General features: G+C 40.8%; 1 protein-coding gene and 1 long non-coding RNA gene across 6 annotated transcripts in view; both read left to right on the top strand.

The window, feature by feature from the left end:
• The first annotated feature begins 33654 nt into the window (after window positions 1-33654).
• UBXN2B (UBX domain protein 2B) lies at window positions 33655-69247 on the top strand. 5 transcript variants are annotated; one of them, XR_014291573.1, is made up of 10 exons: window positions 33658-33785; window positions 39325-39428; window positions 40850-40933; window positions 45131-45281; window positions 48794-48877; window positions 50263-50372; window positions 53787-53924; window positions 59748-59909; window positions 60890-65699; window positions 68735-69247. XR_014291573.1 is itself a non-coding variant. In XM_082601037.1 (9 exons), exons 2-9 carry the CDS (start codon window positions 39389-39391, stop codon window positions 61050-61052), a joined length of 915 nt encoding a protein of 304 aa, XP_082457163.1. In that variant the 5' UTR covers window positions 33655-33785; window positions 39325-39388; the 3' UTR covers window positions 61053-66130. The 5 variants fall into 5 exon arrangements, 4 of the variants coding, with proteins under 4 accessions (XP_082457163.1, XP_082457160.1, XP_082457161.1 ...); XM_082601037.1 differs by lacking the exon at window positions 68735-69247 and having other exon boundaries at window positions 33655-33785; window positions 40867-40933; window positions 60890-66130; XM_082601034.1 differs by lacking the exon at window positions 68735-69247 and having other exon boundaries at window positions 60890-66130.
• A 2741-nt stretch (window positions 69248-71988) lies between these two features.
• Window positions 71989-72089, top strand: part of LOC309791966 — a 5909-nt gene continuing 5808 nt past the window's right edge. Inside the window, exon 1 of the long non-coding RNA XR_014291591.1 lies at window positions 71989-72089. This exon is cut by the window's right edge and continues 369 nt beyond it. This is a non-coding gene — a long non-coding RNA (uncharacterized lncRNA).

The following is a 72089-nucleotide window of genomic DNA, read 5'->3' as shown; positions in this document are numbered from 1 at the left end:
AACTGAATCTCTGTATAGAGCTCACTGGCCAGTGAGGTGCAACTTCTGGGGATCTTGACATCTGGGGACAAATGTCCACATCGACATATGTCCTTTCGCCCTCACACCATCACGTGAGGATGAGAAGCTATTAAATGTATATTATTTATAAGCTAGCGTGATACTTTTCTTACAGAAGACCTGAACTTGTTTATTTTATTATGGACACATAATTACTGAAATTGAGAAATGAAACTTAGAGTTTATCTCTTCTAGTTTTTCAACCCTGCTTCTAAATTAAAATCAACAGAGTCTTCTTAAAAATTACACATGCCAGGGCTTCCCTGGTGGCGCAGTGGTTGAGAGTCCGCCTGCCGATGCAGGGGACACGGGTTCGTGCCCCGGTCCAGGAAGATCCCACATGCTGCGGAGCGGCTGGGCCCGTGAGCCATGGCCGCTGAGCCTGTGCGTCCAGAGCCTGTGCTCCGCAAAGGGAGAGGCCACAACAGTGAGGGGCCCGCGTACCGCAAAAAAAAAAAAAAAAGTTTGGCAACCAGAAAACTACATGATGGGCAATAGGAAAGATGTACTTCCAAATGTTTACCTGGAGCCAAAAATTTCAAGTTCATGCCAAGCTGGGATACAGAGTTCACAATCAGGTGATTTTAACCTCTTGGTACCTTCTATTTGTACAGCTGCTTTTATTCCATCATCAATCAAATAAGTTATTCAAATGTTAAATTTCTTGGGATTAGGGGTTTTATTCTTTTTCTAATAACATTTCCCCATTCCCATGAGTTAGGCAATGCACACTTCTAATGCCCAGCTTACCACGTTGCACTAAACTAAAATGATCTGATTTACAGGCAGCCCTTCAAATTACTAGTCTTTCTTACAAGCAGAATTTTTGTGATCGGACATTGTTGCGCCTAGAACACTTTTATTTTGGCACCAGTTTGGGTTTTCGTACACCAGCTCCTTAACACACAGTTCAAGCCACCGTGCAGGGCAGAATCTCTCCGAAAACATTTGCACTTTTGCAAGATTACTACCTTGATCAGTCAGCAGGCTGAGATGCAATTTCCAGAATATTGCTTTGAAGTTTGTAAGAATGGATGGAAATGAAAAAAATAAAAGTGATGAAACTAAGGAAAAGATAATTGTGACAAGCGTGAAATTACTATCATGCTGAAATTAAAATATAGAAAACCTAAATTGGATGCTCATGTGTCTTAAACTGGACATTTACGTATTCAGTTTTAAATAGAAAAATGTAAATGTGTAGAAAATGTCAGAAATATATATAGGGAATTGTGTTCCCTATACATACAAAAGGTGCTACGTAATTATGGATTTGAAGAAAGTATTATATATACATCTGGAAGATAGCATTCTGACTGCATTTGTTCCCTGCTCCTTATGAGGGGAGGTCTGCTTAATGGATCTTTATACCCCAGAGCCAAGTACAGTGCTGTCTCCAATTGACACTCAAGAGACGCGTGTTGGACCAACGCACTCACTGTGTACAATGTACTTCTATTTACTCCTAGGCCACTCTCATTATATAAAAACTCTAAGTCCTTCTTAGTGGTTAGAGTTTTCCTTTGTTTCTGTCCATCCCCAAGAACGCTTTCTCCGCTAAACTCCATGGATAATCCCCCCCCAAGATTAGCCACGTGTATGGTCCAGACAGATGCTGATTCATACGTAAGCGCCAAAGTCCAGCCTTACACTATTCCCACTTCTAGCTCAACTATGTCACTAACCAGCCATCTCAGTGACAAAATTAATGGATGCAATTCTTACATATGTACAAAGTGACTCCATTTCAATGAAGTCCAGTCCTTCTGCTTCTTTTGTGCAAGATTTTCACTGGTGCCAGTGAGAGCTTAGCAAGAGAAAGCCTGAAGGGCTTGATCCATTGTTGGGGGATGGAGAGGAAGGAGCATTTTATGAAAGTGGGATCATTATAATGCTTCCCATTTAGAACATTTTCAGTGCTCACATTTCAAGCTTTACACAGCCAACCCCCTGATTTGGCGATATCCCAGACCCGAGGCCCAATAAGGTCCTTGGTGCTTCCTGAGCCTTCTCAAGCAATGAGGCAGGCAGCGCTTTCTCTTTTTTGATCACCATCAAAAGAATAAATTATGAAACAATAGACAATCCTGCTTCATTTAAAACATATGAACCACTTCACAATAGCATTGCCATCTTTTGGGTCAAATGGAACAGCTGTTTGAAGGCATAGCATTAGACCTGAAAACGTATCAATCTAACTTTTAATGATTTAACCTAATAAAATACACACTAAGTGCAGGCTGTCGATTTCAATGAAGTTATAAAGTCGCCTTACAAATATGGTCTTAGAAGAATCTATTTCTTTCTGATATTGTGATAAGTTCTTTCCGATTGTCAAAAACCTTGCTAAATAAATATATTTTTTTAAAGCAAACAGATCTTCATCTTTAAATAACAGTGGACAGAGACTCACTATAAACATAACCCTACTCTGAATGCTTATGGGGCTGTATTCTCAACCTGTAAAGTTTTTCTCCATTGTGAAGTTACCTGTTCAATCATAACCTTGGTTTATCATCTTTACTGTGTATTTTTGCCGTTATCGCTGGGCTGAGCAATTTACGTCAGTCAGTGCAACAAAGGCCAAATTTACCTTTTGTTCCTGAAGTTTCATTTATTCTGCAACCTCAAAAAACAAATGACAAATTTCGCTTTACCCTTGTTGTAAAGCTAGTGGTTAGCAATTTCTAACAACTTAAAAAGAGGTTGAAACCCATGGTTTCACATTCAGATTAATAGACGGTTATTTAAGCCACAAAGGAAATAATGCCATCAGGATATTCTTGCAGTTAGGAGAGAGCCTGCTTCTAATCAGTAATCCTGCACACCTGAACATTTTCTGAGAAGTACATTTATAGATGTATTTTTGAACTTCCTGTGTGTCTTGCTATGAGAAGAAAAACATCCTTAAAAGTACAATTCTGCAAAAAAGAAAAGGACAAGAGAGCTGGTGATACATATGGTGTACAGGACCCTCCAAGACTCTCTTTTAGGTAGAAGTTAGCAATATTGTGTCACACTTGATCTGGCAAAATTGGAAGTCACAAAATCTAATGTGTCAGCAAAGATACCTGACAAGAACACAAAAAAGATGTGTGCCTATTGGTAAAATTTTACACTAGGGGATTTGATGACCAAAAGTTACTAAGTTTCAATCAGTTAATATTTTTGAGCACCTACTTTACATGAAAAATTGATCTAGACACCATAAGACATACAAGAGAAGGAATTCACTGAGACCCACCTTCAAGGAGCTTATCACTCAGTTGGGCCAAAAAGACCAACACATAGGAAGATGACAGCTCTAAGAGGCAGAATATAAATGACCAAGCAGTGGCAGAGGCAATAAATGCTGTGCATCAGAGGATCACTTTGGGCCAAGGAGGTCAGTAAATATTCCAAGAAGAGGAGGTGACAAGTGACCCTGGGCCTTGCCCGTCAGAAGCTAATCCTTTGCATTCTAGTATGTACCCTTGGGTAAAGTCCTTGCTCATGAATATGATTTTTTTAATCAATTAATAGGCTACTCATTTCACATGTCTTCAATGTCTCCCTCTTCCTTTTGCAGGGGCCAAGTGAAAATCTCATTCAATAAATCACAGTATTGATACTTCTGAACAGATGTTGAAATAATAATCATAGTGCCTATTCTGAGCTAATCCAACAACAAATATGAGAAAAGCAACAAAGTTTGACTGTTTTAACAACCATGACTATTTTTGCAAAAAAATAAACCAACGAAGATGCCATTCAAATTTTTTCCTTCTGAGGTAAAGAGCAAAAGATCAGGAAATAAGTGAAGATACTCTCATTAACAGAATACAGTTGTCACCACTCATCCGCGAGGGATACGTTCCGAGACCCCCAGTGGATCCCTGAAACCACAGATAGTATCAAAGTGTATATATACTATGTTTTTTCCTATACAAACATAACTAGGATAAAGTTTCATTTATAATTAGGCACGGTAAGAAATTAATAATAGTACCTAATAATGAAATAGAACAACTATAACAATATACTATTAAAAAGTTATGTGAATGTGATCACTCTCCCTCTGTCTCTCTCTTTCTCTCAATAATATCTTATCATACTAATTTAATTCTTTTTCCATCTTAACTAAGCACTTATCCCACATTGTGGTCATACCTTTTGCAGTTTGAGGCATAACAGAAGTAGCACAAATTTCTTTTTCCTTCTTCACAATTTCATGGATAGAAGATTCATTCTTATTATGGATCTTAACCACCTCAGCACACAATTTTTTTCCTCTTGCTATTAATTCAAGAGCTTTCACCTTTTCACTTAAAGGAAGCCCTTTACGGCTTCTCTTTGCCATATTTGAATTGCCAGCATCGCTGCTCTTGCACTTTGGGGCCATTATTAAGTAAAATCAGGGTCACTTGAACACAAGCACTGAGATACCACGACTGCTGATCTGATAACCCAGACAGCCTCTAAGTGACTTGCAGGTGGGATACACCCGACAAAGGGATGACACACATCTCCAGCAGCACGAAATTTCATCTGGCTACTCAGAATGGCATGTAATTTCAAACTTATGAATTGTCTATATCTGGAGTTTTCCATTTAATATTTTTGGATCATGGTTGATCATGTGCAACTGAAACTACAGGAAACGAAACTGCAGATAAGGGGGGACAACTGTAGTGCTTAAAATACACCTGAGCAGGACTTCCCTGGTGGCCTAATGGTTAAGAATCTACCTTCCAATGCAGGGGACTCTGGTTTGATCGCTGATTGGGGAAGTAAGATCCCACATGCTGTGGAGCAACTAAGTCCGTGCGCCACAACTACTGAGCCCAAGCGCTCTAGAGCCCGCAAGCCACAGCTAGAGAGAAGCCCACGTGCCACAACAAAGAGCCCGTGCACCACAACGAAGGATCCCACATGCCACTATGAGGATCCCCCATGCTGCAACTAAGACCTGATACAGCCAAATAAATAAATAAATATTAAAAAAAAAAGATGACACCCAAGCACAACCAAGTCAACTGCCAGCTGAGGACAGAAACAGATGATGGGGGAGGGGAATGGGGTAATCTAACCACCAAGTAATAGAGATGCTAGAGGAAACAGAGTCAGCAGCACTAAAACCATACTCAAGGAAATAAAGTTCAACTGCGTAGAAAGAAAATCCCAGTATAGACATTATTAACAAACCATCAATTCTATGAGAATAGTGCAGGTTTTGAGAGAACAAATGCCATGAACAATTAGCTAGACATAATTCTAAAAACAAACAAATAAAGCAAGGCCAACGAGGGAAAAATCACTGGCAATGAAATGTCTGGAGTACTGGATGTCGGTACAAAGAAGGAATAAATTAGATCGAAATGTCACATCATACACCATAATACATTCTAAATGAGTTAAAGTGTAAAACACACACTAAAACTATATATGTCAGAAAAAGATAGAAAGATGTGTAAAATGACACGGATAAATGTTTTAAAAAGAAAGCAACGAAATTCCCAAACTGACAACATAACTAATAAAAGTTTCATGTTCTGAATATATACAGAACTGATACAAATAATGCCAGTGCTCACATTTCACTGGAGGCAGGAAAGAAATATAAATCAAATAAATTTCAGTTACCACAACATGGCTGTGAGACCAACCATAATAAATACAAATAATAAGACTCAATGTTAAAGACAAAAACTCTGCAGGAAAGGAAAGATGTTCACAGTAAACCACTTGACTTACTGTCAAGCAATATTTACAAAGTCATGATAACACACAGCGTCTACTGACACGAGCATGGGAGAACATGGGGGTGAGGGGTGTACAAAACCTAAGTCTGTGCAGTAGTTAATTTTTTAAATTACTACTAAAGAAATAGCAATTTAAGCATTTTTTTAAAAAATAAAATGGACCTGATTACCTGAAGAAACAGACAGTGTGGAAAGTCACAGCTCTGTTGGCCGAACTTCTGGAGTAGAAATAGTAGAACAGAAGACTGCTGTTTTCTATAAGCCTTCCTTTTTTTTTTTAAATAAATTTATTCATTTATTTATTTATTTTTGGCTGCATTGGGTCTTCGTTGCTGCACATGGGCTTTCTCTAGTTGCAGCGAGCGGGGGCTACTCTTCGTTGCGGTGTGTGGGCTTCTCATTGTGGTGGCTTCGCTTGCTGAGGAGCATGGGTTCTAGGCGTGTGGGCTTCAGAAGTTGTGGCACGTGGGCTCAGTAGTTGTGGCACGTGGGCTCAGTAGTTGTGGCCCACGGGCTTAGTTGCTATAATACGGGCTTAGTTGTATAAAATTTTCCATACAGGCTCTTAACAAATATTTATATTTAATCTATGTTTAACTTAGAATAGTATTTTCATGTTCACTATATTTAATCTCTGTAATTATGTGTCTTCCTTTATTTTTCCCAATAATGTTTTATTGTATTTCTTTAATATATATTTTATGTTAAAAGATAAATCACTATCCATTTATGCAAAGCTTTTGTTGCTGTTATTACATAACATATTGACATTTTATTTTCTGTCTAACTCTATGTCATTAACGTATGTATGAAATTGATATTTTTTAATTATGCTAAAATCTTGCAACTCTGGTGAAATTTCAGTTTTTGGTTTGATGTCCTTGATTTTCTGTATAATTATACAATTAATAAATGTTGACTTTCTAAAAAGATATCCAGAGACCTTATTTGAGGCTTTCCTTCAAATAACTTCTCATACAGTATTTTTACAGTTTCAGTAAAATAAACAAAGTTCAATCTATATCCACTCTTAGTCTTCTAATTAAATGGATTAATTAAAACTGAAACTATTTATAAAATTAACTGAATTAAAGAAACTGTAACAGATTGGAAGTCATGTCTGAGGTAATTAGATTTGGAGTCTGATTTTATAGACATTAAAGGAACAAATTAACAATTGATTGATACCCTAAGTAAATATATTAAATGTAACATAATAAATTTTATAAATGTACTCTTTGTATATAACCTTAAAATTTTACTACAATGGCAAAGAATATTTCTAAAATGAATCCTAAGGGGAGAATTGCAGTTAGTTACTAGATCAGTAACTATTTTGAATGTTATAATATCACCACCTACTGGAGAAATAGGATAGGAAAATTTCTCATTTTGGAAATCCTCATCAATAGCCGCATTTATTCAATTTAGACATTCCTAAATTCACATTTTTTAAGGTCTCAAGATCCTAACCTTATTCCTTACACACACGAGGAAACAGACACAGAAGGGCTAAATGGTTCAATGATTTGCCCAATCACACTACTAATTATACAAAAGATGATGATATGAGACCAATTACATATATATAACTATTCTCCAGGTCTCCTAGTTCTCAGTCCCGTGATCTGAGTTCTATAACTTGGTCTTCCAGCATGACAGGCACCACGTTCATTGTCAGTGTCCATTACAATAATGGCTAAAACACTCTTGAAGTGAAAGCAAAGTTGGTTTTCCTATCAAACGTATTTATCATAATTTCCTTTTTTTTTAACTGACTCATAGAACAATTAAGAGCTAAATCTCTCTGAAGTTCTTATGTTATCTCCTACAGGTGACTGTTGACTGAATTATTTAGTATGAGCAATCTAATTTCTCATTTCTCCCTTTTATTTTCTCACCTATAATTAAAGAAAGAAAGGAAACAGCACTTTCCATCTCTCAGATCACCAATTTAAAAACCGTGAGAGTGTAAATTGGTGCCAAAGTTTGCTGGTAATTTCAAAGCTCACCCATCCCCCCTCATGTGTGCCATCACTTTCCAGGTCAACTGCAGTCCAAAAGTACTAAATAAACTATTCATCAGTTTTAAATTGAATGCCGTTTTGATGAACATTATGAAATCTCACGCTGCTCCGTCTTATGCAGGAGCCCCAACAATCAACATCGTCTACACCTGACATCCAACCACCAACAGCATGACAGCTCAATGACTCTCCTGATGTCCTGGCAGGAGGTTGGGAGTAGCCCAACGTTACGTCCCTATGCCTATGGTCACTCACTTCACTTCATCTCACCATGTGAGCATTTTATCACCTCACGTCATCACAAGAAGAAGGGTGGATACAGTACGATAAGACATGTTGAGAGAGAAAGACCACATTCACATCAATTGTATTACATACAGTGCATTGTTATAATTGTTCTATTTTATTATTAGTTATAAAATAATTTTATATTGTTATTGTTAATTCTTTACTCTGCCTAATTTATAAACTAAACTTTATCATCAATATGTATGTATAAGATAAAGCACAGTGTATACGGGGTTTGGTACGATCCGTGGTTTCAGACATCCTCTGAGGGTCTCGGAATGTATCCCCTGTGGGTAAGGGGGGACTATTGCATCCATCAGAAATTTAAATCACATAGCTTTTGATGCCATAATCCCACTCCTAGGGATTTATAATGATATTTCTACACAAATAATCATTGCAGTATTATTGGTAATAGCAAAAATGAAATAAATTTGGAAACAATCTAAATGTTATTAATAGGAGACTGACAAAATAAATTATAGGGCATTGATACAGCTATACCATATGGAACATTGTGCAGCCATTTTTTAAAATAACAGAGTTCTATGCATACTTATAAGAAAAGATAACTAGAGATTGGTTCAAGATGGCAGAGTAGAAGGACGTGCACTCACTCCCTCTTTCGAGAACACCAGAATCACAACTAACTGCTGAACGATCATCAACTGGAAGACACAGGAACTCAACAAGAAAGATACCCCACATGCAAAGACAAAGGAGAAGCCACAATGAGATGGTAGGAGGGGCACAATCACAATACAATCAAATACCATAACTGCTGGGTGGATGACTCACAAACTGGAGGACACTTATACCACAGAAGTCCACCCACTGGAGTGAAGGTTCTGAGCCCCACGTCAGGCTTCCGAACCTGGAGGTCTGGCAACGGCAGGAGGAATTCCTACATAATCAGACTTTGAAGGTTAGCAGGATTTGATTGTAAGCCTTCAACAGGACCGGGGGAAACAGAGACTCCACTCTTGGAGGGCACACACAAAGTAGTGTGCGCACTGGAATCCAGGAAAAGGAGCAGTGACCCCATAGGGAGACTGAACCAGACCTACCTGCTAGTGTTGGAGGGTCTCCTACAGAGGCAGGAAGTGGCTGTGCCTCACCATGAGGACAAGGACACTGGCAGCAGAAGTTCTGGCAAGTACTCCTTGGCGTGAGCCCTCCCACAGTCTGCCATTAGCCCCACCAAAGAGCCCGGGTAGGCTCCAGTGTTGGGTCACCTCAGGCCAAACAACCAACAGGGAGGGAACCCAGCCCCACCCAACAGCGGACAAGCGGACTAAAGTTTTACTGAGCTCTGCCAGTAACAACCAGAGCAACACCCAGCTCTACCCACCACCAGTCCCTCCCGTCAGGAAGCTTCCACAAGCCTCTTAGATAGCCTCATCCACCAGAGGGCAGACAGGAGAAGTAAGAAGAACTACAGTCCTGCAGGCTGTGGAACAAAAACCACATTCACAGAAAGATAGACAAGATGAAAAGGGAGAGGGCTATGTACCAGATGAAGGAACAAGATAAAATCCCAGAAAAACAACTAAATGAAGTGGAGATAGGCAACCTTCCAGAAAAAGAATTCAGAATAATGATAGTGAAGATGATCCAGGACCTCTGAAAAATAATGGAGGCAAAGATCAAGAAGATGTAAGAAATGTTTAACAAAGACCTAGAAGAATTAAAGAACAAACAAACAGAGATGAACAATACAATAACTGAAATGAAAAATACACTAGAAGGAATCAATAGCAGAATAACTCAGGCAGAAGAATGAATAAGTGACCTGGAAGACAGAATGATGGAATTCACTGCTGCGGAACAGAATAAAGAAAAAAGAATGAAAAGAAATGAAGACAGCCTAAGAGACCTCTGGGACAACATTAAATGCAACAACATTCACATTATAGGGGTACCAGAAGGAGAAGAGAGAGAGAAAGGACCTGAGAAAATATTTGAAGAGATTATAGTTGAAAACTTCCCTAACATGGGAAAGGAAATAGCCACCCAAGTCCAGGAAGCACAGAGAATCCCATACAGGATAAAGCCAAGGAGAAACATGCCGAGACACATAGCAATCAAACTGGCAAAAATTAAAGACAAAGAAAAATTATTGAAAGCAGCAAGGGAAAAATGACAAATAACATACAAGGGAACTCCCATAAGGTTAACAGCTGATTTCTCAGCAGAAACTCTACAAGTCAGAAGGGAGTGGCATGATATACTTAAAGTGATGAAAGGGATGAACCTACAACCAAGATTACTCTACCTGGCAAGGACCTCATTCAGATTCGATGGAGAAATCAAAAGCTTTACAGACAAGCAAAAGCTAAGAGAATTCAGCACCACCAAACCAGCTCTACAACAAATGCTAAAGGAACTTCTCTAAGTGGGAAACACAAGAGAAGAACAGGACCTACAAAAGCAAACCCAAAACAATTAGGAAAATGGTCATAGGAACATACATATCGAAAATTACCATAAACATGAATGGATTAAATGCTCCAACCAAAAGACACAGGCTTGCTGAATGGATACAGAAACAACACCCATGTATATGCTGTCTACAAGAGACTCACTTCAGACCTAGGGACACATACAGACTGAAAGTGAGGGGGTGGAAAAAGATATTCCATGCAAATGGAAAACAAAAGAAAGCTGGAGTAGCAATACTCATCTCAGATAAAATAGACTTTAAAATAAAGAATGTTACAAGTGACAAGGAAGGACACTACATAATGATCAAGGGATCAATCCAAGAAGAAGATATAACAATTATAAATACATATGCATCCAACATAGGAGCACCTCAATACATAAGGCAACTGCTAACAGCTCTAAAAGAGGAAATCGACAGTAACACAATAATAGTGGGGGACTTTAACACCTCACTTACACCAATGGACAGATCATCTAAACAGAATTAATCAGGAAACACAAGCTTTAAATGACACAATAGACCAGATAAATTTAATTGATATTTATAGGACATTCCATCCAAAAACCGCAGATTACACTTTCTTCTCAAGTGTGCATGGAACATTCGCCAGGATAGATCACATCTTGAGTCACAAATCAAGGCTCAGTAAATTTAAGAAAACTGAAATCAAACCAAGCATCATTTCTGACCACAACGCTATGAGATTAGAAATCAATTACAGGGAAAAAAAAGTAAAAAGCACAAACACATGGAGGCTAAACAATACATTACTAAATAACCAAGAGATCACTGAAGAAATCAAAGAGGAAATATAAAATATCTAGAGACAAATGACAATGAAAACACAACAATCCAAAACCTATGGGATGCAGCAAAAGCAGTTCTAAGAGGGAAGTTTATAGCTATACAAACCTACCTCAAGAAACAAAAAAAAAAATCAAATAAACAATCTAACGTTACACCTAAAGGAACTAGAGAAAGAAGAACAAACAAAACCCAAAGTTAGCAGAAGGAAAGAAATCATAAAGATCAGATCAGAAAAAAATGAAAAAGAAATGAAGGAAATGATAGCAAAGATCAATAAAACTAAAAGCTGGTTCTTTGAGAAGATAAAGAAAATTGATAAACCATTAGCCAGACTCATCAAGAAAAAAATGGAAGAAACTCAAATCAACAGAATCAGAAACGAAAAAGGAGAAGTAGCAACTGACACTGCAGAAATACAAAAGATCATGAGAGATTACCACAAGCAACTATATGCCAATAAAATGGTCAACCTGGAAGAAATGGACAAATTCTTAGAAAGGTATAACCTTCCAAGACTGAACCAGGAAGAAATAGAAAATATGAACAGACCAATCACAAGCACTGAAATTGAAACTGTGATTAAAAATCTTCCAACAACAAAAGTCCAGGACCAGATTGCCTCACAGGTGAATTCTATCAAACACTTAGAGAAGAGCTAACACCCATCCTTCTCAAACAGTGAGAGGCCCGCATACCACCCCCCAAAAAAAAGATGTGGTACATATACACAATGGAATATTACTCAGCCATAAAAAGGAACGCAATTGGGTCATTTGTAGAGATGTGGATGCATCTAGAGACTGTCATACAGAGTGAAATAAGTCAGAAAGAGAAAAACAAATATCGTATATTAACACATATATGTGGAACATAGAAAATGGTACAGATGAACTGGTTTGCAGGGCAGAAATTGAGACACAGACATAGAGAACAAACGTATGGACACCAAGGGGCGAAGTGGCGGAGGTGGTGGTGGGATAAATTGGGAGATTGGGATTGACATGTATACACTGACGTTTATAAAATGGATGACTAATAAGAACTTGCTGTATAAAAACTAAATTTAAAAAAAAGAAAAGATAACTAAATTTTCTGTTTAAAGAAAAAGGGCCAGTTTTTGCATTATATGTGTACTATCATTCCACTTGTGTAAACATGTAGACTTTTATAAATGTTTATAATACAAAATATATTAATGTATGGTTTTACATAAATATAATTTTATAAATATATATGCCAGAACACCTACTGAACGCTGGCAGAAGACCCCAGACATCCCAAAAGGCAAGAAACTCCCCACATACCTGGGTAGGGCAAAGCGGAGAGATTCCCGCACAGAGGATCGGTGCCGAGCGTCACTCACCAGCCCGAGAGGCTTGTCTGCTCGCCCGCCGGGGCGCGCAGCGCTAGAAGCTGAGGCTCGGGCTTCGGTCAGAGCGCAGGGAGAGGACAGGGGCTGGCGGCAAGAACTCAGCCTGAAGGGGACTAATGTGCCACAGCTAGCCGGGAGGGAGCCCGGGAAAACTCTAGAGCTGCCGAAGAGGCAAGAGACTTTTTCTTCCCTCTTGGTTTCCTGGTGCGCGAGGAGAGGGGATTCAGAGCGCTGCTTAAAGGGGCTCCATAGACGGGCGCGAGTCACGACTGAAAGTGCGGAGCCCAGTGACGGGCGTGGGACGCTGGGGCTGCTGCTGCTGCCGCCAAGAAGCCTGTGTGCGAGCGCAGGTCACTGCCCACACCGCCCTTCCGGGAGCCTGTGCAGCCCGCCACTGCCGGAGTCCCGGGATCCAGGGGCGGCTTCCCTGGGAGAACGCACGGCGCGCCTCGGGCTGGTGCAACGTCACGCCGACCTCTGCCGCTGCAGGCTCGCCCCGCACTCCGTGCCCCTCCCTCCCGCCCGGCCTGAGTGAGCCAGAGTCCCCGAAGAGGCTGCTCCTTTAACCCTGTCCTGTCTGAGCGAAGAACAGACGCCCTCCAGCGACCTACACGCAGAGGCGGGGCCAAATCCAAAGCTGAGACCCAGGAGCTGTGAGAACAAAGAAGAGAAAGGGAAACCTCTCCCAGCAGCCTCAGAAGCAGCGGATTAAAGCTCCACAATCAACTTGATGTACCCTGCATCTGTGGAATACATGAATAGACAACACATCATCCCAAATTGAGGAGCCCGGAGTCAGTGCTGTGCCTCTGAGGTGGGAGAGCCAACTTCAGGACACTGGTCCACAAGAGAACTCCCAGCTCCACATAATATCAAACGGCGAAAATCTTCCAGAGATCTCCATCTCAACACCAGCACCCAGCTTCACTCAACGACCAGCAAGCTACAGTGCTGGACACCCTATGCCAAACAACTAGCAAGACAGGAACACAATGCCACCCATAAGCAGAGAGGTGGCCTAAAATCATAAAAAGTCTGCAGACACCCCAAAACACACCACCAGACGTGGACCTGCCCACCAGAAAGACAAGATCCAGCCTCATCCACCAGAACACAGGCACTAGTCCCCTCCACCAGGAAGCCTACACAACCCACTAAACCAACCTTAGCCACTGGGGACAGACACCAAAAACAACGGGAACTACGAACCTGCAGCCTGCAAAAAGGAGACCCCAAACACAGTAACATAAGCAAAATGAGAAGGCAGAAAAACACACAGCAGGAGAAGGAGCAAGATAAAAACCCACCCGACCTAACAAATGAAGAGGTAATAGGCAGTCTACCTGAAAAAGAATTCAGAATAATGATGGTAAAGATGATCCAAGATTCTATTTCCCAGATACAAAATCTTGGAAATAGAATAGACAAAATGCAAGAAACAGTTAACAAGGACCTAGAAGAACTAAAGATGAATCAAGCATCGATTAAAAACACAATACATGAAATAAAAAATACTCTAGATGGGATCAATAGCAGAATAACTGAGGCAGAAGAACGGATAAGTGAGGTGGAAGATAAAATAGTGGAAATAACTGCTGCAGAGCAAAATAAAGAAAAAAGAATGAAAAGAACAGAGGACAGTCTCAGAGACCTCTGGGACAACATTAAACGCACCAACATTCGAATTATAGGGGTTCCAGAAGAAGAAGAGAAAAAGAAAGGGACTGAGAAAATATTTGAAGAGATTATAGTTGAAAACTTCCCTAATATGGGAAAGGAAATAGTTAATCAAGTCCAGGAGGCACAGAGAGTCCCATACAGAATAAATCCAAGGAGAAATACGCCAAGACACATATTAATCAAACTGTCAAAAATTAAACACAAAGAAATCATATTAAAAGCAGCAAGGCAAAAACAACAAATAACACACAAGGGAATCCCCATCAGGATAACGGCTGATCTCTCAGCAGAAACTCTACAAGCCAGAAGGGAGTGGCAGGACATAATTAAAGTGATGAAGGAGAAAAACCTGCAACCAAGATTACTCTACCCAGCAAGGATCTCATTCAGATTTGATGGAGAAATTAAAACGTTTACAGACAAGCAAAAGCTGAGAGAGTTCAGCACCACCAAACCAGCTTTACAACAAATGCTAAAGGAACTTCTCTAGGCAAGAAACACAACAGAAGTAAAAGACCTACAATAACGAACCCAAAACAATTAAGAAAATGGGAATAGGAACATACATATCGATAATTACCTTAAATGTAAATGGACTAAATGCTCCCACCAAAAGATACAGATTGGCTGAATGGATACAAAAACAAGACCCATATATATGCTGTCTACAAGAGACCCACTTCAGACCTAGAGACACATACAGACTGAAAGTAAGGGGATGGAAAAAGATATTCCATGCAAATGGAAACCAAAAGAAAGCTGGAGTAGCAATTCTCATATCAGACAAAATAGACTTTAAAATAAAGACTATTACAAGAGACAAAGAAGGACACTACATAATGATCAAGGGATCGATCCAAGAAGAAGATATAACAATTGTAAATATTTATGCACCTAACATAGGAGCACCTCAATACATAAGGCAAATACTAACAGCCATAAAAGGAGAAATCGACAGTAACACAATCATAGTAGGGGACTTTAACACCCCACTTTCACCAATGGACAGATCATCCAAAATGAAAATAAATAAGGAAACACAAGCTTTAAATGATACATTAAACAAGATGGACTTAATTGATATTTATAGGACATTCCATCCAAAAACAACAGAATACACATTTTTCTCAAGTGCTCATGGAACATTCTCCAGGATAGATCATATCTTGGGTCACAAATCAAGCCTTGGTAAATTTAAGAAAATTGAAATTGTATCAAGTATCTTTTCCGACCACAATGCTATGAGACTAGATATCAATTACAGGAAAAGAGCTGTAAAAAATACAAACACATGGAGGCTAAACAATACACTACTTAATAACGAAGTGATCACTGAAGAAATCAAAGAGGAAATTTAAAAATACCTAGAAACAAATGACAATGGAGACACGACGACCCAAAACCTATGGGATGCAGCAAAAGCAGTTCTAAGAGGGAAGTTTATAGCAATACAATCCCACCTTAAGAAACAGGAAACATCTCGAATAAACAACCTAACCTTGCACCTAAAGCAATTAGAGAAAGAAGAACAAAAACATCCCAAAGTTAGCAGAAGGAAAGAAATCATAAAAATCAGATCAGAAATAAATGAAAAAGAAATGAAGGAAACAATAGCAAAGATCAATAAAACTAAAAGCTGGTTCTTTGAGAAGATAAACAAAATTGATAAACCATTAGCCAGACTCATCAAGAAAAAAAGGGAGAAGACTCAAATCAATAGAATTAGAAATGAAAAAGGAGAAGTAACAACTGACACTGCAGAAATACAAAAGATCATGAGAGATTACTATAAGCAACTCTATGCCAATAAAATGGACAACCTGGAAGAAATGGACAAATTCTTAGAAATGCACAACCTGCCGAGACTGAACCAGGAAGAAATAGAAAATATGAACAGACCAATCACAAGCACTGAAATTGAAACTGTGATAAAAAATCTTCCAACAAACAAAAGCCCAGGACCAGATGGCTTCACAGGCGAATTCTATCAAGCATTTAGAGAAGAGCTAACACCTATCCTTCTCAAACTCTTCCAAAATATAGCAGAGGGAGGAACACTCCCAAACTCATTCTACGAGGCCACCATCACCTTGATACCAAAACCAGACAAGGATGTCACAAAGAAAGAAAACTACAGGCCAATATCACTGATGAACATAGATGCAAAAATCCTCAACAAAATACTAGCAAACAGAATCCAACAGCACATTAAAAGGATCATACACCATGATCAAGTGGGGTTTATTCCAGGAATGCAAGGATTCTTCAATATACGGAAATCAATCAACGTGATACACCATATTAACAAATTGAAGGAGAAAAACCATATGATCATCTCAATAGATGCAGAGAAAGCTTTCGACAAAATTCAACACCCATTTATGATAAAAACCCTGCAGAAAGTAGGCATAGAGGGAACTTTCCTCAACATAATAAAGGCCATATATGACAAACCCACAGCCAGCATCGTCCTCAATGGTGAAAAACTGAAACCATTTCCACTAAGATCAGGAACAAGACAAGGTTGCCCACTCTCACCACTCTTATTCAACCTAGTTTTGGAAGTTTTAGCCACAGCAATCAGAGAAGAAAAGGAAATAAAAGGAATCCAAATTGGGAAAGAAGAAGTAAAGCTGTCACTGTTTGCAGATGACATGATACTATACATAGAGAATCCTAAAGATGCTACCAGAAAACTACTAGAGCTAATCAATGAATTTGGTAAAGTTGCAGGATACAAAATTAATGCACAGAAATCTCTTGCATTCCTATATACTAATGATGAAAAATCTGAAAGTGAAATCAAGGAAACACTCCCATTTACCATTGCAACAAAAAGAATAAAATATCTAGGAATAAACCTACCTAAGGAGACAAAAGACCTGTATGCAGAAAATTATAAGACACTGATGAAAGAAATTAAAGATGATACAAATAGATGGAGAGATGTACCATGTTCTTGGATTGGAAGAATCAACATTGTGAAAATGACTCTACTACCCAAAGCAATCTACAGATTCAATGCAATCCCTATCAAACTACCACTGGCATTTTTCACAGAACTAGAACAAAAAATTTCACAGTTTGTATGGAAACACAAAAGACCCCGAATAGCCAAAGCAACCTTGAGAACGAAAAATGGAGCTGGAGGAATCAGGCTCCCTGACTTCAGACTATACTACAAAACTACAGTAATCAAGACAGTATGGTACTGGCACAAAAACAGAAAGATAGATCAATGGAACAGGATAGAAAGCCCAGAGTTAAACGCACGGACATATGGTCACCTTATCTTTGATAAAGGAGGCAGGAATGTACAGTGGAGAAAGGACAGTCTCTTCAATAAGTGGTGCTGGGAAAACTGGATAGGGACATGTAAAAGTATGAGATTAGATCACTCCCTAACACCATACACAAAAATAAGCTCAAAATGGATTAAAGACCTAAACGTAAGGCCAGACACTATCAAACTCTTAGAGGAAAACATAGGCAGAACACTCTATGACATAAATCACAGCAAGATCCTTTTTGACCCACCTCCTAGAGAAATGGAAATAAAGACAAAAATAAACACATGGGACCTAATGAAACTTAAAAGCTTTTGCACAGCAAAGGAAACCATAAACAAGACCAAAAGACAACCCTCAGAATGGGAGAAAATATTTGCAAATGAAGCAACTGACAAAGGATTAATCTCCAAAATTTATAAGCAGCTCATGCAGCTCAATAACAAAAAAACAAACAACCCAATCCAAAAATGGGCAGAAGACCTAAATAGACATTTCTCCACAGAAGATATACAGACTGCCAACAAACACATGAAAGGATGCTCAACATCTTTACTCATTAGAGAAATGCAAATCAAAACTACAATGAGATATCATCTCACACCAGTCAGAATGGCCATCATCAAGAAATCTAGAAACAATAAATGCTGGAGAGGGTGTGAAAAAAAGGGAACACTCTTGCACTGCTGGTGGGAATGTGAATTGGTACAGCCGCTATGGAGAACGGTATGGAGGTTCCTTAAAAAACTACAAATAGAACTACCATATGACCCAGCAATCCCACTACTGGGCATATACCCTGAGAAGACCATAATTCAAAAAGAGTCATGTACCAAAATGTTCATAGCAGCCCTATTTACAATAGCCCGGAGATGGAAACAACCTAAGTGTCCATCATCGGATGAATGGATAAAGAAGATATGGCACATATATACAATGGAATATTACTCAGCCATAAAAAGAAATGAAATTGAGCTATTTGTAATGAGGTGGATAGATCTAGAGTCTGTCATACAGAGTGAAGTAAGTCAGAAAGAGAAAGACAAATACTGTATGCTAACACATATATATGGAATTTAAGAAAAAAAAATGTCATGAAGAACATAGGGGTAAGACAGGAATAAAGACACAGACCTACTAGAGAATGGACTTGAGGATATGGGGAGGGGGAAGGGTAAGCTGTGACAAAGTGAAAGAGCGGCATGGACATATATACACTACCAAACGTAAGGTAGATAGCTAGTGGGAAGCAGCCGCATAGCACAGGGAGATCAGTTCGGTGCTTTGTGACCGCCTGGAGGGGTGGGATAGGGAGGGTGGGAGGGAGACGCAAAAGGGAGGGGATATGGAAACATATGTATATGTATAACTGATTAAATTTGTTACAAAGCAAAAATAAAAAAAAATAAAAAAAAAAATTAAAAAAAAAAATAAATATATATGCTAAATGTATGTTATATATGTATACACATGAACAAGTACATGTATTTGCTTATGCATAGAAAGTTCTCAAGGCGATGTGTTACATCTTTTTTAAGTTATGACTCACATAGCAAAAAAACTGTCCTATACTCTGAGACAAACTAGAGAGGATTTAGAAGCATCTACGTGGAAGTTGGTAAAAAAAAATCATGATGTCTTCTTTATAGTACAAAATTATTATAAAATCTATACAGTATTTGGAATGACATTAAATACTAAATTTAAGCTTCCAAAAGTATTTTCAAAAATTTAATGTACTTCTAAGTTTTTTCCTGCTAATACAATTTTTTAATACATGACTTCATACTTGAAATGTCTACATGCAATCTCTGATCAAGACCTTTAAAAATGATTGAAGCTAATTCTTGATGACCACCATTGATAAAAAACCTATTTGCACTAATATACAATAAAATTTTTATTGCTTTACAACCATGCACAAATTTTCACATAAATGAAAGTCTGTTTTCAATGTTAATGTCTTTTTCTTTTCTTTCACTGATAAGTGTAATGATAAAATTTCTTTGGTGACATGAATGGATTTCCAACTTAAACATTTCCATAACAAGTATTTCACAATCTAAATAATCTCAAATTTGCAAAGGAGTGTGGGCCTGTTAGAGCAATCATCCTCAAAGTGGTTTGGATGCCTCTAAGAGGGCATGTCAGCCCCAGGTAGGCAGAATGATATATGTGGTGTACTGGGTTGAATAATGTCCCCCCTGAATTCATGTCCACCCTGAACCTCAGAATGTGACTTTATTTGTAATAAGGGTGTAATTACAGATGTAATTAATGTGAGCTTCAAGATAAGATCGTCCTGGATGAGGTGGTCCCACAATCCAGTGAGAGAATCCTTAGAAGAGACAGAAAAGGAGAGGACACAGCGACACCGAGAGGAAGGTGATGTGAGTACAAAGGCAGGGACTGGAGTGATGCATCTACAAGGCAAGGGACAGAGAGGACGGAGGGCCACTGCCGGAAGCTGGGAGAGAGGCGGGGAGTGGATTCTCCCTCAGGGCCGCCGGAAGGAACAACCCTGGGGACACCTTGATTTCCGGGCTCCAGAACCATGAGAATACACTTCTGTGATCGTAAGCCACTCAATTTGTAGTAATTTGTCATGGCAGCCCTGCGACACTGATGTACACGAGTGCCCACCAAGTGCCCCCCACTGGGATGGGATGGCGCCTGGCCAGGCTGCTCCCCAGCTCTCTGTGCTCCAGGGAGGATGGGATGCTGAGAAAAGCAGCCTGGATGACTGAGAGCTGGACTCCCCCACCCCGGGAGCTGGGGCTGTGGAGGAGGAAGCTCCCTTCCCTCGAGGTGAGCCAAGATTGCAGTTTCAAGATGGAAAGTCCATGGGACTCAGCTATGACTCAGCACCGCCCAGGCCTGAGCCGATTGATCTACACCCCCAGCAGCAGTTCAGAAAGCGCCCTGTCACGGCACTGTAAACCAGCTGTACTCCAATTTTACAAGTAAATAAATACGAAAAAAAGGGGAAAAAAAGAAAGAAAGAAAACACCCTGCGAGTGAACACTTGGAGGACCACCGAGGAAAACAAGGCCCTGCCTTCACACTCCTGTGACAGTGCAGTAAAACATCTTACACTCAAGAATGAGGAAAGCCATCAGACCTGTTCGGAGACAGCAGCATCTTCAACAGAGAAAAGTGTGTGAATTTCAAGAAAATGTTAAACACACAGTGAACGTGAAGAAAGGATATATTTGAAAAATACCTTCGAGAGAATCAGCGCATGACAATCCCAGTCACTTGAAACTGGTCAGACGGTGGGCTCCAAAATGATTGTGTGAGAATCTTCCCAAACAAGGAGTAATGAATGAAGAAGAACAGCAGCTGGTACCTCAGGCGTTGCAGTCAGGTACTCGGAGGAAACAAGGGACTCAGCCTTACTCACGTGATAGACCCCTGTGGGTTAGATGATAAGCGCTACATTATAGCAGAAAGGAAGATGAAGTTATAGGTGTTTAATTCATAATTGTTTCTCTGGAAGTTCTTTGAGAATGACAGTTTAATTAAAAGATACTTACACATTTTAAAGGGAAGATATAAACCTGGGGCTTAGAGAAGGGTATCAATTTAGGGCACTCTGTAATATAAGTATAAACTAAGTTCTAACATGAAATTTTGGTATCTGGGGTAAATTTGCCCTCTCCCCAAATGGACAGTTAAAGAAATGTAGGGGAAATTCTGTGTTTAAAAAATAATTTGGACAATTCCGAAAGTCAGTTTTAATACACTGCTTTGTTCTTGTGGTAAAAAGTTTTATGTTAAATGATCAAAAAAATAGTCCAATCTGGTGAATGTCTAAACCTAAACTGGTCCACAAGTGTCTGCCTTGCTTCTAAGTTTACGACCCTTTTTTCCATTCCTTCACCGTGTTTTCCCATCTCGATGGTCTAGCAGGTAATTAAACTCCTCTGCCCAAAACTGTAGTGGTAGTAGTATCAGTAATAATAATAATACACATGGAGACAAAATTGGGGGCCACAGCGTGAGCCAAAAGCCTTCGCCTGCCCATGCACCCCTGCTCTGCATATCCTGCATCAGGCCCTTTGGAAACAACTGCAGCAAATTTCACATCAGCAATTCTCTTTCTTTTCCTAAACTCAGCTTTATATTCTACATAAAAAATAACCACAATAATGTATTTAACCTTCTCTTAATGTATATCTTATGTAACACTTGTATCCCTCAGAATTCCACCTTCTTTTGTTCAACAAAGATTGAGAGGAAGCTGGAGCCGGAATCTCAGGTTACAGCTCAAATCTGTGGGCTGGTGCGCCCTCTGATGGACATTTTTCACAGTACACGTGCTTTTTTGTTTTGCTGTGTTTTTTGGGCTGTTGTGTTTTATTTATTTTTTTTTTAAGTTTTTTATTAATTAATTAATTTATTTATTTTTGGCTGTGTTGGGTCTTCGTTTCTGTGCGAGGGCTTTCTCCAGTTGTGGCAAGCGGGGGCCACTCTTCATCGCCGTGCGCGGGCCTCTCACTGTCGCGGCCTCTCTTGTTGCGGAGCACAGGCTCCAGACGTGCAGGCTCAGTAGTTGTGGCTCACGGGCCCAGTCGCTCTGCGGCATGTGGGATCCTCCCAGTCCAGGGCTCGAACCCGTGTTCCCTGCACTGGCAGGCAGACTCTCAACCACTGCGCCACCAGGGAAGCCCCTGTTGTGTTTTTTTAAGGCAGGAGCATTTCATTTGCAGGCCAAGAAACATCTCGTAAAGCCAAGAACAATCAGGAAGTCATCTCAAATGATCCCTGAATGATCCAAAACACACGAATCTTGTTTAGCTGACTGTGTTCACCAGAGTTCTTGTCAGAGAACTTGTTTAACAGAGGTGGCTTGATATTAACTTGGAGTGGCAGATAAACTGCAAGGGACTGATCAGCAATAATTGTTTTTTAAAATGTTTGTTCTGATTGATAAAGGATGGGGATAAAGTTTGCATTTGGGAACTGGAGAGGGAGAAGTTGCCCCCTCACCCTGGGGACAGGGCAACACGGTAGAACAGAGGCCACAGAAAATACATGTGAAATAAGGAGAGTTCGGGACTTCCCTGGCAGCCCAGTGGTTAAGACTGCGTGCTCTCAATGCAGGGGGCACGGGTTCAAACCCTAGTTGGGGAACTAAGATCCCGCATGCCACACAGTGTGGCCAAAAATAAAATAAAATAATAGGGAGAAAAAAAAAAAGAAATAAGGAGAGTTCGCTTTGAGCAATCAAAGATGCTGAGCCCCGACCCGGACCCTCCAAGTCTTCAGCAAAGAAGATTGGTCGACCTCTTGAGGAAAACAGTAAAGAAACTGAATTCTGTGTCCTGGGTGATTTGGGGGGCTGAGGGGGGCAGGAGCCTGCGAGACACAGACCCAGAGTCTGAAGGCACAGCTGAATGTAGAAACCCAGTGTTTCAGGAGTAGCACCGCGGTCCTTCACTGGAGGCCTGCGTAAATTCATAAAGCTCACACACCTCTGAGTCAGCACTACAGAAGTGGTTGAAAAGAGACAAAAGCAGAGCTGTAGGTCGGTGTTTCCCAGCAAGGTAAGCACAGGAAGCAGTGACGTGTGTAGCTGGCTGACAGAGGTGCAGGGCCTCTGGCCACCCCAGAGCTGGTGTTGTTTCCCAAGAGTTCAGGGGTGTCAGTCTCTCAACACCTGTGTGGCCTCCCGAGGGCCCACGGAGGAGGTTCTGCGGTAGGTAGGCTGCCTATGGGCTGCCGAAGTGCCCAAGACTGGTCAACAGGAGTGAGGACCACCCCTGGAGAAGGCCAAGGTCTCAGACCTGCACCCCGTCCTCCTGGATGTGTCATCAGGTCATACTGGAATCTAGTCCTTTACTGAACGCTCCCTGGCTAGCCTCCGCGGAGCTGCTAAATTCTGTGCATTTACTCAACGGCTCTATTTTTAGGCGCAGGTGAACAGAACTTCACTGCTGCAATTTTGGTGGCTGTTACTCTTTATTTTTGTCCTTGCTCTACCGGGTGATGTTTCCCTGTCTAAATACTTCATTAACAAACAAAGACAGTAACATATGACAGAGCTGAGAACCAGGAAGGAAGCATGAAGAGGGAAATGCCTGTGAAGAGCAGAGCCCGTGTTGAGAGGGACGCTCTGTTCACATAATTCTGAAGACACTATCTGAGAACAGGTCTAACTTCTCTTACTGCGACGACAGAGGGAAGACCTCGGTGGCTTTACACATAAAAAGAACAGCTTTTGGGGAATCGTGTAGTGATTGTTACACTATTGCATTTTCTTAGTTACACTTACTAGGCCACTGTACTGTATCTCTGTTACAATTTCAGAATGAGATGAAACTGGTCCTGTTTACTCCCAGGACCAGTGCTTTAGAACCAGTGCAGGAAAGCCTTGGATGCTCCCCTGCTCTTAACTTGTGAATCACACTGAAATAGTCATTCGTGTGATCACATCTCCAGCTCTCCTGCATCCCCCAAGTCCTGGACAGTCAGGCAGGGCCTCCGGATTCACTTTGGCCAAGGACACACGAATGGGAGCATCACGTGCCAGGTCCAGTCAAAAGCTTTAAGACCTGAGCATGATTTTCCAAATGTCCTTCCCCCTGTGTGACAGCAGAGATTGTCCCAGAGGGTGGAGGTGGCATCAGTCTGGGTCTCTGAGTGAAGCTAACATGAGACAGAGACCGTCCCCATTGACTCATTGTCACCCCGTGGTCTGTAAGCATCACTGAGACGTGTGGACACTTTGTCACCAGAGCAGTGCCTTTCCTGACTGATGCATACACATATGCTAATTGCACATATAGAAGAACCACCATATCAATGGGTATTTTATCTCACACATAGTCATAAGAACTTAGATTATCTAATACTCAAGATTATAATAAAATAAAAGGTTGTTACTTCTATAGGTAGATCTAATATTTGTCTTTAAAAGGAACAGCTGGGGGAAAAAAAGAAACAGCTGGTAGATAAAGAGAATACAGTTGACCCTTGAACAACACAGCTTGAACTGCCCAGGACTGAACTTGGATGTGCATTTTTTTCAGTAAATATGTACTACAGTACTACACAGTCTACGGTTGGTGCTCAGATTCAGAACCACAGATACAGAGAGCTGACTGTAAGCTTCTGGCAGGTTTTCCACTATGCGGAGGGTCGGCATCCCTAGCCCCCATGTTGTTCAAGCATCAGTTATACATATAAACATAAAAAGCAAAGGAGAAGCAATCATATGATCAGGAGTTACTATGAGAGGGTCACCAGCCCCATCTACCACAGTCGTCTCCAGGGTGATCAGTGATGTCATCATGCTGTTCCGGGACCATCTAAGCCCAAAATTTCCCATCGGCAAAATCCGTAGAGGTGACTTTACTTCTGTATTCTTTTTTTTTTTTTTTTTTTTTTTTTTTCGGTACGCGGGCCTCTCACTGTCGTGGCCTCTCCCGTAGCGGAGCACAGGCTCCGGACGCGCAGGCTCAGCGGCCATGGCTCACGGGCCCAGCCGCTCCGCGGGATGTGGGATCTTCCCGGACCGGGGCACGAGCCCACGTCCCCTGCATCGGTAGGCGGACTCTCAACCACTGCGCCACCAGGGAAGCCCCCTTCTGTATTCTTTTATGTCAATCACAAACATTTAGATTTCAGAATATCTAAATGTCCAGTCATGCTTTTTGGAGATAATTTTTAGAAGATGCTCAGCTTTGGGAACAGAAAAGAGAAGCAAATCGAACGACAGAAAAATAGAGGCCTTTACAATAAACCGAAGGAAACATAACAGACATACACTTAGAGCTTCGATGTGCACCTTCCTGACATTCTTGAGGAGAGGGGAGGGTGAGGTTAAGTCGAAGAGGCTGGCAGCATCTGCTTTGCATAAAGTCATTGTGGCGTTTAGAAAAAATCTTTTTATGTTTCTACAGAGTTGAAGGCCTCCTGAATACATTTAGTTGTAAAGATTGGATCCTGGGCTAAGAGTAAGTCTGGGAAGTGAATTTACAACTCTATAGATGGTGAGAGATCCAGAGAGACAAGTCCGGAGGATCTCATGGTACCTGTCTACACAGGAAGGGAAACTGAGGCCCAGGACTGGGGAGACAGCTCTGTGATCTGTAATTTGACAACTTTCCATAAAGAAAACTCTAACCCCAAATGCCTTAACTAATAAGTTCTACTCAAATTTAAAGAAGAAAAAACCACCAACGTAGGAGAAACTCCTCCATGGAATTTAAAAAAGTGGGAATGCTTCTCCATACGCTCAGTGAGGTCAGAATAAATTTGCTCCCCAAACTTAACAAGGACATTACAAGAAAGAAAAATTATAGGCTAATATCATTCATGAACGTAAATGCAAACTTCCAAACAACATTAGCAAACTGAGGTTCCATTTCCAGCAGTGACAGAATAGGTTGTATCAGACTGATCTCCTCCTAACAATACTCAGAATTTCTGGACACAAGCATGACCCAACACAGGCAGATGTCACAGGCGATCTCAGCCTTAAAAGAGGGGAAGCTGGCTGCGTTGATCTAAAGTTACTGACCACTCATCTAACGGCTGCACCAACTGAGTTGCACACAGAAAATGGAGCCCAAGTAGAAAGGGACAGGTTCATCGGGCCGAGGACTCAGAGGTCAGAGTTCGGGGCTGGGAATTAAGAGGAGGAATCCTAGCAAAGAGGTAGCCAAAGGAAGCGGTCCCCAGATCTGTGCAAAACTCCTCTCAAATCCTTGACTAGCTCCCTAACCGTGCAGACCTAAGATGAGAGTCCAAGACACAGAGCAGAAAACAGCAGAAGGTAGAGCCTAATCGAGCTGGGCAAAGATTTCAGCATCTTTCCCTTCTTGAGAGGCAGCGTCTGGAGTTCGAGTCATGCCAAATGAGAGGGAATTGGTGAATACTTTGGGTTTTCCACTGAGTACCAGAAGAGTCACCATACCATAAAGGGCCACATTTAAAACTAATGGCTGTCTTAGGACTTACTGCCTACAACAAAAAAGCAACACTTTTCAGAGAAAGATGAAAGAATTCAGAGCTCCTATAATGTATCCTTTACAATATTCAATATACAAATTAAAAATATTAGCTATGCAAAGAAGCAAGAAAATGTGACCCGAAATTTCTAAAAAGTTAAAAAGCAGTTATTATAAACAGGCCCTGCAATGACCAGATGTTAGAATCAGCAGTCAGGGATTCTTAAATAAATAAAAGAAATATGCTAAAGAATCTATAGGAAAAGAGAGATCTAATGGGTGAAGAGGTGAGGAATTTCAGAGAGAAAGGGAAATTCTACAAATAAACCGATGAAGAGTTCCAGTCCAAGACGGCAACATAGGAGGTTCCTGAATTCACCTCCTCCTATGGACACCTCAAATCTGCAGCTCCACACAGAACAATTCCCTCTGAAAGAAATGCAAAAACTAGCTGGACAACTCCTCCACATCAGGCAAATGAGAAAAAAATCCACATCAAAACGGGTAGGAAAAGTTGAAACTTTCATCATAAACCCCACCTCCGGTGCAGTGACATATAGTCAGGAGGGAACTCACAACTCCCAGCTTCTCCCTGGGGAGCAAGGGGTTTCAACCCAATATCTAGTGCCCTAGCTTTTAAAACGTCCACCTAAGGGATAGGCCCCCAAAACACCTAGCTCTAAAAGCCAACAGGGCTTAGGTTTGTAGATTTCCGTGAAACCTACAAAGCTAAAGCAAATAAAGAAAGAGTTGTTAATGGGCTTGTGAGGACACCTCACGGCTGCCCCCCAGTGCTAAGCGCGGAAGCAGCAGACAGAAATGCGCCCCTCCTAGTTTTTACCTAAAAGAGGTCTCTTTGCATTCCTTAAAATCTGCAGCCTGAGGGTCAGGCCCCTAATTTAGCACATGCCTAGGGGCCACCTGCTGCCCCCCATGGAGACTGGGGAGTCTGGTAGGGGCATCTCCACCCACTCCCTAGGTCTGCCTCCAAGTCACAGTGTTCTCCCTGGAAGGAGCCTGTACGCACATCTGATGCCTGGCTTTTGCAGATGCAACCCAGGAGATGCACCCCTTGATTGCCTGGCTCTGGTGGCCAGTGGGGCTTGCATTAGTAGGACCTATCAGACGGTAGCAAACAAAGAAACAGCTCCTAACTGGCTGTCACCCCAGGGCTCAGTGCAGAGGGAGCAGACAGAAATGCCCATCTCCCGGTCTTTTCCCGTAAAGAGGTCTACTTGCAGACTTTCAATTATAAGATAAGGTCTGAGGATCTAATGTAAAATATGATGACTGTAGTTGACTGTGTTGCATAATTGAAATTTGAGACTTGAAGTTCTACTCTAAGAGAGTAGAAGTTAACTGTTCTCACCAGCAAAAAAAGAAATATGTGAGGTGATGGGTATGTTAAGGAACCAGACGGGGCGAATCCTTTCACAAGGTTTACATATATCAAATCATCACACTGTACACTTTAAATCTATTGCAATTTTATTTCAATTAAAAGAAAAAGAATTTGTACCATGTCAGTGCAATGAGGGTGAAGAAGAGATTTTTTGGAGGAGAAATCAAAAGATTTGGTAAACAATAAACTGTGAGGTTAAAGGAAAAAGAGGAATTAAAAATGACTCTGGGGACTTCCCTGGTGGCACAGCTGTTAAGAATCCACCTGCCAATGCAGGGGACACGGGTTCGAGCCCTGGTCCGGGAAGATCCCACAAGCCATGGAGCAACTAAGCCCGTGCGCCACAACTACTGAGCCTGCGCTCTAGAGCCCGTGAGTCACAACTACTGAGCCCGCGTGCCGCAACTACTGAAGCCCGTGCTCCACAGCAAGAGAAGCCACTGCAGTGAGAAGCCGGCGCACCACAACAAAGAGTAGCCCCCGCTCGCTGCAACTAGAGAAAGCCCACGCGCAGCAACAAAGACCCAACGCAGCCAAAAATAAATAACTCAATAAATAAAAAAGACTGATTTGTAGCTTATGGTAAATGGTAAGAAACTTTAGAATGAATTAAGTTCCATGATTCTCGAACCCCCTCAATCACTTTGAGAATATAAAATAGTAAGAAATGGAGGGGAAGTGAGGTACTTGGGATCATTTCTTTGGAGAAGAATGGGAAGAGGTCCTACAGCTTCCATCACAAGCTAAAAAGAGAGGGACTGCCTGTCATGAACGTCACCAATGTCGGTTGATACTTTGATTCAAGTTGCGAGTGAAACAACACAATATACATAGTAACTCAATGACATGACACGAGCAGCTACTTCCTTCCTTCCTGTATCAGTCAGTCATTTTCAAATACTGAAAGAATGCCCCCTTTTTTTTCCCTTTTGCTATTCCCAGTATAGCAGCTACAGACACAGTACACTTTTAAGTCTTAACTGCCTTGTAAACATTTTCTCCACCACATTCTTCAATTCAGAGTAGACAATGAACAAAATAATAAATCAAGGTCTTAAGTGTGGCATTTGCCAATTTCTGAGTTGTGAATACTCCCACCATGGTGAATTTCAAGCTACCAACATGGTGTCACTGAATGCGGAGCTGGGAAGAGGTGTACCATAGCGTGCCATTACATGGTATTTCCACCATGTAGATACAACAGCTGTATAGATGATAATAAAATATATTTAGAATAGGTAATAGATAATAAAATGTATGGCATAGATAATTATAAAATGTATTTAAATAATTTGGAAATGATTTTTAGTATTTATTACATTGGTTTTTAATATGATTTCATTGCAAGTTTATGTAACTTAATTTTTTTTTACTTTTTTATTGAAGTGTAGTTGATTTACAATATTGTGTTAGTTTCAGGTGTACAGCAAAGTGATTCGGTCATACATATATATATGTATATAGCTATATCCTTTTTTTAAAAATTCTTTTCCATTGTAGGTAATTACAAGATAGTGAATACAGTTCCCTATGCTCTACAGTAAATTCCTGTTGCTGATCTATGTATATGATAGTGTGTATCTGTTAATCCTGTACTCCGAATTTATCCTTCCCCCTTCCCCTCCATTTTTAATAATGGCTGTGTTTCACATCTACCTGTAAAATTCCTGAAAATTTAACCACAGGCCCTCCCGAGCCAGGATAAGCCATGTCCTGCACACCTCTGACTTTAAGTACATTGAAAACACAGCTTTACTGTCCTGTCATTCTCAAACTGCTAAAATGTGGATTTTCCTCTCTATGAAATTCATAGCAAACTTGGTACAGCAATCTCTTCTCTTAATCCAGTGGACACATTCCAGTCCTAATTTTTTTTTTTTTTTTTTTTTGCCATACGCGAGGCTTGTGGGATCTTAGTTCCCCGACCAGGGATTGAACCCAGGCCCACGGCAGTGAAAACGCTGAGTCCTAACCACTAGCCCACCAGGGAATCCTAATCTTGATTATCCATAGGAAACGACACCGTTGGTCTCCTGCTTGAAACCGCCGTGTCGCTGGCTTGTCCAGTCTCTCGCCTTCACCCTCCCTCTCTGACTGTTCCCTAGGTCCAGTCTGAATGTTATCCTTTCCCCACTGAGCCCTTCAGTGCTGGTTTTTCTGAGTATTCTCAGTGCTCACATCTTATCGCATGTCACACGGCCCCAGGAGGCCTCATCTACCCTGCTATCGCTCGTGGCCAGTCGTCACCACACCTGTATCTCCAAACCAAGATTCTCTTCCTTCCTAACATCTAGACCCATATTTGCAATTGCTCTGTGATGTATGTTCCCTCTAGTGTCCCACATAAATTTTGAATTCAAAATGTCATAACCCTCTCTTCCCTTGTGATTTGATGACTATGCTTAGTGTTATGTTTGGAGTCCTTTCTCTTTGTGTGTGTGTGTGTGTGTGTATCTATTGCAGAGTGTTGGTTCCCATGAGGTTTATATAAAGCAACCTATAAATATACAGGATTATTTTAAGTTGATGATCTCCTAAATGATCTCTTTTATTATATTTTGTATCTCTACCATTTGATGGATGTTCACTCAACCTACTGGGGTAAACATTTCATGATGTACGTAAGTCAAATCATTATGCTGTACCCCTTAAACTTATATAGTGCTGTATGTCAGTTATAGCTCAATAAAACTGGAAGGAAATAAAGCAAAACGAAACCACAAAATGTCCACAACAAACTTGTTTCTGTCTTTTCAAGTCTGCTTCTCCCTTTCAACTCAATAATTTATAGGAGGCACGATTTGCCAAATCACCTAACCAAAACCCTGAATGTCATTCTGTATTCCTCCTTCTTTCATATATTCCCCATGTAAGACTTCAGCACCCATTGGCTCTGGTCCTAATATCTCTACCAATTATTGCTTCTCTCTTTACCCACTGTCACTGATAAAACTTTATTCCTGGGAATTCCCTGGCAGTCCACTGGTTAGGACCTGGTGCTTTCACTGCCATGGGCCTAGGTTCAGTCCCTGGCTGGGGAACTAAGATTCTGCAAGCTGCACAATGAAGGCGAAAAAAAAAAAAAAACACTTTAATCCTAATCACCCCACATTGTTGTAATAATCTTCTAATTTTGTAACTCTGATTCATCTTACACACTGATGCCTCTGTTATCTTTCTAAATCACAAATCACTGAATGGCTCCCAATTGCCTTAGACCAGTGGTTCTCAACCTTGGCTGCACAACAGAATTAACTGGGGAGGTCTTTTTCAACTAATTTTATAAATGTATGATTTACATATAATAAAGTACACCCATTTTAAGTATATAGCTCAATGTGTTTTTAACCCATACATACACACACACACGTGTGTAATTATCACCATCAGTAATGATATAAAACATTTTCATCACTTCAAAAAGTTCCCACATATCCTTCTTCAAATTTCCCAAGCTTATCCTTCCCCCAAAGAGTTGACCCTAAGCAACCGCTGTCAGTAAAGATAAGTTTTACCTGCTCTAGAGTCTCATATAAATTGAATCAGACAATATTTACTCTTTGACATCTGGTTTCTTTTACCCAAGATAATGTCTTTGAGATTCAGCCATGGTGTGTGAATCAGTAATTTCTTCCTTTTTACTGTTGAGTAGTATTCTGTGGTATGAATTTCTCGAAATGTTATCCATTCATTTGTTGATGGACATCTGGATTGTTTCCAGTTTGGGGCTATTATGAATAAAGCTTCTATGAATATTTGGGTACAAATATTTTGTAAACATATGTTTTCATTCCCCTTGGGTCAGTATTTAGGAGTGTTATTGCTGGATCTTATGATAACTGAATATTTAACTTTAGAAGAAACGGTCTATTTTCCAAAGTAGCTGTACCATTCTCCATTCCCACCAGCATTTTAGGAGAGTTCCACACAGAAAGCCAGGACAAACATAGCTCATTTTGCTTGTTTCCCTTCTCTGGCATAACACAGTTCTGTACTGCCTGTAGTTCAATGTCTGAAAATAATCGTTTCATATATTTTGTCTAGTTTTTTCATTGTTGGGAGTGGAAGGGCAAATCCAGTACCAGGTACACTGTCATGGCCAGAAGCAAAGTCCACTTGGGGAGCGGCTTATAAAAACATGATGCTTGAGTGCAACCCCATACTAATTAAATCTCAGTTCCTGCAGTGAGAGGATGGCAGGGGAGTTCTAATGTGCATCAGCCTTGAGAATCACTGGCCCAGAGCGTAATATTCTATCGCTTCACTAAGGCAAGACCGTTCAGCATCTATCCTAAGCCTACATCTCCAGTCTAGATCCGCACCCACACTCTCCAACCCCCAACCATCTTTTGTCATTTCTCCTAAGGTTCAGCCATGCAGTACTTTATCAGGATAAACATGGTATTTCAAACCCATGCCTTTCCCGGTGGTCCCTTTTGGTCCAAAGTTTACCAGGGGTACTTATCCTTCAAGATTCAGCCAAAATGCCTTTGGCTTTATGGGTTATAAAGAAAAGCCCGGGATTTCTAGGGCAGAATGTTGTACTCAAAAGAATATCTGGGGGCTTCCCTGGTGGCGCAGTGGTTGAGAGTCCGCCTGACGAGGCAGGGGACGCGGGTTCGTGCCCCGGTCAGGGAAGATCCCACATGCCGCGGAGCGGCTGGGCCCCTGAGCCATGGCCGCTGAGCCTGCGCGTCCGGAGCCTGTGCTCCGCAACGGGAGAGGCCACAACAGTGAGAGGCCCGCGTACAGCAACAAAAAAAAAAAAAAAAAAAAGAATTTCTGGACAACCAACAGATGCGAGGCTTAGGATCTGGTACCGTCATTTACAACAGGGTGAGTTTAGTCATCTGCTTTCCTCAGGTATAACACGGTAATAACAACACTTACCTGGCAGAGGAACAGACGAGATTACACATACAGTCGAACGCACCTAGCATGGTGCACATAGCAGGTGCCAGCAGAATACTCCCCTTCACACCCCACATTCCACTCATAACGTTTCCTGCAAAGCTCTACTGCAGATGGCACTTTATTATCTGTTTATACATCTCCCTCTCCGAATAGATTGTGAGTTTTATAATGACCAGGACTACTTCTTTTTACCTTTGCATCTGGGGGCATAAAGGTGCTTGGGATAAGACAGGAGTTTGAATAAATCTCAGATGAATTTAGAAGTCTCTAGTTCTGATCGCAAAGAAAGTTTACAGGGTTCTTCCTCCTCAACATCAGTTCACGCTTTGGGGGCGACATACCACCCAGTCCTTGGCAGGAAAATGAGAGAATGTGACCGAGACTGGAAAAGGACCGTGGCACTTTTCATCAGATGAAACATCCAGAGGACGTTTTCACTGTGGGGTTAAAAGAACACGCAAGTCCGTGCTGCCCTCCAGGGCGGCACCCAGCAGCCTCCGGGTTTACGCAGATGCTTCTTGGCGGGGAAATTCTGAGCCAACTTCCTTTAAGGAAAGAAGCGGGACCGCACAGGTGGGCGGGCACCGGAAGAAGCGCGCACGGGAGCCGGGGAGGCGGGAGCGCGCAGGGACCGCCCCGCCCCGCGGTTGCCAGGCAACCGGCCCCGGAAGTCGCGGGAGACGCTTCGGCAGCTGCGGTGCCGGGAGCGGGTGAAAGATGGCGGAGGGTGGCGGCGGCAGCCAGGCCGGCGAGGAGGGGCCGAGGGCGGTGAGGCCGCGGGCCCCGAGCGCGCGGGACTTGCAGGTGCGGCGAGCGGCGGGGCGGGGGTGCGGCGTCGGGGACGGCGCCACCGGAGGCGTGTGGAACCGCCCTGGCCGCGGCCGAGCTTCCCCAGACCGGCCCGGGGACCGAACTGTGATTCCGGCGCCGCGGGTCCGCCCCAGGCGGCGCGCCGGGCAGCGGCGTCGGTAGAAACAAGTGTCCGAGCCCGGCTGTCAGTGGTGCCCCTGCCTCGTTTCCCGTCCGCCCCACTTGCAGTTTAAGAAGCAGCTGCTGATGTCGAATGGCGTTTGGGGGGTTAGGGGTCAGTTGAGTGCTTCACAGGTTGATGCTCCGGTCAGACTCACTGCAGAAGAAAGCTCTGCGGTGGCCGTGGGGAAATCGAGTCACAGCGTGGGCTGGTTTGATCTTGTCTTGCATGCTGTTTGTGGCTCGATTACTTAACGTGTAAAAAGGGTTCCTTTTTATCAGATAGCTTTTCCCTTTTAAAGGGGTGAAGTAAAAAGTATTTCGTCCTACGGCTGCGCAGCCTAGTTGTAACAGCTTACAGTCTAGAAAACATTGCACATAAGAAACAGAGAAATAAAACTTTGTAATGTTACAGGAGATTGACATTAGTTAGCTAAATACCAGCGCACCAAATCCTGCTCCGCCAACTGCATCACACTACTCATTTTAGAGGTTGTTTTTTTTTAACTGTCTCTTTGTAAGATCATTGATAAAATTCAAAAAGTAAACATCTGTAGGGAGCTATAATTAAAAATAAATGACATTCAATCCACAAGACTTGGTAGAAAAGTTCTATTACTTCATTGTTACACCTTCATTCTATTTCTCTGAACAAACATATATTGACCACCTGCCATGTAACATACTGCTAAGCTCGGGAATGCAGAGATAAATAGGATCTCAAATCCACAGTTGGTGCTGGGACACTGTTGAAGGGCATAGAAGTATAAAAGACATTTCTACCTATTTTTTGCAGAAATAAGATATGCATATATTTAACAACATTTTGAGATGGAGTATGAATTAGTGCCAAAATAAGCAGTGCATAAAATGACAAATTTGGAGAATGGAGAGATTGGTGTCAGGTTAGGAGATGAACTCAATGTAGAATAGTTCCAGTGTTCATAAGTCAGTTCAGTAGCAGTAAACAGAATCAAGGGGCAGGAAGGTCTCATCCACCTCGTATTTTCTGTTGAAGACCGGTATCCCTAAGAGGCAGAATGGACTGTCAGGGAAAAAATGGAGCTTCTGGTCAGAACAAATTCGGTTTGCATCTTGACCCTGACACTTAGTAGTTATGTGAATATCGGAAAAATGTCTTAACCTCTCTGATCCTCGGTGTCTTTATCTGTAAACTAGAGGTGATGGTGGTGTCAAGGATGAATTAAAAAAATGTCTATAAAGTGTCTGTTCAATCCCATATTATCCTGGATCAGACTTGCTTAGTAAATATTTGGTTCTTTTTCCCTTAAAGGAGAAAAATACTATAACTTTCACTGGTTAGTCCATGCTAATGCTATTAAACGTAAAACTATGTGACTTAATATCCTTTCTCTAATTTAAATCTATTTTTTCTTTTTATGTGAAAAATGAGAACAGCTTGGTTAATGATCACCTGATACTTGACAAATTTGTACTTCATCCACTGGATTAAGATATGATAAATTGTTGGAGATATTGTGGTAGATGTCACCAATTGTGAGAATTCCTTCCTTTCCACCATCAATTAGAAAACAGGGGTTTTGGGGTTTTTTTTTTTCCATCCCCTGTCTACTTCCTGGTAGGTAGGCTCAAGTAGATAACTGATTTTTTATGAATGTGATTTGGAATATCAAATACACTAAGTATTCATAGTGTTTCCCTTAGAATTTAATAAGAATGTGAAGACTTTGCAAAGAAACCTGAAAACAACCAAGTGATGGCATATGAAGAAATAGAGTATGTATCAAAGATTTAAAACAATTGGATAATGTTGTCTCCCCAGCTGGTTTCTTGGATATTGATTATTTTGGGATTATTTTATTGTTTAATCTAGCCATGCTTATTTCAAGAGTTACCCATTTGGTTCAATTTTCAGTAGATACTCCTTAACTTTCCTGACAACTCGCTCTAAGAGTCTTTCACAGTATAATTGGAAATAGCAAAAGTACCACTAAGTACCTACTTCTTAGCTGCCATGCGGTGTAGGGTTTGTCGGCATCTACATTAGGAGAGATTTCCTCATTCACCACGAGAGGAAAGATGGATCGTCGTCTCCCAAAAAGCCTCCCAGCACCGTGAGCCTCTGACTCACAAATTCAGAAATCTCCCATGGATCTCAAACTGAGAGTAGATCTTAGGTCCTTTCCTCCTCCAAAATTGGGAACATTCAGTGGGAAAGTTTGGGATAGGATTGTTAGTGACAGTACTCACCCCCAAAACCTCAGTGTTCGTTAGTGTTTGTGAACATTTTCAGAGCCCTTTGTCTCTTCTCGTGCCCCTCAGTCTATCCACACAACGGGATTAACAGTTAAGGTATTTGATCATATGCTTCTGTCCCAGGTTTCCTCCAGAATGATATCAAAAGAAAAAGAGTTCTGTTTTTATTTCTTTGTTTCCATATAGGTTGGAGTTGAGGAGAACTGGAGCTAATAACTTCAGTACTTCCTAGGGTTCAGAGTGGGCTTTGGATGGGGCAAAGAGGGGAGTTCTATCAGTAAGAAAAGTGTACAGATGTCTGGCACTGTGTTGCACTTGTCACAAGTACCCTCGTCCTGTTGATGTCAGTGCCCCGTATCGTTGGTTCTCAATTTTAACATATATCAGAGTCACCTGGAAGGCTTGTTTAAGCACGGACACCGGACCCCACCCCTGATTTTCCAAATCACTTGGTCTAGGTTGGGGTTTGAGCATCTGCAGTTTTCAAGGGTCCCCAGGTGATGCTGATGTTGCTCTTCTAGATTGAAACATCTGTGTTATACCTTCTGGCAGTTGTCCCTCTAAGACTGGGAATTCCAGTACTTTTAATCTTTTGCTATATATTTGATGTTCTCACCCACAATTTCAGGTTCTTTTCTCACATTCTTCACATTTCAAATTCTAGAGAAAAGATTATGAGGGCTTACACACTTTATTCTCTCTGTGTAATTGAATTATCTTCATAATCTAGTTGTTTAGCTCATGGAAGTCTGTCCTGATAATTCACAGTGCATCTTTACTTCACAATGCACACATTTTTATCTCTTTATTTGACTGAGATTTTGTTGTTGTTTTCTACTGGTTTTAACCAGTGCATCAGTTAATTTCCTCTTCTGATGTGGTGTCATTTGCTATATCAAATAATATAGATTAACTTTGTTTAAAATATTTTCTTATGAACTTATGCCATATGATGCTTCAGGTACATCATGGATCCTGGCATTAATTCCCTCTGAATATCATTCATTTTCCTCTAAGTTAATGATGTACTGGTGATAACTTGGCCCTTTCAGCTAGGTGGACTCCCTGCTGTAATGTAATTTTCTCCATATTCCTATTTTGTTAATATATATTCCACATTCCATGGAGTCAAGAGGCATTGTTTGCATTATTCATTTATTTTATAGAAGAAGATTATTTGATTTACAGGGTTTATTCAAATCTTCTTAGAGCAAGAAGCAAGGTACAAAACTATAGCAAATATAATCTCAGTTTCTAAATCTATAACATTATCTGTGTCTCTTTATGATTCACGTTGAGTTGTAGGCTACATAATTCAACAAGAATTTGTTGGGTGCCTGTCATGTGCTATGTTAGAAACAATTTGGGAAACCTAAATTATAGTAGGGGGGATGAAATAGTGAGACAAGTACACAAGTGATGACAATGCAATGTTTAATATAAATGTGCTGCGAGGATTTGGAAAAGAAATACCACTTTAGTTAAGAAAATTAGAAAAGCCTTCTTGAAGGATGGCTGAAATGGCCCTTTGACATACAGATAACAATTTCATTGATGGGAATAGGAATAGCATAAAAGTAATTCATAGAGCAATATTATCAGCTCATGAGGAAATCCATAAAGGAATACGGTTTTGAAGAAATTTCAGGGAGGTAAAAATTTCTGAAAACTTTGGGCCCAAGTAGTCAGAGTGTCTGTCTGTCTCTGTCTCTCTCGTTTGTTTTGTGGTGGGTTTTTTGTTTTGTTTTGTTTTCTCCTTTTGGAGAGGATAATTAGGAAAAGACCATAGGAGATATATAGATAACACTGCAGGAAGCAAAGAAACCTTGGGGAAAATGAAACACTGACACAATCATTGCTGAGCATTTTTTAATAATCTCTTCTCGTAATGGAGCACTTGTCTTGTGCTTCACATACATTATGTAATACCTCTAAGGTATTTTTTTAATAGGCATTAGAAGATGAGGGAACTAAGGCTCAGAGAAGTTAAATAATTTGCCCAAGCTCACACAGTAAGAGCCTAAGTTAGGATTTTAATAAGTTCTTTTAGGCTACATAGCACTTTTATAATTAGGATTTCCTGCAAAATTGCCATGTTAGAAATATGAAAGTTGACATATGTGTATGGGGTGGAGGTAAAAAATTAGGTGGCAAAAATAAAGACTCATTTTTGTTTTCTTGTGTGCATATTTTAAGGGTTGATTAATGGAATCTTCAGAGAATTAACTTTGCCCCAGTTCCCTATTTTTCTTTTCCTACTGAGGAAAGAATCCCTGGAGATAGTTTTCATATTTCTCATGTTTCTAGAAGGAGCACTCCATCTGTGTTTTGGGGGGATTTGGGGATTTTTTTGTCTTTTTTTTTTTAATTTTCCAAAGATTATGGTCATGCCAATTATAATTAAATAGCCATAAGGGGCATAAAGGAAAGTTTTTGAGTTGTCCACGGAAGTCAGAAGTGGGAACAAAATAACTTATATGATAATGAAATATTTTGATAATTTCTTAAAATTCCAGTTTCAAAAACCATGCTTTGTTTATTTCATTTTGAAGATATCCAGCCATATATCTATAAAGCATAATTTGGTAATATTGCTTTCTAAAAGTTACATAAACTATATATGTCATTCATTGAAAAGAAGCTCATTTTCCTAAACTTGATGAAATTTATATGTCTGGTAAACTTTTAAGTAAAATAATTTTGGAATTGTTTTATGTACTCAGGTTTTGAAAACTTGAACAGCTAAGTGAAATATTTTTATGGGATCTGATGAGAGCAAACTGACATTAGTGTGAAACATCTTCAAGTATTTTTCAAAGAATTGTAGGTCCAACTTTGAAAATGATCTGTTACCAAATAGTTTTTGAAACTGTTGAATAGTTCATTGAAAGTAATTAAACAATTATTGTAACTTTAATTTATTCTACTATATGTGGCATTTTGGTTCGTTTTATAAATGAGAGATGCAGTGGTTTTATTTTGGAAGGGAGTCATCTTCTGAAACGGCAGCCTTCATTTTTCATTAGACATCTTTACTACTCAATTATAAGTTAATTTTCTACTCATAACTTGTCATTGTATAGAAGGGTTTATTTCTAGTGTCTTTATACTTTATAACAAATCTGTTATTCTATAGTTGGCCTTGGCAGAATTATATGAAGATGAAATGAAATGCAAAGCTTCCAAATCTGATAGACCTCATGCTACAGCCTTTAAAAGCCCACGAACACCACCTCAAAGGTAAGTTTTGTTTTGGTTTTTAAACTTGTATCCCTTTTTAGTTTACTATCCCACATTATTTTAAATGGCCCTGGGAATTTATTTTTAGCTATAACTTCTTAAAATAAATGTTTTTTAGATACTATTTCTGAAACTTTAATAGTCAGAAAGCCAGAAGAAACTTACGGGAAAATTATCTTAAATACTTAATATTTTGATAGACATCACATAGCATAATATACTGAATAGTATTTTTCTTGGGCACCGTGGTTCTTTTTTGAGTCATTAGACTCATTGAGGATCTGATGAAAGTTATACCCCCTCTCTCCAGAGCAAGACTTATGTACAATTTTGTCAGTCGTTTTTAAGGGTTTGTGTGTTTCTTAAAGCCCATCCATGGAGCCCTTCTGTGTCTTCTGTCCTTCATTTAAGAATCTATAACTTTAGGAATCTGTCTTTCCTTCTGTTGGGTGATGACCCATCTAATAGTGATCTTCTAGATAGTATTTGCTATTGTTAAAATCCCTGAACTATAAAAACAACCAACAGTGAAGTTTTAAGAGGTGAGAACCAGGTATATTTTATTGTCATGAGTTTTCTTGTTTCCAGGAATGTTTTCCTCAATGTCCTTTTAGTACTGCAAATCTCATTACTGGGGAGAAACTTGAATTTTCCCATTATATCGCATTTTCAGAAAGTCTGTTCATTTATCAAAAGTTGAAAAATTCACTGGAAGTTATTCTTTCTTTTTTGTTTGTCACTAGTCTACCTTCTTTCTTTCTATAGAGGAGGTAAAATGACATCCCTTTCTGGACCTGAATGGAAAGAAAGAGCAATATTTATAATCTTCACCCCACCTTTTTATTTTACAAATTTTAAAATCCATAGATAATCAAAGATAAGGACAATGAATATATGTCTGCTCCGATATTCACCAGTCGTTAACGTGTTATACACAGCAGTACATTGGTGCGCACGCTTTTACTCAACCATCTGGAAGTAAAGTACAGCCATCATCGCACCTCAGCTCTAGAGGCTTCAGCCTGCACCGCCTAGGAAGCAGCCCGCACTCCTTTATACCCTTGATAACGTATCACCCCTTAGAAGATGAGCACTAGTTGCATAAGTCGTTGAATCCGTAGTCTACAGTCAGATACTCTAAGAGCCTTTCGGGTTTAGGATCCGGCCAAGGGCCGTGCATTCCACTCATGATGCCTGTTTGGTATCTGAATCCAGAGCATTGTTCCCAGCCTTTCTGTTGTCTGCTTTTAGCTCATCTATATAATCTAACGCTTATCACATTGACTTTGAAGAGCCGGGGCCAGGTGTCTTTTAAAACGTCCTACATTCAAGGTCATTGTTTCCTCACGATTAGATTCTTGTTCAACGTATGTGTTAAGAACGCTAGTTAGTGACGTCTGCTGTGTATCGTATCACATCAGGAGCCGTGTGGCTTCAGGTTTTCCCACTATTGGCGCTATGTTCACTTGGTCAAGGTGCTGGCCACCACCCCACTCCATCAGAAGGTACAGTTTTTCCTTTATAATCTGCAGGTTGGTATCTTGGCACTGTTTGAATATCCTTCCCTTTCATTTAATTCTTATTTAATGTGTATGTTTGTGTATGTGTATATGCCTATACACACAGACATAGACATATATATATAATATGTATATAAAATATTTTATATTTAACTGCTTCCTTAATCTATACAGTCTCTGAAATTTTGAAAGCGCCGAAAATATTAATGTACCAAAGTTTTACTCATTAACTATTTGGCCACGGCTCCCCAGTTTGAGCAGATTTTGAATGACTTAATTTGTTGGTATAACAAATCAAGGGCCTCCCTGGTGGCGCAGTGGTTGAGAGTCCGCCTGCCGATGCAGGGGATACGGGTTCGTGCCCCGGTCTGGGAGGATCCCATATGCCGCGGAGCGGCTGGGCCCGTGAGCCATGGCCGCTGGGCCTGTGCGTCCGGAGCCTGTGCTCCACAACGGGAGAGGCCACAACGGTGAGAGGCCCGCGTACAGCAAAAAAAAAAAAAAAAAAAAAAAAAAACAAATCAAAATATTTGACTTCTTAAAATAAGATGAGTGTATTAATATTTTCCTTGCTATTCGAATATAATCCTTAAGATATTTCAATGAGTGGTTTTTTCTCTTTTATTTTATGCTATCTGAAACAGTGTTGCCGTTAACAGTTATAATTTGATAATGCAATTTTTAAGGACTTTGTGCCTCAGATTTGATTTCTAGAATTATTTACGTATCCAAAAAGAGGAGCTGCCTTAAATATATTGGTTGATGCTCATACTATGTTTACTCTGCTTAAAATACAATGTGAAGCAAATTATTGGCAATGTTTTCTTCTTGCGAAGTGTGATATTTTCGAATACTGAGTATGCAGTTCTCCTGACTTCATATTCAGCATTGACATCTGCCGGGTTTCATTGCATGTCTACCGCTTTGTCTGCTACAGAAAACAGTCTTAATTAATGGTCCACCTTCTTGGACAACATTAGATATCAAAACATTCATCTGTTCATTGTCATTTTAAGCCAGTATATTTTCACTGTGTACATAATGTGACACTTCAGTACTCTAGACGTAGGTGATCTATTTTTATTTTACAAGAGGACGGGCAGGATCTACAGAAAAACTCACAGAAGTTAGCCTGACACCTGCTTTTACATATTCATCCACAAAAGCTTCTCTGTCACAAATAGAACTTTAAACATGTGAGTCTTCTTGTCCAACAATGTAAGAACTTAAAACAAACGTCCCCTACAAGTCATGGCACACTAGTGCGGTTGTGAGGATTCAGTAAGTCTCTAAGATGTCCGGCACAGTGTCGGTACCTAGCCGGGCCTGAAAAGATGATCAGGATGTGGATAAGCACAGAAGACAAGGAACAAAATAGGCCCAGAAGAAAAAATAGTAAAAATGCCAAGAGCGAGCCAGAAAGGAGCAGCAGAACTTGAGGAGCCTCTCGGCAGGTGAGGCTGGGTGGGCGGCGTGCTGCCCTGTGTGCTTCGTGCACGTGGAGCCTCAGCCTTCACCCAGAGCCCCTCTCCGGGAAGGGCCGCGAGCTTGGTTTAATGCTTTGTATTACTGTCTTGAAATTCTCAATACATTGTGAGCAAGGAGACTCCTACTTTATTTTATTTTATTTTAATTTATTTATTTTTTTTGCGGTACGCGGGCCTCTCACTGCTGTGGCCTCTCCCGTTGCGGAGCACAGGCTCCGGACGCGCAGGCTCAGCGGCCATGGCTCACGGGCCCAGCCGCTCTGCGGCACGTGGGATCTTCCTGGACTGGGGCACGAACCTGTTTCCCCTGCATCGGCCGGCAGACTCTCAACCACTGTGCCACCAGGGAAGCCCTCCTACTTTCATTTTGCCGCCGGCCCACACATTAGGCATCCAGTCCTGGATGCAGCCACATCATGGCCAGCCCTGACAGCCAAGGAGAGCTGCTCTTGTGCGCAAGGCAGGGGAAAGCCAGTATATGTTTTTCACTGTAGCTTTTACCATAAAAACTATAGTAGAGCGGTAAAGCTTTGATTCTAGACATAGACACACCTCAGTTTTCTATCCTTTTTTCTCTGTTCTGATAAGGTTTTGCCCGTGGACCAGTTTTTTTAATTCCCTAAGCTTCAGTTTTCTTATTTGGAAAGTGGGGATAATGCCATTGTTACGAGGATTAAATGAGCAGTTGATAAATATTAGTTATTCTTATTATACTTCTGGTAACGTAGGTCTGGCAGTGCCGTATAAGATGAATAGTAATGGGAAGAACAGGATAAGGAGACAAGTCAAGAAGAAGCCCACTGCAGTAATCCAGAGAATGGGGTCATAAAGTTTGAGGTTAGGATGGTGTCAGTGGAATAGAGCAGAAAGGGGTGGAATTGGTGTGGGATACTTTCAAAGAATTTATTGTAGAAACGTGATGACGTGGAATAGAGAGAGTAAGTGAGCAGGAAAGAGGGAAGACTGAAAGCTTCTTAATCTGGTGTCCAGGGAAAATGTGATCATTAGTGGGAAGAGATGAACTGGATTCAAGTAGGTGCTTTTCAGTTCAGCACCGGGCCGTAAGTAAGAGGGTCTAAAGACATACATTTGAGAGTCCTCTGTATAGAGGAGGTTGCTATCTATGGGAGTGGCAAACGTTGATGATCAGATGAACTTAAATAGAGAAGGAGAGTCAAGTATATAGGCATACTTATGAAAGAGGAGAAGGATGGACTGTGGAAAACAATAAAACTTCTAGAAGAAAATAGACCCTGAGGTAGGCAAAGATTTCTTATACCAGTAATAAAAAATCAGTGACCATAAAGAAGTTAGTAAATCTTTTCCTACGTCAGGTTTTTCCTGTAAGGTCTTTCTCACCAAGGCTGAGAAAAAGGGACTCTATCGTTGTACTTTGCCAGATTAGGGACAGGAGACAGGAGGGGAGGGGCTCCAACAGGAGTAGCTGCAGCAGGAAGCTTTGCTTCCCCTTCCCCGTCCCTTCCCTTCCCTTCCCTTCCCTTCCCTTCCCTTCCCTTCTCAGTGCCGCCATTTAAGGCATCTGCTGTCAAGCGCCTTCTGACGCTGATCCCCGTCGTAAGAGCCAGCCATGGCAGTGTCCGGCCTTGCTTGTCTGCATTGGGCCCTCTTGAGTATCCGCTGGGCAGGAAGCCTTCCGTAGGCTCCTGCCCTGGGTGAGCTTAGTCCTCGGTGGACTTGACCAGAGCGCTGGCAGCTTGGATCCCTCCCACCCGACCCCACCCTCAGTAGTGGTGAGCTGGCCTTGTTAGTGGGGTTCTGCTGGTGTCCGTTGTTCTCCGTGTAGACCTTTCTTCCACTCACAGTGAATTGAGAGCTGAGCTGACCTTCCCCTTCCTGTTTAGTTTTGCATATACTAATTTTGGGAAAGTCTTGCAGGTGACTTCTGTTCCTGTTCTCCAGTGCTGATATAATTTTCCCCCTTTGTTTTGTGAGTCAGTTCAGTGCAAATTAGGAACTGAATTGGAGGGTATCGGTAGTCAAGGATATGAGCTTTGATTGTCACCTTATTCTGGAAGTCTCCATGTTGATATTTCATTGGTTATATTTTCTGATATTCTTGATTGTAAAAAATCCTGAAAGATAAAATAGGGTACTAATTTATGTGAAGGAAATGTTTATATTCCCTAGGACCATTATGAAATAGAAAAGAAAGGAGAAATTATTCACTACATAGTTAACACTGAGAAAATTGTTTGTGGTCTAAGTTATTTACCTTTAACACAGGAAGGTTATAATTTTTCAATCAGAACTCTCTGAGGAGTAAACTCTATGTGTAGCCCTGTGGTCTAGATTTACATATTTACAGCATCTAAATATAGAAGTCTCTTCACTGACCAGGTCCTACTGAATGTGGATTCCTTGGGGGAAGAGGCTTAGCTTCTGGTTGTCAGCTGTCAAAGAGATTCGTGTGATAGATAAGCAGTTACAGAGGGTAAGTGAGGAAGAAACAAACTAGTTAGTTCTCAGGCCGGATGCTGAACTTGCTACCAGAATCTCTGCAAACTATTGATACTACTTAATTCCTTAATCCCGTTTTTAAAATTAAATATTTCCACAAAGGCCTTAGAAATGGCTCTCTTTAAATAAAAGTCATTTCCTAAGACTGTGCAGCTTTTTGCCTTAAAGTAGTTTATGTTTGTATTCTGTCTTTATTCATGAACTGTGATGTTTAAAGGTTCTATTCAAGTGAACATGAATGCAGTGGATTACATATAGTTCGACCTTCAACTGGGAAAATTGTGAATGAACTCTTCAAAGAGGCAAGGGAACATGGGGCTGTCCCTCTGAATGAAGCCACAAGAGCTTCAAGTGATGACAAATCTAAGGTAAGGGCTGAATTTTTAAAACTAAATATGCTATTGGGACTTCCCTGGTGGTCCAGTGGTTGACTCCAAGCTTCCACTGCAGGGGGCATGGTCAGGGAACTGAGTTCCCACATGCCGCCCAGCGTGGCCAAGGAATAAAATAAGTAAATAAAAAATAAAATATAAAAGCAATGTAACATTAAAGTTTAAAAAAAAACTAAATTTGCTGTTTATATATTTGATCTCCTAAAGATTTTTCTGTTAGTTGCAAACATTGTTTTTCTAACTGTATATTTGTTTCAAATATTTGCTTTATAAGTCTATATAGTCTTTCTACTAATGGTCAAAAGTTGAGGCAGTTTCTTAATATTTCTATGAAACTTCTCTGTTTACCTTTTTTTTTTTTTTTTTTTTTTTTCAGTACGCGGGCCTCTCACTGTTGTGGCCTCCCCCGTTGCGGAGCACAGGCTCCGGACGCACAGGCTTAGCGGCCATGGCTCACGGGCCCAGCCGCTCCGCGGCATATGGGATCCTCCCAGACCGGGGCATGAACCCGTATCCCCTGCATCGGCAGGCGGACTCTCAACCACTGCGCCACCAGGGAGGCCCTCTGTTTACCTTTTTATCTTGAAATAATTACAGAGTCACAGTAATTTGCCAAAGAATGCAGAGAGGTCTTATGCACCTTTCACCCAGTTTCCCCCAGCGGTTGTTACATAATTATAGTTCAGTGGCAAAGGCAGGAATTTAACCTTGGTGCAGGGTTTGTGTGTAGGTCTGTGTCATTTTACCACAGGTGTAGATTGGTGACCGCCTCGATCTGGATGCTGTCCATCATCACGACAGTCTCCTCTTGGTGGCCCCCTTTAGAGTCACTGCCACCGCCCCGCCCTCAATAGACCTCCGGCCACCACTAATCTGTTCTCCATCTCTGTAATTTTGTAATATCAAGAATGTTATACAAATGGAATCGTACAGTGTGTGACCTTTTAGGAGTAGCTCTTTTTCCACTCTGCTTAAGCCCTTGAGATCCATCGGTTATTGAGTGTATCAGTAGATCCTTCTTTTTTATTCCTGAGTAGCGCTCATGGTGTGGATGTACCACCACCGTTTGTTAACTCTTCATTTATTGAGGGAAATTTTAGGTGTTTCTAGTTTTGGGCCATTAGAAGTATAGCTACTGGGACTTCCCTGGTGGCGCAGTGGTTAGGACTCCGTGCTCCCTATGCAGGGGGCCCGGGTTCAGTCCCTGGCTAGGAACTAGATCCCACACGCATGCCACAACTAAGAGATCGTATGCCTCAACTAAGGAGCTGGCAAGCCACAACTAAGGAGCCCACCTGCCACAACTAAGACTCGGCACAACTAACTAACGAAATGGATAGAAAGAAAGAGGAGAGAGAGAGAGAGAGAAAAGGAAGGAAGGAAGGAAGGAAGACATATAGCTGCTGTGAGCAGTTGTGTTTTGTATGTAAATTAGTTTTTATTTCTTTGGGATAAATGCCCAGGAGTGCAGCTGCCTGGTCGAAGGGTATGTATATGTTTAGGTTTTTAAGAAACTGCCAAACCGTTTTCCACCGTGTATGAGGGATCTGGTTTCTCCACATCCTTGCCAGCATTTGGTAATATCACTGTTTATAATTTTAGCCATTTTGATAGGTGTGTAGTGATAACTCACTGTGGGTTTGATTTGCATTTTCTTAATGGCTAATCATGTTCATTTGCATTTTCCTAATGGCTAGTGATATTGAACATCTTTTCATGTGTTTATTTGCCATTATCTTTATTATCCTCTTCAGTAAACGGACTTATGCCCATTTTCTAATTGGATTGTCTGTTTTGTTACTGTTGACTTTTGAGAGTTCTGTGTATATTTTAATAGGTAGGAGTCCTTGGTCAGATGTATGGTCTGCAGATAGTTTCTCCTGGACTGTAGCTTGTCTTTTCATCCTCTTACCAGGATTTGTCACGGAGCAAAAGTTTTCAATTTGATAAAGTCCAGTTTTTCCTTTTTTTTTTCTTTTATGTATTTGGTATCTTGTCCAAGAGCTCTTCATCTAACTAACTATAGGTCCGGAAGATTTTCTTTCATGTTATCTAGAACATTTTTTATCGTTTTTCTTTTTACATTTAAACTTATGATTCATTTTGAGTTAATTTTCTATAAGGTTTACATCGAGGTTCATTATTCTCCTTATGGAGGTCCAATTGCTTCACCATTGTGTGTTGAAAGGCTCTCCTTTCTCCACTGAGTTGTTTTTGTGCCTTAAATTCCTATAAAGCTTTTATACAGCTTTTATAACTATGTCAGCTGGCAGAGTACTGGTCTATCAAAGAAGACTTCAAGTATCTTTTTGTGTGTAATTGTCATATATTCTTATAATTACCATTTCCCAACCTGAGTTCCCTCATCAAAATCATTTGGGAGGTTTTCTAAACCACCATGTGGCCTCAGGGATTATGGCTCAGTAGGTGTCCAGTGTGCCTAGGGGGCCTGTCTGGTAATTGTGAGAGTCATCCACTGCTCAGAACCGCTTTTGTTAAATGAAACTTAAATTTTAGTTATCATTTCGTTCTTTACACACAGTTTGAAATTCTCTTTCAGTTAAGTCTCGGGTAATTTTGGTTCTTGCAAGTTCTCCAATTCTGTAAGAAAAATATAGCATTGATATAATTTAGTCTATAGAAAGGAAAGCAATGTGATGATTAATAGCTCATTTATGATATGAATGGTGATTAAAAGAAACAGCAGTTTTACCTCATAAGCTATCTTACCTGAAAAATAGAAGAGCTTGTAATTAGTATAACAAAACAAAAAGTACAGTCTAGTTGATTTGTTACAGTTGAATCAAAGCAGCTTATAAGTATGGAGCTTTTCTTCAGGGTAATTTATACTCATTTATAAAATTCTTCCTTTCTCTATGAAACTCTTATTTACTTTGTGAAATATGATTCAAGAATTATAATTATTAGGGCTTCCCTGGTGGCGCAGTGGTTGAGAGTCTGCCTGCCGATGCAGGGGACACGGGTTCATGCCCCAGTCCGGGAAGATCCCACATGCCGCGGAGCGGCTAGGCCCCTGAGCCATGGCTGCTGAGCCTGCGTGTCTGGAGCCTGTGCTCCGCAACGGGAGAGGCCGCAACAATGAGAGGCCCGCGTACCGCACAAAAAAAAAAAAAAATTATAATTATTATAAGACTTGTCATAAAATATTAAAGGTGGGTTTTTAAAGTCTGTTTCTACTTGAAAATATTATTTCAGTGTATAAATGCATTTCTTAGTTTAAGATTGGCCTAAGTTATTTCATCTTCTGAGTCACTAATGTTTTTGTGGGAAGAAACATAATTTCTTACTAGAGTATACCTCTCTGTAATATAAGACCTTTATTTTAATATAAAAATTTCCTGGAAAGTATAAACCAGTTTGGCTAATTATAATTGATATAGTTTTAAAATATATTATCATACATTATCATACCATTTTGCTTGATAAGCCTCTGAATTTTTAGCTCATTTGCTATGTGTGTGTTTTAGTCTTTTACAGGTGGAGGATACAGATTGGGTAATTCCTTTTGTAAGCGGTCTGAATACATCTATGGAGAAAATCAGTTGCAAGATGTACGTACAGAAAGAAAATGAAAAATTGTAGATTTTTGCCTCTGGTTACTACCGTTTGTTATAAAATTAAAAATTGATAATATAATCTCTTTTTGTTCTGTTATTTTTTGAAGCATGGATTAAAAGGACTTACAATTATGTGTAAGTTTTCATACTTAAATTTTGTATTTTATATCTCAGTTTTGCCTTGCACTTAGAGATACGTAACTATTTGTTGAAAGAATGTATGACTCACTGCCAAAATGAGCTTACGTATATGTTATAATAATTATTATATATGACATAACATCATGATATAGAATTAGCTGAGTTATAAACATAGAAATGCCTAAAGTCATTCTTTGTTTTTGCCTTTTGAAATTTTGGAGTTATGTTTCATTTTAAACATGTATAGTTTAGCCTTGGAGGGTCTCTGGAGGCTCTTTCTAGCCCCCTGGCATAAATAGTTAAGCTCTGCAGCAGAGAAGAAGACGGGTAGACCAGCAATCCCACTACTGGGCATATACCCTGAGAAAACCATAATTCAAAAAGAGTCGTGTACCACAATGTTCATTGCAGCTCTATTTACAATCACCAGGACATGGAAGCAACCTAAGTGTCCATTGACAGATGAATGGATAAAGATGTGGCACATATATACAATGGAATATTATTCAGCCATAAAAAGGAACAAAATTGAGTTATCTGTAGTGAGGTGGATGGACCTAGAGTCTGTCATACAGAGTGAAGTAAGTCAGAAAGAGAAAAACATATACCGTATGCTAACACATATATATGGAATCTAAAACAAAACAAAATAAAGGTTCTGAAGAACCTAGGGTCAGGACAGGAATGAAGACGCAGATGTAGAGAATGGACTTGAGGACACGGGGAGGGGAAAGGGTAAGCTGGGACGAAGTGAGAGAGTGGCATGGACATATATACACTACCAAATGTAAAATAGATAGCTAGTGGGAAGCAGCCACATGCCTATATGTATAGCTGATTCACTTTGTTACAAAGCAGAAACTAATACACCATTGTAAAGCAATTATACTCCAATAAAGATGTTAAAAAGAAAAGACAGGTAGAGATGATGGAGAAGGGTGGGTGTGGAGTGGCAGCTAGATGCTCTCAGGACTTTGGTCTTCTCAGTGAACCGGAAATAATTGTACTTCAAGGCCAGGGTCCAGCGATGGGACCTTTGCTCTTTCAGCCATTGTCAGTTCATTAAGCTAAGTATAGATCTCACACGTGGCTTCGTCTATTTCTTTATTTCAGCTGAATAAAGAATAGCACAAATAACTCTATATTTTAAATAAAGTAAATCATAAATATCACACTTGAAAATTAAAATTGTTTAATGCAGACACGTTCTTGTATTTCTTTTTTCCTACGCCCAAAAGGTTCAGATTTTGCTTAAACTGTGGAGCAATGGTTTCAGCTTAGACGATGGAGAATTGAGACCTTACAGTGACCCAACAAATGCTCAGTTTCTGGAGTCCGTTAAGAGAGGGTAAGATGTGTTACCTGGGTTCTATTTGTACCTGAGGGTGGAGCTTCTTTTTCTCGTAAACAGAGCGCTGTTCAGTAGTTCTCTACTGGTTTTTAAGAGTGAGATACTGGAATATATTCTGTAAGTGGCTGCTGGGGGTAAGGGTATTTTTAAGTATATAAAGGACATGTTGCTATCTGTAAGTCACTGGTTCTTAACTTGGTGGGGGGAGCAGTGGTCATTGGTCCCTTTTAATATCCAGTGAAGCTATGGTCCCAATTCTGAGCAGAGGTATTGTAATGTAATGAATTAGTGAATTGATTAGCAAGTAGCTGCTCATCCACAAAGCCACTGTCCTGTTTACTACTGACAGGGTGACTCATTGCATGTATGCCTGAATTTCAGCAACTTATATTAGAAAGCTTTTAAAATGGCATTACTGCTGACAGAAGATTTCAAAAGGTTAGTTTGAAGTTATACTTTGTGAAAGGAAACCAGATTTACAGTGTTCCCACCCATCTAAAGAACATCATAACTCACCAGGCCTTCTGGCTAAAGGATGAGGAATCAAGTGATTTCGCTACAGTTATAAAAGCTTTTCTGCATTGTGCTTTCACTAGCTGACAGTGTGATCATCCCTAAGTGGAAATACAACTGAAGAAAGGTGTCAGGCTGGTCATGAACTGGGAGATGTAAGTAGCAGTGAAGGGGCTGGAGCAGGAGGTTACACTCCATCCAGGAATTGAAGGTGGGGCTTTTCCAAGTGATGAAATCTGTCTAAGGAGAGTGGCTGAAGTGGAGTGGAGATGGGAACTCATGGGAGTTGAGGTGGGCAAGGAACTCTAAAGGAAGGGCATTTTAGAACTAATTAGCATGGATTTTGTATTTGAATTCTACAAAGGTAATGTCAGAATACCAAAGAAAAGCAAGAAATGCTGTAAGCAGGAGGGAGGTCATTGAGAAAGGTGGGAAGCTGACCCGGGAAGCAGTGTATGCTGGTGGTAAATAGAAGGGTAAGAGTTGAAGTCAGTGCTGTGGACTTGGAAACCTGCAGAGTCACTAGGCAGAGCTTGGGAGCCACTGGGTGGGGGCAGTGCTCATCTGCTGAGTAAAGGTCAACATGACTGCTGAAATGATGCTTACTTCCAGATGGAAGAAGAAAAGAACATGATGATGAATGTGCTATAATATAGATCAAAACTAATTTATTATCAAATGAAAATACTCGACGGACGTTGTAGGCTAGTAGGCAGTCATGGTATACTAAGAGAATTTTTTCATTTGAGCTACACCATATCCTCAAGTACAAATTATGATCAAGAACAATTTTAGAAAAGACTCCTTGAAAAAAATGATTGTCAGATAGTGGTTGTCAGCTGTATAATCATTGTCCCTTTTTTATAACAAATATTTTTAACACCATCTTCACTGTCCTCAAAGAAGAATTTATAGATAACGTAATCTATGCATATTATTTCTAAAAACATTCATATAAAATTTATCTTAAATATGGTGAAGAAGTAAAGGAAGGTAATTTATCATAAAACTAAACATGTTTCAACATCTTATGCCTAAGGATGATTACACCGCAAGACATAACAAGGTTGACAGGTAGACTGACCTAGACTGCACCCGTGTGCAGTCTAGCACTTTTCATGTAGATGCGACACACAAAAAACAGAATAATGAGGTGTGTGGCTTTGGCAACTTAATTACTATAAGTGGCATTGCAGTCAGGCACTTGCAACAGTTCCAAACAAAACAAAGTGCAATGTTCCTTCTGTTTATATGGCAGATGAGTTCCTGAAACGTTCAAAGCATATTTATACAATACCAAAAAAAATAAAATTTTTTTTGCTTATATGTAAGATAGAGCCTAAGCCTTAGGTTTTAGGCTCAGGCGTTATAAACAGCCTTGTCATCCATGTGACCCCCTGGTGGGACCCTCAGTGGTTCTGTGGAACCCCCGCCCGACAAGTCTTCACTGTGTAAGTTGAGACCCCGAGACACAGCATCTCCTGCCCTGATCCTGACCCTGAAGGAGGGCAGCATGCATGAATCCCATGGCAATCAAAGTCACCCCTGTCAAGTTTCCAAACTTCCTCCAGGGTGTTTAGAAATAAATACTCACATTAACTCTTAGGTCCTCGTCGGGATTTTCTAATGCCGACTTAGGTGTAAAGTGCTTCCCTACAATTTGGCCTTCTGTCAGAAGCACTCCAGCCTCCCCATGACAACAATCCCTATGTTGAGAATCACTAAGTAATAATATGATGCACCTTTAAGAAAGAAAGATCTACGAGAACTAGTCAATCATCACGGAAATTTTTAAATTATAAATTAAGCAAAAATTGCTGTTTTCAAGTTCACAACTTAACTATCACAATCTCAACAGTGTAGACTCATTTTTCAAAAAGTTTACTAAGACCTGTTTCCTTTTTTTAAATTTTTATTTTGTCTTTATACAATTTTTAGAGGTTACCTTCCATTCACAGTTACTCCAAAATATTGGCTATATTCCCTGTGTTGTACTATACATCCCTGTAGCCTGTCTTACATCTAATAGTTTGTACCTCCCACTCCCCTAGCTCAATATTCCCTCCCAACCCCACTGGTAACTACTAGTTTGTTCTCTATATCTGTGAGTCTGCTTCTTTTTTTGTTGTTACATTCACTAGATTGTTGTATTTTTTTAGATTACACATGTAGGTGATATCATACAGTATTTTTCTTTCTCTGACTTACTTCATTTAGCATAATGCCCTCTAAGTCCATGCATATTGCTGCAAATGGCAAAATTTTATTCTTTTTTATGGCTGAGTAGTATTCCATTGTATATATATATCACATCTTCTTTATCCATGCCTCTGTTGATGGACACTTAGTTTGCTTCCATATCTTGGCAATTGTAAATAATGCTGCTATGAACCTTGGGGTGGTTGCATCTTTTGGAATTAGTGCTTTTGTGTTTTTTTAGATATATACTCGAGTGGAATTGCTGGGTCATTTGGTAGTTCTATATCACTTTTTTTTTTTTTTTTTTTTGGTGGTACTTGGGCCTCTCACTGTTGTGGCCTCTCCCGTTGCAGGGCACAAGCTCCGGACGCACAGGCTCAGTGGCCATGGCTCACGGGCCTAGCCGCTCTGCGGCATGTGGGATCTTCCCAGACCGGGGCGCGAACCCGTGCCCCCTGCATTGGCAGGCGGACTCTCAATCACTGCGCCACCAGGGAAGCCCTGGTAGTTCTATTTTTAGTTTTTTGAGAAACCTCCATACAGTTTTCCACAGTGGCGGCACCAATTTACATTCCCACCAACAGTGCACAAGGGTTCTCTTCACATCCTCGCCAACATTTGTTAATTTGTGTTCTTTTTGATTAATGCCATTCTGACAGGTGTGAGGTGGTATCTCACTGTGTTTTTTCTTTTTTTAAGAGAGATTCCCCTGGAGCTTCAGCGACTGGTTCACAGAGGCCACGTGAATCTGGATATGGAGGATCATCAGGATGAAGAATACAGAAAACCTAGATTGAGGTTCAAGGCTTTTAGTGGAGAAGGACAAAAACTTGGAAGGTAAAACCCTAAAATGAGAAAAATACTTGTCTTTGTTCAACATGAACTTTCTTTGAGAATAAGAAAAGCAAAATAACCTGGAAAGTAAAAACTAAAATATAAACTGTGAAGACCTTGCTGATGGAATTAGATGTGCCAATCTGGTGATAATATTAATAGGTGATACTTAGATAGCAGTTACCACATTCCTGGCCCTCAGAGCACTTTTACAGTCATTACCTCATTTCATCTTTACAACAGCTCCTTGACGTAGATCCTGTTATATCACTCCATTTGCAGATGCAGCAGTTTGCCCAGGGTGACTGAGCGAGGAAGTGGTTAGTGTGTGAGCTTCAAACTGGGCACTCTGGCCCACGAGTCTGTGCTTTTTACCACTGTGCCATCCTGCCTCTTTCTGATTACAATTACGTGGGTTCACAGGGGGAATTGTTGATTAGATAAAACAGTAGGTATCTTAGATCACAGCTGTAAGCATCCCTGTCTGCCGTAGGTAATTGTTAAGCTCTTGAAACCAAAGCAGTGGGCTTAAGTTGGTTATTTTCAATATATCTTAAGCAGCCAAACTCTTTCTTCAAGTTATGGGAACACAGAGAACTCCTCTTATTGCAGGAAGAGGGAATTGTCTCAGACATTTCCAAAGAACCCTAGGACTTTGCCGAGCACAATTTAGAAACCAGTGTGCGTGGTATAATGTACGAGTGGACACCTTTATAATAGCCACGGCTTGCCTCTTCATAAAGCTTGTTACGTGTGCTGGTAACTATGACCCTCCATTTGTCCACACGTTACTGCAGGTGGCATGCTGAATTGCGGCCTTGGCCATGTTTCCAACATACCCTTTTGTGCACCCTTTGTTCCCTTTCATGTGATTCCTTCCCTTCCGAGTTCTTTTCAGTTGCCATGTGCACACCGGTTCTCTCTTCCCCTCTCATTTCTCAGCATAGGAAAGAATTCATTATCAGCTCTCTGCACCTGTCTTTCATTTCTCAAGTCTCCCTTTCTGCATCCTTTTCTCCGATTAGAGGCTGATTTCTGAGACATGCAGAGAATACAGGAACATGTGCTGACCTGGCTTTTCTAAGGACAGGTCTACTTGGAAATTTTCTCCCTCATCTCTCTTTACTTCAGCACAGTCAGGCTTCTGCTGAATTGTCCTGTTTCTTCCCTCCTTTTTTTTTTTTTTTTTATAACTGCGACCCCCAGATAGTTTTTTAATATTTTCTAGCACTTCTCATTTTTTACTTAATATTTATTGAGATTATGATTTTTAATTAAAACACAGGTTAAATGCCCAGTCATCTCTTTGTTTCATGTGCTTTCTTTTTCTATTATTTAAGTGTATGACCAAGAATCAAAGTTAGACTGCATATCTTTGTTAGTAGAAGTACAGTTGACCCTTGAACAACACGGGGGTTTGGGGCGCCGACCCTCCAAGCGGTCAAAACTCCTCTTATAATTGGCTCTCTGTATCTACGATTCCCCATCCTTGGATCATGTAGTACTCTATATTATAGATCATGTAATAGTGTTTGCTGTTGAAAATCCATGCGTAAGTGGACCTTCCCAGTTCAAACCCGTGTTTTTCAAGGGTCAGTTGTATAGTAAACCTAGAACTGAAATTGAAGAAGGTTGCCTAAAGGGAAGATAGCTAAGAAGACCCAGTGATTATAATTGGCAGTTTGAACTCATGAAAATAATGATTTATTATCTGATTGATTATAGTATCTTACAAAGGCCAGCCTTTTTACTTATAAGGGAAATAACTAGAGAAAATGACAAAAAGAAGAGGAGAAAATGATGAAGGAAGAATGGCAAAGATAAGTGGTGATAATGCTGTGTTAATCATTAGCCATATTGGTCAGGGATTTTGATTATAGAAAACAGAATCCATTTGCTAGATTAAATAGTAAGGGTTTTCTTACAGAGCCTTGAATAATTTATAGAGTTTCTGGAAGAGATAGCAAACCAAGCTTTCCTTAGACAGGAGAAGCAAACAGAACTTTCTAGAGAAAACACCTCCTGTGCCCCATCAGTTGCTCAGAGCCTGTGGAGCTGGGGCCCAGAGCTAGAACACCCCATCATGACTGCAGTGGGAGAGTCAGATGCCTCCAGGACCTTGGGGACCAGAAGAGCTGCATCATCTCCATGCCACGGTCTTAACTTTCACCGTACAAGTATGTATTTATTTGCTTGATGGAAGGGTGAAATCCTACAAAATCCTAGCTGCAAGGGAGTCTGAGAAATGTAGTCTTTAGAATTTCCAGCTTCTGATGCATGGGAAATTTACACAGGAGATTAGCGTGGTGGTGTGAGCCTGTGTGATGTACATGGATCCAGATGCGGAATATTTGGCTATGTATATTCTAAGAAGGTGAAGGATTGCATAGAGCATTTTAGAGGGCTTCATGTTAAGAAATATATTAAAACATAAAAGTTCTAACAGTCAGCCTTTTTCTATTTAGAAAGTAACTTTCTAAAATGGCTTATTTCCCAAGAGTTCCAGACAACTATTTACTGAACAGAGAAGTAATTAAAAAGAAGCAAACAAAACAGAATGAGAAATGATTCCATTGCCTTCCATAGTTGGCAGTCTAATTGCAAACAGAACTTTACATAGATGGAAATTGACTTAATTATTTGTAGACCACAATAAAATGGGGTAAACCTAAATGCGATAGAAATATTACCCAGTATTACCCAGTACTTTCACATAATATTATAGGAACAAGCAAACTGTAGATGTAAAACTACAAATTTTTGATAGTAGAACAATACAATTATTTAATAAAAATGAGCTTGGTGAGCCAGGTAGAGCTAGAAAACTTCAGAATCTTTTTTTTTTTTTTTTTTTTTTTTTTGCGGTCCGCGGGCCTCTCACTGTTGTGGCCTCTCCCGTTGCGGAGCACAGGCTTCGGACGCGCAGGCTCAGCGGCCATGGCTCATGGGCCCAGCCACTCCACGGCATGTGGGATCTTCCCGGACCGGGCCACGAACCCATGTCCCCTGCATCAGCAGGTGGACTCTCAACCACTGCGCCACCAGGGAAGCCCCAGAATCATTTTTGACGGGCAGGGCTAGCATTTCTGATAGACGTTCACGGTAGGCTTTTGAGCTGGCGTGTATGATGATACAGATCATGATTTGAAGTAAATCTCTCTCTGCTTCAGGACAGTCACTGCCTGTCTGGCACACTGTGCATCCAAAAGCTTCCGTTTGCTGTTTGCCCCGAGTCCGGCCACTACACCTCAGGTGTGCCTTCGCCTTGGTCCCTGGACCCTGGAGGGCCCTGTTCTCTAACGTCTCACAGCCCCTTCCTTCCTGCCTCGGCTTCACTCTCTGACCAGTGGTTCTGCAGCCCCTTGCCTGACTGCACAGCCACTGGATCCGTCTGCCCTGTGCAGTCAGTGCTTCTGGGGATGCCCGCGCACCCGTGCCGGGCAGGCGGGCCGCCCCTCTCCCGCCCCCGGACGGCAGAGCCCGGACGTTCCCTGCTTTCCCACAGCACCCGTTCTACCCCGCCCCTCACTCACAGCAGCTCTGCTGGCCGAACACAGCCTGACAAGCAGTAGCTTTCTTAATACATTCCTCTTAGCCTCTGAGTTCATTACATCCATCCCCAACGCCCTCTTTTCAGTCTGAAGAGGGAATCACTCCCCTTACAAGCTACATCCTTTCCTCCAGTTCGCCTGGAAAGCTTGTTTTATCAATTAACTTTCTTCTTTTCCTTTTAAAATTTTTTTTCTTTTTCATGTTAATTCTTGAAACATAAATACAATATATTAAAAATGTCACTATGGCTTGATAAATTGAATGATGAGGAGAAAGTTTGAAATAACACGCAGCCGTGACTTTGAGAGCTAAATGTTAAAGTTAATATGACTTTTTTTCATTATTTAAAATTTTTTTAATTTCAAATTCATTGAAAGAAATAAAATTATATTTTAAAAAATGGAATGATCTCACAAACTGAGGAAAGCCAGGGACAAAAAGAACAGGTTGAGTACTTTTTCCTGAGAGGCAGACCTAACAGCTGTAGAATGGTCTTTCTTCCTTCCTAGCTTTTGTCAACACACTAATCAGCTTGTTCACTGCCTGTCCCTGTGACTCTGAGGGTATCTTTCAATCTCTGTGATTCAGTTTTCCTTTCCTATAAAATGATGTGGTTGGCCTTAATTATCTCAAAAGGCCACTCCAGCCCCTGGGCACAAAGAGGTTAAATGACTTGTCCAGAGTCACACGTCTAATAAGCGGCAGAGTCAATCCCGGAGTCGGGCCCCTGCATCCATGCTGTTGCCCACTAAGCAGCAGTGCCTCCCTCACTCCAGGATCTAAATGAAATAGCAAATGCTGCAGAGGCTGTGCTGGGTGGTGATGACCGTGGGTAGACCTGGTTATAAGGATGCAAAAAGAGAGGGAAGAGGCCCTTTGTGCTCACTGACTCCTGTCCCCTCTTTGGGTTTCGTCCCCCTCCCTGTGTAAGGGACACAGGACTGTTGCAGAGTAACCCACCTTGGCGGGGCAGCTGTTTCAGTCCTCAATTCCGAACTTGACAGGAAATTCCTTAATACTACCTGAACAGTGACTGCAGATCATCATTTTCTCCTCTTCCATTTCTTTATCATATACATTCTGAAATTAGTTCTAAAATATGTGTCAGGAAGTAGCTAAGGAAAGGCGAAGTGTTAGCAGTTAAGTACCAGTTAATTTTCCCACTTTGCCAGATATGCTGAGAAGGTTTTTGGGTGGGAGTTGGAGTCATGATGAGCTAGGTTTACACTAGACTACAGCACAAATGCTCATAGGACTTTTATACTGATAAATATATATTTTATTTTTTTCAAAAGACAGTCATTTTAAGGGAGCCATCAGAGTCCCAGTATTTGAGAGAATCAACATCAAGACTATCAAAGAATCCCGCAGGATGACTGAAAGAGGATTAAGATTTGATGTCTATGAAGAATTTCTCAATTTCTTTTCATTTGTTTTAATTGCTTAATCAAAAGAGCATTCTATTTTTGAGATTTGCTTTCGGCTTACAATGATGGGTCATCCTGCTGGCGTCAGAAGGCACTGTGGTCACTAGTAACCAAGGTCCAGTGCTAAGAGATTGTATCACACGAGGTTCGTTATAAATTCATCACCATATATTAAATTTCATTTCTCACTCACACTTAGGAACTACTCTGTCATAAAGCAGTAACTACTTAAAGCAGATTTTTAAAGTAATATCAACTAAGTTTAAGTTGATAGCTTAGTGCTGATGATATGTACAAATATAGCTGATACCTCTTGAAACACTGTTCCAAGCACTATATGAAGGGCTTACTGTAACAGACCTACTTGACATCTTATTATTTCCCCCCCATTTTATAAATGATAGAACTGGGATTCAGAGAGATTAATTTAGGTACTCGAGTTCACACAGTTGACAGAGCTGGGATCTGAAACCAAGTCTGTCTGTGCTCACGGTCGGTCCTGGACGTTAACTCCAAGTTGCTCAGGTTTCTGACTGCAGACCGTTGTGCTGAAGAGTCTCATGAAATTTCAAAGGGATTGGGGAGGAAGGAATACAGAGTTAGGCTTTCAAAGGAGGCTGGATAAACTAAATCAGAATCATAGGACCCAAGGTAATTTTAATATAATGAAAGAAGATGGAAGAAGAACAGGAGACCCCAAGGAAGCTGTGTTCCCACTGGGGCAGAAGCCGTGGCGGGATGACTGGAGGTCGGGTGAAAGTCTCAGTGGTGGTTCTGCTGTCTTCAGGCTGTTGTGCATCTTATGTGTTCAGACTTACATTCTGATTCTTTAATTCTTCTTTCTTAGCCTCACACCTGAAATAGTCAGTACGCCTTCCTCCCCAGAAGAAGAGGAGAAGTCACTACTTAATGCAGTTGTTCTTATTGATGATTCCGTGCCAACGACCAAAATTCAGATCAGGTTAGCAGACGGGAGCCGTTTGATACAAAGATTCAATAGTACACACAGGTAAGCTTGGGGTGACTTATCTTTGTAAAACTGGATGCAGCCTGAGTCATGAAGAATACGAAATTCTTTACATTTACTTTTGAAGTAAGTTTTTGACAGAAAACAAAGATTTTAAGAGAATAATAGCTGTGTGTAAGAAGTGAAGCACTTAGTACTTAAGCATCCTCTGAAAACTGTCCAAATACTAGTGCAAATGCAGATACCACTCAAAAATAAATAAAATTGTTAAAAGCTGTAGTTTTGCACCGTTGCTAAAACCATGAGAAGTTGAATCAGATTTGATTTGCTTTAGTAAAACCTGATTTGGACTTTACTCCTTTAAAAATTTATGATAACCCTGATTAAGATTAACTTTCTACATAGCAAATTCTTTATAACATAAATTTACAGTGAAAATAAAATTTAATTGTGCTCTTATCAAGTACTTCAAATAAAGTTTTAAATGCCATTTTAACATTCATTGTACATTTGTTGTGCTAATAAGATATTATTTTTATTGGTTCATTGTATCCCACTAAGATATACATTTATGATCTTAGTTGAGCTACTGTATATATGTGAGAGTAATTTTTTTAAATTATTTTTATAACTTAACACTTTTCATAGTTATAGACTCACGCTGACACAGGCTCATCTGAGGTACCTTTTTCAGGGTCATGTGCTGCTAAGATATTTTATACTCTGAAAAAATAGGCCCTGTAGTGTAATAACATTGTTGACATTTCTTTGATGCATAACTCACCTAAAGATTGTGTCTGTTTACAGTTAGAGTAAATGTCAGGTGCGCTCCAAAGTTAATCCTCACATTTTACCGTAAAGCCAAGGTAAATCCATCCATTGAAATTAAATTAAAGAAGGTTACAACACATTTAAATAAGGATAAGAATTGTGTGATTTTTTTTTATTATCTAGCTTTAGCTAAAAGCTTAATTGACAATAAAACTTTTGTATCACAAATTATTTTTATCTTATTTCTTCAGGATCCTGGATGTTCGGGACTTTATTGTACAGTCCCGTCCTGAATTTGCAACTCTTGACTTTATTCTTGTGACTTCATTTCCAAACAAAGAGCTAACAGATGAAAGCCTGACACTACAAGAAGCAGATATTCTTAACACTGTGATACTCCAGCAACTAAAATGATATTGCTCCTACCCATGCAGTAGCATGTAGGAACGATAATGTGCCATATTAGTGAGGAAAACACTTAGAGCGTAAAAAGTTATTTTTATTATTTATACAGATAAATTTTGGTTTTATTCTTATTGTCTTTCCAGCTTTAGTCTAGACAAATTTGGCCTAGGAATAGATCTTGAGAAATATGTTTGAGGTTTTAGCTGCAAGGGCTGGCTTCTGTTGATAGCTTTTAAATATTCAGGCAAACCAATTTGATACATGATCAGAGTTAATGCAACAACATTTGTTTGCAGAGAAAATGAACAAAACCCCATTTTGATAAATGCATTTGGTAAAATCTGCACTAAAGTTTCTTGATGCTGCATTGATCAACAGCCATTAAGAAATCTTCTGATCAAATACTTTGAAAATTTTTCTGTAATGTGTACTGAAAAGTATCTGTATCTGATTTTGAAATACTTTGATCATACGATAATTATTTCTCCTATTAAGATTTTACACATCCTTTTTCCTTGCTGATTTAGCTGTTTACTTATGTCAGAAAATACAGTTTAGCCTTGTATTTTACAGGACTCTGACCATCCTAAACTAGAAACAAAGACAAAGGTCAGCAGTGCCTGAGGAGATGTGTCCACCAGCACTTTAAAATGACTCGAGTCCCTCGCAGAGCCTGCCGTGACCACATTCACTTATTCTTTCAGCACGTTGTTCTAGAGGACCCACTACATATACTAAACACTGTTCTAAGTGTTCGACCCAGAATGTAGTCTACTGCAAGACAAAATGAGTGTAGAAATACAGGAATGTAAATTCTGTCAGCCAGACTGGATCTGAAGAGTTACCAGCGTAAATGTCTGCGTTTCTGCTGACGCCACATATTTCCTGAGTAAGGGAGGCTACAGCAGGGTGAGAGAAAAGCTTTTCCTTCTTCCCAGACACCATTTCCTGTCACCCCTCCTGGTTTTTTATTGTAGTCTTTTATTGCTGCTGTAACAAATTACTACAAATTGAGTGGCTTAAAATAGCCTAGGTTTCGTCTATAGGTGAGATGTCTCACGTGGGTCTCACCGGGCTTAAGTCAGGTGTCAACAGGGCAGCATTCTTCTGGGGAGGCTCTAAGGGAGACATGTTTCCTTGCCTTTCCAACTTTGAGAGGCCACCTGCATTCCTTGGCCTGTGGCCCTTTTCCATCTTCACAACCAGCAATGCTGTATGTCTCTGGCTCCAGTGTCATCACATCTCTTTGAGAACAGCCGGGAAAGAGTCTCTGCTTCTAAGGACTCATGTGATCAGATTGGTCTGCCAGATAATCCAGGATGACGTCCCTGTCATAAGGTCCACAGTGACCTTAACCAAACCCTTGAAATCCCTTTTGTCATGTACGGTGACACATCACAGGTTCCTTCTGCAGGCACCAGGGTGGTCTCTTCTTTGCCTCATCCAACTTGTAGAGGCGGATGGCATCCCTTCCCTTATGGCCGTATCCCTCCACGTCTCTGCCTTTGGCCTTACATCATTTACTTCCGACTTTGATTCTCCTGCTTTCTTCTTACAAGCACCCTAGTGCTTACATTTGGTTCACACAGATAATCCGGGATAATCTCCTCATCTAAAGTATGAGTGAGCATCTGGGTGTGCGTCCTGGGACCCAGTTTCTCTCCATCTGTGAACCTAGAAACCCAGGTATCTGCTCCCAAATATAAGGGTAAGACAGGCATGGAATAATCGTTACAAACCTTCCTGTTCAACAAAATAGAAACTGGAAGGGAAGAAGGAGCCGGCAGTGCCAAGCGATTTAGAAGTTCAGCCAGGCACAGTCCATTAGCTTTCGGGGCCTGCGATCTTCTATGGCTCCCAGCAGCATCCCACAGACGTGTGACTTACCCTCAGGGTCTTTCCTTATACATGGAAGGTAGCGGGTGTCTGCAGCTGAGTCGTTTTGTCAGCTTGTTTCTTGCCTGTGGAATCGTGGGAGGTTCAGCCATCTTTTATCGTTTCATTCTGTGTCTGTCCCTTTTAGTTTAAGACGGCAGTGTCCGTGGGTCTTCTGTGCCTGTTACAGAGGTTGCTGCATTAGACCGGAGGCTCCTCCCCAGAGCTTTCCTAGATAATCCAGCTCTCTTTTTGGCCTTTTCTGAGATGGCTGAGGGGCTCTGTGAGTCACACTCTTCATCTCTTTAAAGGGCCTTTGATGTGACCTTTTTTTTTTTTATCTTTCTCAGGTATTAGCAAAAAGTTACAGGCCACAATCTCATCTCTTTCCTTAGAGCCGTCTTTCCTGACAGTGAATCTCTTAATGTCTTTGCCGTTCGGGTAAACGATGAATTTCCAAGTCATCAAGTCCTGTTTCCTTCTTTTTTTAACAGTCCTTCCCTCCATTGAAGTGCTTCCTCTCACGTTTTACCCTCATCAGTAGGGAGAAAGCAGGCTGCGCCTTCCCCGCCTCGCTTGGAAGTCTTTTCAGCTCGGTGTCCCGAGTCTCTCCCTCACGCCTCTGGCTGTCCCCGCGGCTGCAGCCAAGCCTCCTGCCGCCATGTCGCCGGCATCTCTTTTCCGTCCGCATTCCCCCCCTGAGCCCTCACTGGCAGCGCCTTTCAGGTCCTTGTCGCTCGTAGGCGTGTCCTCCCAGCAGCCGCGAGCACCCCTGGCCTTCGCGGAGCCCGGGCTGGCTGCCGTCCGCGTCCGCGGGGCTCGAGGCGGCCTCGGCTCTCTCTACCCGCCGCCCAGGCGCAAGGCCACCTCTGCACCTGTAGGTCTTTGTTACAGCAGCGCTCGCTGCAGGGTGTCTGGCAACGCCCACTGTGCCTCCTCGCTGCCACGTGACTGGAATGTGCCAGGAGGAGCTTTGGGCGTGACCTTTCTCCGGGGCTCCCCTCGCTTCCAGGAGCTGAGCTTACCCGTGTGAGGGCCGGATACGGCGCAAGTGTTGGTCTCAGCACCGCAGAGAAAACTTGTTCTCAGTGTCGTAATCCAGAGTACGAAGCGTAGTCCTGAGTCTTCTCGGAATGGGAATCTCCGTTCCTTTCCGCTAGTTGAAAATAACCTGGAGAATATGTAAATGACCGTTCAAGAAGTCAGCCTCTGTTCAGAAGGGTTACCAGGGATAAACTACATTTTCATGGAGCAAAATCGTATTCCTGCAGAAATAATCTATTGAAACAAATTAACATTTTAAATAGAAGGGCATTGCCCTGTTTTGGATTAACAAAATGGAGAAAACAATTAACCAAACCCTGTGAAATTATTTGAAACGTTATTCTTACAGTTTCTTTTTAGTCAGATGGAGTGCCTGTAGACGCACATACAAAAACGACTGCCATTTTGTATATAATGGTTCCAAAATAGATTCACATCGGGAGGGAGAATCAAACATCCAGATGGATGAACAGTACTTTCGTGTGTTCTACAAAGTGTTTTGCTTCCTTTAGAGTTTTCCTGAATTCTTTGTACTGTTGCAGTCGCTGTAACTTTTAAAATTTATAATCCTCTCAGAAGAGATTGTGTCACGTCAGTTGTTTTGCATGACGTGTGTAAGGATGTTTTCACTTACCAATAAAGAATGTTTTCACTGAAAGTGATTGAAAATCCTTATCAAAATTTCCTTTGATTTGCAGCTTTATTTGAGTGGCCTAGTGGAGCATTGTAAGGGTAACATTGCCCGTGGTACGTCTTTTTGATGGGCAGAAGGATCTGAGCTGTAGCGATGTTATCTGTTTCCCATTACTGCTGCTGTTTTTATTCCACCAAAATAAAGGTGCAGGTTTTTCTTCACTTTGGCCACACTGGATCTCTTGAAAACCTTGTCACGACATGTCACGACATGTGTCCAGTATTGTCATAAAGGCTAAGAAACACTTTCTATAATCCTCTAATTTTAAAGTATCTTTTAATTCCAAGTAAATGTTTTGTAAAAGGAGCCCCATTGCATATGTGTAACAGTGTGCATGGTGTTTGTACAGCACGTATAAATTACTCATGTGGCCCAGAACTAACAACTAGCTATAGTCTACTTAGCTTAATACTTAACAATTTGACCTCTTTAGAATTTAGGGCTATGACCTAAGTCTCTGAAAAAATAGGAGGGCGGGGAGCTTTTCTTAGAAAGTTTGAACTTGATGATTTATTTTCTTTTAGATAAATGTTTCTATATTGTTAAAAACAAGACCATAGCCCAAAATGGGGCCCCTAAATGCCAAAGCCCACGTCACCAAACCCTGACTTGACTTCATTACAGCGTGTGCTCTCCCGGAAATGGAATCTTAAACCAGTCAATCGACAATCTGATCAGCACTAATGAGGTTATCTGTCTGATAAACCCTTGCCACCCCCTAAAGGAAGGTGACCTTTGCCATAACCAACCTGCTTTTCTGCCAGTGTACCTTCCTGTTCCCACCCTCTTCTGCCTAAAAAAGTCTCAGCTTGACCAGCGACTGGGAGCTCGTTTCTATTTGCTAGATTGGCTGCTGCCCATTCGTGAACTGTTCAATAAGTTCAGCAAGATGTTTAAAATTTATTCATTTGAATTTTTTTTTTTTTCACACTATGAAGCAAGAGACTTTCAGAATCATTCTGGGGAGCTGCAACCTTACAGCTTCCTGAGTCCTGACGAGGTGATCTCAGCTGGCTTCTTAGGCTGCTCAGAGGAAAGCTACAGTAGGTGGAAATAAGTCCATTCTGTTGAGTATATCACAACCTTTCTTGCTTTCTTTGGAGATAATTAGCAACTTATTAGCATGGGCTTAGAGACGTCATACAATCAGCAATACAATAGTTTTTCAATTGGCTCCTGGTGACTGAAGAAAAAAAAAAGCACAACATGAGAGTTATGAGTTAAGTTTCATTTGGGGGCAAAATGAGGACTATAGCCCTGGAGACAGCGTCTCAGATAGCCCTGAGAACTGCTCCAAGGAGATGGGGGAAGGTCAGTGCTATATAGGATTTTAGCGAAGGGCGGGCGTGCAGTCAAGTACACATGTTGCCAGAGGCTTGCTGCCAGTCCCGTGGAGCAGACATCACCCATTGTGATTTTAGTGCTCTTCTAGATACAAGGAGATGCAAGAATTTGAGCTCATAAAATCTTCTCTTGGGCTTCCCTGGTGGCGCAGTGGTTGAGAGTCCGCCTGCCGATGCAGGGGACATGGGTTCGTGCCCCGGTCCGGGAGGATCCCACATGCCACGGAGCGGCTGGGCCCGTGAGCCATGGCCGCTGAGCCTGCGCTTCCGGAGCCTGTGCTCCGCAACGGGAGAGGCCACAGTGGTGAGAGGCCCGCGTACTGCAAAAAAAAAAAAAAAATCTTCTCTTGAAAATATCTATCTGAAGGCCTGTTCTGCCAGTTTTTCCCAGAGCACAGATGCCTCACTCCTGATCTCAGCCCCGAACTCCTTTCAGGGGACGTTGAAGGTCAGTGGCTGCGCTGGCAACTGACTTCATCCTTGTAGAGCCAGGTGGCGAGCGACAAGTTGTAGTTGGCACTTCTCTTGCATGAAGTTATGTGTGTTAATTAGGCACCAATAAAAGAGGTCCCTGAGATTAAAGACAACTGCCTTTTTTCCTCCAAAAATTCTCTTCTGCCCTTTACCTTTTTGAGTGTAAACTCTCTTAGTGCTGCTGTTTATTTGTGTAGATGTCAACACAGACGTATGTACAACAGTGACTTTCCTTGCTCTAACCCTGGGGATAGAAGAGTACTTAAAATGAGTGGATGTCCTTTGATTTTATGCCTCCGTGTCTGCTTTTTGGTTTGTATTTTCCTTGTCTGCATAGGGCACCTTTCAGTGTCCTTTTTAGAACATTGTTAATTATAAAAGGTCCGACATGGTAGTTTCTGTAGTTAACATTTTTCCCGCTTTGTTTTTCATTTTTGTCCCTGTGGGAAAGGCTTGTTTCTTCTGTTGTCAACAGATTTTATCATTCTTAATCGTAGAATCAAGAATGGTAGAAAGTATAAGTTTTAGTTTTCTATCAGAATCTATGTTGATTAGGAAGTAGCAACAATAAATACTACAAATACTCAGAACATCAGTAGGTTTGGAAGTGAAAGCACGAACATGGCTGATACAAGTGGGCGGTCCTGCCCCCAGCCTGGGATTTTTAACTGGGTCTGGGCTTTTGAGCACAGGAGGGCATAGGACGAAGTAACATCTTCTAGAAAGAAATGTTCATCCTTCCTACAAATCAATGTCAGATTTCACGTTCCCTGAGCTGAAGAGGTCAGTCTTATTAATGCAGTGAACTTACATGCAAATAGAAGTTTCATATATGCATGTTATAAATACATGATAATAACACCAAGGCTGAGAGGTGGAGTGTTTTTTCCCTTGAAAACCTATTATAAATGTTTGTAATGGAAGTAAATGTTACTGTTTGGGGGGGGTTAATTAATTAATTTATTTATTTTTGGCTGTGTTGGGTCTTTGCCGCGTGCGGGCTTTCTCTAGTTGCAGCAAGCGGGGGCTACTCTTCATTGCAGCGCGTGGGCTTCTCATTGCGGTCGCTTCTCTTGTTGCGGAGCATGGGCTCTAGGTGCACTTGGGCTCAGTAGCTGTGGCTCACGGGCTCTAGAGCGCAGGCTCAGTAGTCGTGGCACACAGGCTTAGTTGCTCCGCAGCATTCGGGATCTTCCCAGACCAGGGCTCGAACCCGTGTCCCCTGCATCGGCAGGCAGAGTCTCAACCACTGCGCCACCAGGGAAGTCCCAAATGTTACTGTTTGAAACAGTGTGTACAAAGGTGTTCTACGGCTATTCAAACTAATCTGACTTTCCATTCTTTAACACGAATCCTGTATCCTGTATTTGGCGGGCAGCATGTCACTTGCGGTCAGTGTCACTGTGACCCCAGCCTGGATGTGATTTCTCCAGAGAGCCCCCCACTCCCCAGCCCCACTCATGCTTTGGTCTAAAATCCTCCCTTGTCCACAACTCTCAGCCCCACTACCCTGTTTACTATAGCATTCGCAATACCAGCGTTTCCTTGTCCATTTATTTGATTTTATCCCTACCTCCTAACGTTCGGGCGCTTTTTCCTGCTCCCCCTGACAATTATACAACTAAAACAATTTGGTGATGAGTTTGATGTCCTTTATCCAAGAGAAAACAATCCATGGATTGGGGAGTACAGAGCCCTCAAGCAGTGAGGGAGGTTTGGGGGCAGGAGTGAGTTCACAGAGCCCAGAAGAGGCAACCTGGACACAGGGCCTGACTGGCTATGAGGCGGGGAGCTTCCTATGAGGCTGGCAGGGCCCATTTTCTAGGGTGAGGTGAGCTCACTAAAGCTGAATTGGAGGATTGTGATTGGTGGGTGTTAGGATTCCTTGTCAGGTGTTTCCTAGAAATCAGGCTGGTTGAGTTTTAGGTCTGTGGCATGGGCAAGCCCCTAGGACGGCCTCCATTATTCCATGGGTCTCCCTAAATGAATTAACTTTATCACCCCAGATTCTCAGAATGTGAGTTTGTGAGAGCAGGGCTGGTTTTTAACCTACTGCTGTGTCCTTAGAGCCTAAAACAATAACCTGGACCTAGGAGTCCCTCAGTAAGTGGTCCATAAGTAACAAATCAGTGAATTAAGATTGGGACCCTCTGAACGTTGGAAGAATATATGCATTCGTTTTAAAAAGGAGATTCCGAATAGCGCCAATAGAGTCGATACTGGTGACAGAAAACATCTATATATTTTGTTTGGGTTTAAAGGAAGGAGAAGGAGAAAAGTGGATCTAGAAGTGGGGGCCTCGACTCATCCCGAGAGTGGGAGCACCGGTATCTGTGAGCAGGGGTCCGGGCGTTTCCCCAGGTAGAATTGGGGTGAAGAGGGCTGAAGAATGTGCTCCTGAGAAGCCTGCCGGAGGTGAGATGCCTGGGATTGTCTGAAAGCCAGTAGCAGGGGCTGTGATTCTAGTTTAGAGATAAGGAAGAACACTGCTCTATAAAGACCTGGTAGAAACCCCTCAGTGGGCTCAGTTATTATTATTTTTTTGATGGTTACTTCTTTAATATGATAAAATGTATTTCAACCCAAAAGCCAGCATTTTTAATGACATATACTAGAAAGATGTCCACTATCACCACTATATTTTTAATCAATTCATATTTATATTTTAATAATTAGCAGTGAAAGGACTTACATTTTGGCATTCTGAGTTACAAAGGAATGGAGAAAATAGCCCCCCTTAAAATGAAATTGACTACGGTTAAAGACGTTCTGCAACTTTTTCAGGAAGGAGAATATAAATATAAACAATCCTTTTAAATGTTCTTGAAGGTGAGTTTTTCCTAGAAAAAAAATAACATGGGACCATGGAAGGCCACTACTAGCTGTTACTCGGGGCAAGTCAAAGGAACAAAGATGGCCTTGTGGCCACATCACCAATATTTTTTTTTGAATTTTATTTTGTTTATTTTTTTATACAGCAGGTTCTTATTAGTTATCCATTTCATATATATTTGTGTATATATGTCAATCCCAATCTCCGTGGGCTCTATTCTATTTGCTTACTCTAAGTACGGTTGTTCTTGTAGATTTGATCTTCATGTCAGAGTTAAAATATTGCTAGTCTTATAATAGCTATTTAATTTATTAATATCACATAATTTATTTAAAATGTTTAGCCCTTGATATTTTATTTTTGAATGTAATACCCCATCCTCATTTGTTACTTTAATACTGATACCCCAAAATGCGAGAGCTGATTTAATCACAATAAGTTGGGAATGTGCTAAGATATATGGCAACACTCTTGTTAACTGAAAAGCTGCAGAAACTCAGATGACACTAAAGGCCGTAACCGCACATTGCTCGTGCCTTTGAAATCAAGCTAGTTTGTGGAGATGTTGACTTTGGCTACGCTCTCAATTTGGCTGAACTGATAAAGAAAACTCACTAGTCATTATATATTGTTCTTGTTCTCCAAATTAACCCTATTACCCAATCTTCCACGCAAGCAAAGAAGGCAGAAATGACCTGGAGTTACAGATTTCCAAATAACTTTTATAAACAGAAAAGGATGATCTCTGCAAACATGTATGAGTTTCAATGTTCTTCTTGAAATTATTTCTCAGAAAGAATGATGTTATAAAATTCTCTTAATTTTGATATTCCTGAATAGCACCCTTTTATGTAGGTTAAAATACTCAACCAGTACTTATTTAATTTGCATGTTTCTCTTTTTTAACGTAAGTACAAAATCTTAAGTATTTCTATTTGACATGAGAAATGGCACTAAAGCTTATAATGGTAAGTGAAGTAGGTTCTCTATGTTCAGTCCTGGAAATAAGACATGACTTTTAACAAGGAATGGTATCCATAGGCATCTTAAACCTTTGGTTTTAGATGTAATGAAAACAACAAAAAGGCTAGATTTGATTCCAACTCACACCCGTGCCTCGGTGAGTGTGTGGCACACAGCTCATCTGATCTCATCTCCCCAGGTGCAAAGGAGCACGGGGCGATTCACAAACTATTTTTTCTTCCTCTAAATTATTTTTTAAGATAAGAGGATCTCCCTTAATCTGTTAATGAAAATAAAATTGTAAGATATGTTTGCATTTCTAGAGGTTTTTATATTATTTTATGACAAGTTTTTGTTTTATACCTACAAATAGGTCCCCTAACTCCACTTTTAAATGGATGGTTGTCCAATCGAGGCTAAGATTTTACCTAAATAATTGCATTTAAGCGTATGCAAAAGTGTGAGTATTCAGCACTTTAAGTAATTTTCAGCATATGAAGTAATATTGTAAAGGATATTCAGCTAATAAGGTAACTCTTAGTTTCACCACCAGAAACATCCTCAGGTGAAATGTTAATTTATGATGATTTGGTAATTTTGGTTCCATTTAACTCTTGTGTGGAGTACTCTTAACCACTTCAATGTTTTGTTATATTTTCCCTCAATGTTTGCCGTCTTCCTAGCAATTTTATTACATCAAGACTGATGTAACAGAAAAAGCAAACTATTTGAAAGGGTCTGACACTTTCTAAAAGAATATTATGTCTTTATTTTAAACTGGAGATATAAATATCAAATTCTTTTTTGCATTGATCTAGTACAAGAATCTAGTATTCTTATACAACTATAAGCCAGAATATCTTGAAAGAAAGCCAAAAAGATTAATAAACTTAGAACTCTGAAAAGTTCTTAATGCAGGCCCTTCAAAATTTTAATGTACTAAAACATGGGGGAGTGGGGGCAGAGAGACAACGTTTGCTACAGCAGGTGACATTGCCTGGCAGCATTTAACGATTTCAAAAATGCTGTTGTTGATTACAATTTAACTTCTTTCACGAGGTGACTCCAATCTTAAAATTAACAGCCCAGGATGTCAGAGGAGAAAGAACTGCATTTCTTCCCACCAATACATATGTATGGAGAGGAGCCACATGGGGTCGAGTGAGCGAAGAAAAAAAAATTTTCATATGTCATCATCTGGCAATAAATGTTTAAGGCTACAGGCCCTGTTAACCTTTACAAAGATCAAGGTGTTGCTGATAGTAAAACAAGACTTTTAGTTGCCTCTGAGAAGGTAACATTAGGGCATCTGTGTGCGAGATGTTGGCTACTTATTCCTCCACCAGACGGCGTGCGGGCCTTCTAAAAGAATCTCATCATTATCTTTCCCTCAGCTGGTTGGTCTGTTGGTTTATTTACTGACGTATAGTTGCCTTAAACTATTATATTAGTTTCAGGTGTACAACGTAGTGATTTGATATTTTAATAAAATAAAGAGAGGATGAAGGTTAGTTGTTAAAATAAAAACTAGGAATTACGCCAATATCATTTAGCACTGCTTTTTTCTGACCTTTTGCAGTATAGATAAGGAATACTTGGCTAAATATAATTAGCATCTTTAGAAATGTAACAATGTTGAATCGTAAAAATATTGCTAGTTTCAATGTATTGGGCCTTGGGTTTTTCAGTGCAATACTGCCCATTACACATGGCCCAGATGTCCATCACTGGTGTCTTACCAGTTCTCCCTGGAAAGCATTTAAAATGCCCCACTAAGGTCTCAAATCTTGATAAGACATTCTCTGTTTTAATGCACTGCC

Source organism: Mesoplodon mirus (genome assembly GCF_964341445.2).
Source record: "Mesoplodon mirus genome assembly, chromosome: 16".
NCBI classification, from domain to species: domain Eukaryota; kingdom Metazoa; phylum Chordata; class Mammalia; order Artiodactyla; family Ziphiidae; genus Mesoplodon; species Mesoplodon mirus.
This window is presented reverse-complemented; position numbering and strand designations above follow the sequence as displayed.

What these genes read in the sequence shown, in the direction of transcription:
- UBXN2B (XM_082601034.1), top strand. Translation starts at nt 33,699, where the DNA reads ATGGCGGAGGGTGGCGGCGGCAGCCAGGCCGGCGAGGAGGGGCCGAGG. An exon ending in CCACGAACACCACCTCAAAG is followed by an intron (nt 39,429 to 40,849) that starts GTAAGTTTTGTT and finishes GTATCACATCAG; the next exon opens with GAGCCGTGTGGCTTCAGGTT. An exon ending in GAGAAAATCAGTTGCAAGAT is followed by an intron (nt 48,878 to 50,262) that starts GTACGTACAGAA and finishes TACGCCCAAAAG; the next exon opens with GTTCAGATTTTGCTTAAACT.